Below are 72089 nucleotides of genomic sequence, written 5' to 3'. Positions count from 1 at the left end.
AAGTAGTACATGGGGCTCACAAGTACCCGACTGGTCTTGATGGTCGTGATAATCAGCAAGTTACCCATTAAGGTTGCCAAATAGAAAAGCAAGAAAGTGACAAACACTATTTTCTTCCTTACAGGATCTTGAGTCAACCCAAGAAGAATGAACTCAGTCACATTATTGTCCAGATGCATGGTTTCATGAAAGAGGTGAAGGAGTAAGTGAGAAATGAATTTTCTGCAAAAAAATAAAAGAATGAATATATAGTGTTATATGTAATGTTATGAAATACTTTAGGAAAAATAGCTATTCCTCATCAAGATGTTCTAACTGTGGCTTCTTAATAATTTTCTTGTACCTATTACCCTTAATTTCCACAACCTGTTCATTGGGTAATGTTAGCTTACAATGTGATACTTTTTAACAGCCTTTTGTTAATTTGGATGTCATTTGATAAATTTCACCAATTTTAGTGTATGCTTAAGAGGTATAGCTCTGTTTTATGTTTTCTTTTTTTTCATATTCAGTCAAACTTGTGGCCTCTATCTGCATGGAGTATCACTGCATTTAGGGTACTTTTGACTGTATTTGGAGGTTCGTTATATAAAGTCACACAAAACCTTAATCTTAATGTCCCAATTATATATACATATGTATCACATTTATAATTATTTATAGAATATATATTATTTATAAACACATAATAAGCTCTACCTCCTCACTGCATACTTGCTCCGATATTAAACTTTGAGAAAAAAAGAATAGGAAATATTTATAGAATTTATATTATCTGCTATAAATTTTATGCATTTAATTGTAATTAGTAGTTGACAAGTATCTAATGAAGTTGTTAGAACTGAATATATTTTTCATATTTGTTAATATATCAAATATGCCCATGTCTATTTTTTCCAACTTTTGAAATTTTTGAAAAATACCCCTGAGAGCACTCAGTGTTCTTGAATTTACATTTATAAATGAACAACAGTGGCTTAACACTCAATAATTCTTGTTTTCACAATTCAAATTTTTAGCTTCAGTAGTTTAGACCTGAGAGATTATTTTCAGGGGTGTATGTCACAAGGTTCATGACATAGGACCCACTCATGGTTTCAATCCCAGTAGAGTTTATATTATTTAGGTGTCTGAAAACCCCAATATTTCAGAAGTGAGCAAATAGAGAGGGAGATGAGGGCTTAAAAAAAGAAGTTAGGAGAAAGTAACTGATTTTACTCATTTTTTTTTTATTATGGCAAAATCAATTCTTATTCAACTTTGAAATGTCACTTTTTTGATATTTTTTCAAATGTGGAAAGAAATATTATCATAGTATTGAAGCATTTTATCTTTATCTTTCTTATGAAAATGATGCCAGAAAGTACACTAGATGCAAATAAAAATTAAAACTGAAATGTGACATATTTAAATGTAATCTGGAAGACTTACTTGCCCCACTGTATTCTTCTGAATCCTACCCAAACTCATGTAATACATTTTTCTTAAAAGTATATGCTAGCCAAACATAGACAATTATAGATTAAGTAGATATCAAATTTTTCTTATATTTTCCTGTCCCTTGACAAACATGCATCTCTTAACAAACTTGAAATACAGTTTATGTTTGTTAATATTAAGAGAAATTCTTTGGAAAATGAATTATTTGTTTTGGGATGGCTTAATGCAAAATCTCTGGAAATGTGTCATCTTGGACTAGCATCTTAAAAAAAAAAGCAACCTAGCTTTGCTACATTAATCAATACTAAAAGCTCATTCTTTTATTAATTTAAAAGAGTGATGTATGAAAAGATGCTGACACTTTAGAACATGGTAGACTGTTGAGGGAAGTAGTGAAAATCTACATTACTCTAATAGTTCAAGATTTTCACCATTCCATTGAGTGCATAGAATTTTTCGTTTATATGTTATAAATTCCATTCATTCATTCATGTCTAGGAATAGCCTATTTCCTTTTTTTTTTTTGCATTTGACTTATGTATTTAACAAATTAAGACTCATGAACATACATGATTTGAATAACTTATTGCTAAATGTCAGTCCTCCATCAACTATTTACTCAATTATCTCAGGATGACATTAAAGGTCTCCATCCTGTCTGCTATCCATACATATTTCAAACATGACTCTTCAAGTCATATATTTATTAGTATTTTTGAAAAAACTTTTTCTGTGCTCTCAAAACATATTTCAGGAATTTTTTTATTCCTGAAAAAAAGAACTTTAAATCCATTTTGTAAGCTATAATAGCCCACATTCTACACAAGGGAAAATAAATTTCTTAGTCAACAAATACTTATTGAAGTTGATATAACACATAATGAGAGTCAAGTGCAAAGAGAGCACATCAAGATTAATGACTGTAAGAGGCAGGATCTCCAGCATGTAATATAGAAACTAAGGATTAAAAATAGAGGTAGAGTGTCCAAACTCATCTTACTCACTTCTGCTCTGGGATGCCTGCTTCAATCTTCCATGAATCTTAGGACCAAACCTCCAAGAAACATCTTGTAGATGGTCATGAGTCATTAACCTGTGAGAAGAGAAATTCATTCTTCTGCTCTTGAAATATTTTCTTTGCAGATTTTTCTATAAAATGACACATCAGTCCTTCCTGGTGGTGCAAGGGGTTAAGCACTGCACTATGAAGTAATCCACAGCCTCTGCAGCATAAGTTTGATCCCTGGCCAGCCAGGGAGCAACCCACATGGCAAAGCAGACCTCTCCTGCTTCGCCTGCTGCTCCCTTCAGCAGTGTGTTTCAGTCAGTCTGCCTGTTCTGTTCCCCACTCTGTCTCTGGTGAGTCCTCTCCACTCCGGCATCTCTGGTCTGTACCCCAGCTCTTGTATGCATAAATAAATAAATCTTTAAAAAAAATGGTTCATCACTGTTCACGATATAAGAACATACGCGTTTATTTTAGTTTTCATCTTGAATAAAGAACACTGGAAGACAGTGTCTTCTTAAGATATTATTCTCACAGTGCCAGCACAATACCTGGTACAATGTAGGTGCTCAGCCAGTGCCTTTAAGTTGAGTCTTGCTTCTTACTCCTTAAACTAGGATATTTATGTCATTGTTGTAGTACTATTCAAATGAGAAACACATTAGCATCAAATCGAAAGGTCTCATCTATCTCTCATGGGTGCCAGACATACACATATGTTGCAGAATTATTAAGTCAGAAAACATCAATGACAAATTTGAGCTTGGTTATAAACAACTTATTAATTGGTTTTATTTTATCAGATGATTTGTTAGGCTACCACATGGGAGGGGAATAGGGGAGAGTAAAGTGTGGAGGGGGTACAATGGGCAATGGTGGAAGACTAGGGGTGTGGTGTGGTAACATGCACTGAAGGGTGTGAGCCTTATCTCTAAATCATATACAGTGTTACAAACCAATGTTACCGCAATTAAAATAAACTAAAAATTAACACAAGCTTCTTAGTGAATCAGCTATAAATCCTAGAGTAAATGGTATAGTACCTGCAATGTACTACAAGGTTATGCAAGACAGTGGGGACCCTAGTACCATAAAAATGAGCACTTGGATTTTTTGTTAATATGAATCATTGGCAGTAGGCATATGATAGAAGCTTCTATTTTTCATATTTTCTGATAATGATTAGCATTTTATACATAATATGTATATGGCCACATGTTTAATATTTTTTACAGAGGAGGGTTAACACTTTCCCTCTGATTCTCAAAGCAAGGACACAAACATGGTTGTAACACTTTGGAGACAAAACAGCATCACTAATATAACACATTTTCTAGTAACTATAATCTTACCCTCTTACTCTTCAAACAAAGTTAGCCAATTTTTAGAAAGATTTAATTTGTCAAAACTAGTAAAACAATTCTCCTTTGGTGTGGGAAAACAGAAGAGTTGAGAGGATAGCAGACAGAGAGATGGAGAATAGGTGAGGGTAAAATATAGTCTGTTAGGTGGATTCTACTCTGCTTAAAACTCTATTTTATTGAAGCCACAGTGGGAAGCATTACTTTATTCAAGGATTCCCTCTGTAAACTATCTACCCCTCATTAATTTAGTGACATCGATCTCTGTCTTTAAAATGAACTCTTCATTTACTTAATTTCTGCACAGAATATGTAATTGGCCTTCCTTGAACTTCTCACTCTGGACTCCCTGCTTATCTGATCCAGAGATACCCTATGAAAAGCTTGATCTGAGAATCAAAAGGTCACCATAAAAGTCAACAGCTACTACTATCCTTTTTGTGTCTTCTAGAATCTATAGTAAACCTTCACTGAGGACAGCTTCCTTCTCTTACCACACAATAACAATGACATTTCACACACCTGGACTCATCAAACATGTGGAATCCAAAAGATCATTTTCATGCTTATGTTTCATTCTGCTAATTTCCTATGAGTTGTAAATCTTGAAAAAGTTGAACTGTTCATTTTTTTCCCCTCTGTTCCTTTCTCAGACTTTGTGGGAACACTGTAGTCACAAGATACATGGACCTATGTTAGAAAGCGAGGTAGATTATTTTATAATGATATCTCTTTGTAAAATGATGGAAATAAGATGTTACTTACATGTTAGAAGACTCTGACTTAGGATCAAATCTGCCCATTGACTTTTGATAGCAGCCCTCTCACAGAACACTGAAAAAAAATGTTTCTCTCTGCATTCCAGGGGGAATATTTTAAAACCTGATGACATAGATATGAACATCCAGAGAATATTATTCCCTAATGTTAAATTTCCTTTGCTAGTCAGAATTATCCAGATGTATAAACTCCACTTATGATTTGTCTATTTAACTTAAAAAATAACAAGTTATCATTATTCAGACTCAGCAACGAGATGCAAAAAAGTATCTGGAATGTTTATAAATAACTCATCAAAGGTACCAGTGGGATAAAGGGCAAAATGTAAATAGATGGTGGCACACACAAGGAGGGAAACTTTATACTTTTAGCAATGTTATTTCTAAAAGAAGAAGTCCCTCACAGAGGAAAAAAAAAATTCACTCCTACTCAGTGCCCTAAAGATGATCAGCATCATTAGTCATTAAGTAGATGCAAATTAAAACCACAATGCAGTACCACCTCATATTGTTAAAATGATAATCATCAAAAAGACAAGAAATAGCAGACACTGGTGAGGCTAGGGCTAAAATAGAAAACCTGTGTTCTTGTCATGGGAATGTACATTAGTACAGCCATTATGGAAAAAAATATGTGGGGGTCTTCAAAAGATGAAAAATACAACTATCATGTCATCTCAGATTATAGTCAAAAGAAATAAAAACTCTGACTTCAAAAGATATGTGCATCCCCACATTCATAACAGCACTATTTGTAGCATCCAAATCATGGAAACAACTGAGGTGTTCATCAAAGTATGAATGGATAAGGAAATTTACAGTGGAATATTACTCAACCATGAAAAATGATGAAATCTTATTTGTGACATCATGGATGGACCCTGAAAGTATTATGTTAAGTAAATAAGTCATGGAATTAAAAAAAACACAAAATATAAAAAAGATCAGAAATGTAGTTACCAGAAGCAGAGGTTAGGGGAGCTGGAACTAGAGAAAGGTACAAATGTCTAGATAAATACAAAGAAATGTAATGCACAGCATGACTCCTATAGTTACTACTGATTTATGGTTATAGGAGAACTGTTAAGATTATAAATCCTAGGAATCCTCATTGCAAATAAATATCTTTTCCTTCCTTTACATTTTATCTGAAGTGAGAAGATGAATGTTAGCTGAATATTTTGTGGCAATCTTTTCACATTAGATGCTAACCAAAATGTCTATGCTTTATGTTTTAATCTTATAAAGTGATGTATATCCATTGTTTCTAAATAAAACTGGAAAAAATTGGTAGAAATTTACATCAGAACTGTAGATTGAGCAATGTAGATGGTAGTTTAAAGACTGGGGGAACTCACCCAAGAAAACTGAGAGAATAGAATAGGTTTTTGCCAACATTTAAAAGAATCCCAAAAAAATGGTCCCAGTAAACAAGTACAACCTTGTGACATACATTTTTAAGCACACAAAATGCACAATAGGTACTGATATCTATTGGCATGAAACCTAACAGCATCTTCTAGAACTTGTTCAGCTTGCACACTTGAAACTTTACACCAGTGGAAAAGCAACACTTTCCAGTGTTCTCTCCAGTGCCTGAAAAACACCATTCTACTCTGTGTCTCTGGGTGTGTTATCATTTACCTCATGTAGTATTTGTGTCTGGGTTATTTCACTTAGTTTAATGTCATTATACTAGTTCGCAATTTGTGACCAATGAACATATGTCACATTTGCTTTATCCTTCTGGTTATTGCAAAAATGCTTTAATGAACTTAACAGTGTAAATATCTCTTTGGATTCCTGCTTTCAATTATTCCATAAAGATTGGGTAAGTTGGATGGTTGGATCATAGATCTATTATAAAGCACTTTTCATTATCAGAGAAAAAACAAGGCAAAACAGAGTAAAGCAAAATGGCTGAAACATTAGATACTCAAGAAATTTATTTATTCATAATATTTTATTATTAAAAAGATACAGTGTTTACAAATAAATATACCAACATAACTTCAATACATATTACAGTATAGAAATTTCCATTAGTCCAGAAATTTACTTCATTCTACTCACCAGATTATTCCCATTCCCTAACTTCCTTGCCTCATATGGATAACTATATCTTATTTGTCGTATTTTCCAACACAGTTTAATATTGCCTGCTGAAGATCTTCTGTTAATTAAATCATAAAATGTATACTGTTTTTTGTAAGGCTCCTTTTACTCAAAATATTTTGCTATGTGTTTCAGTAGTATATTTCTTTTTTATTTGTTAGGGAAGAATTCATTGTATGTGTACCATATGTTATATTTTTTAAAAATTTATGCACATTTGTATTGTTTCATGTTCTTGGCTGTGTGAACAAATTTTCTGTAAATATTATATGTGCATCATGAATACATTTCTTTTTGATAAAGTACTAAGAATGGAATTGTTGGGATTTATGTTAAGCATAGGTACAATTTTATGTTAAATAGCTAGAACTTTGTCAAAAGTGGATGCAACAGGGCCTCCCTGGTGGCGCAAGGGATTAAGCACTGCACTATGAAGCACTCCGCAGCCTCTGCAGCACAAGTTTGGTCCCCGACTGGCTGGGGAGCAACACACATGGTGTGGCAGACCTCTCCTGTCTCGCGTGCTGCTCCCCTCAGCAGTGTATTTCAGTCAGTCTGCCTGGGTTCTCCACACTGTCTCTGATGAATCCCCTCACCCCACACATCTCTGACCTGTACCCCGGCTCTTGTATGCATAAATAGATAAATCTTTTTTAAAAAGTGGATGCAGCATTTGATATTCCCATAAACAATAAAAATCTGAAAAGTATATATACTTTTTACCTTCTATGTCCTGATCCAAGCTACTCTAATCTCCTTTCTATTCCAACTAATATCCTAGGAGTCATTCAGGTTGCTCAATAAAGCAATTGGAGGATTAACTGTAAGTCAGTTGAATTTACAGACAATTAAAATGCTTTGCATTTTCAGTCTAGATAAAATTTGTTAAGATTTTAAAGATTATTTACTGAGCTAACAGTGGTTTATAATGCTATAAAGCTTTCTTAAATGGAGGTCATCATATTTTTGGTGTCATCTTAATGATTCTCTAGTGTCCTTTATCTTGCAACATACCCTAAAGTGAGTACCCTTGATTTTTTTCCTTACTTATTAAGTATATACTATTTGTACTTGCTGTTTCATCTATTAAGAACTCTCTTCTGCAGATTTAGTCAAGAATTTTTCTTATTGTCCATGATTCTCATCCACAACAGTATTCACATTTTTCATCAGATAGATTGGACATTTTTTGTACATTTGTTGTACATTTTTATGGGTTTTGACTTATGCTTTATGACATGCAGCCATGTTAATAGTATCACAACTAATAATTTCCCATCTCTAAAAATGACCTGTGCTCCACTTATTCATCTTTTCTCTTCTACCCATTCCCTGAAACCCTGAAAAACACTGACCCTCTCCCTCCCCCCAACTATTTCCAGTTTTGCATTCTTCCAGAAAATAAATTGATAATTCAAATCTATCATGTAAATTTTGTCATTTTAAAACATAAGTGTACTTATTGAGGTTTTCATATTCGTTAATATATTAAACCTCACCAATATCAGCTGCTTACTCTCACTATATCTAGAACACATCAATATTTTGCTTTTAAGGTAGACCATCTATGCTACAATTCATTCATTAATTGTTTGTCCAATCAGAAGGAATAAAAATTAGATTTCATCAGAAGAATATTATTGTGAGTATAAATTAGTAGTAAAAGCTTTCCTAAGAACAGGGTCCTAGCTCAAAGGTGAGTTTTCCTACCGCTATGAGTTAGAAGTATCTAAGTAAATACATGGTCAGTATTTAGAGCAAAGGCTCTAAAAATTGGAAGGGAGATTATGAGTTTATATATTATTTACTACTAGCTTTGTTAATCTTTTATATTTATTTAAATCTGTTACCTTTTATTCAATGAGGAATAACAAATAGAAGACCATTTTAAAATGTGATGAGACAAAGTGGTGCATCAATGAAACCCTTTAGAGTGGGTAAAACTAGTTAGCTGTTCATATAAGCATATAACAGTATAATCTGGAAGCAGAAAATACCAGATGCCAACCTGATGAAGAGTAGGAAAAACACCAGATCAAAACAAAAAGTGATGTAAGGCAGGAAGAAGAGGCAGAGACACATCAATGAATGACATTTAAGATTAAAGACCTTACACACCAGTTTATACCTGCTGCTGTCAATTCCCATGTATACATTCAATTCAATTCAACACTAATGAAAGTATGTGTTTACATTGTCTGTTTTCCTAAATGAGTTAACTCTCACTCACCAAGGTAGAGTTGTAATAATTCCATAGAAAGGATATAATATTCTCTAAGAACTTCTAGGTTAGTCCAAACTATTAGTAAAAATGTGTTACTTCCATTCATCTTTAGTCATCTGATATCAACTTCTTGTTCCATAACTTCTTCATGGCATTTTTTACTTCTGCATTCCTGAGAGTGTAAATCAGAGGGTTGACCAAAGGTGTTCCAATTGTATAAAACACAGCTATCATCTTATCTATGGAAAAGGTGGTTGCAGGGCGTGTGTATATAAATATGCCAGGACCAAAGAACAAGATGACCACGATGATGTGGGAGATGCAAGTTGACAAGGCTTTTCTCCTCCCTTCAGCACTATGGTTTCTCAGAGAATGCAAAATGATGACATAGGAGATCATCACCATGACAAAACTCACTGTGCAGATGGCCCCACTGTTGGACACCAAAAGGAGGTTGATGGCATAGGTGTCTGCACAGGCAAGTTTCAACAAGGGTTGCAAGTCACAGAAATAGTGATCAATCTCATTGGGACCACAGAAAGGTAAACTCAAGGCCAGAAGGACCTGAGTTGAAGAATGCACACAGGACCCCACCCAGGCCACAGCCACCAGCACATTACAAACACGTCGGTTCATGATGGTCATGTAATGCAGGGGCTTACAGATGGCCATATAACGATCAAAAGCCATGAGGATTAGAACAAAGATCTCCAGGCAGCCAAAGAAATGTAAAGAAAATACTTGGACTATACACTCATTGAATGAGATAGTGTTATTCTTCAGAAGGGCATCCACAATCATTCTAGGAGCTACGGAAGTAGAGAAACAAGTATCAGAAAAGGATAAATAGAAAATGAAGAAGTACATGGGACTCTGAAGTGCCCGGCTCATCTTGATGGTAGCAATAATCAGAAAGTTACCTATCAATATCCCTAAATAGAAAAGGAAGAAAATGACAAACACTATTTTCTTCTTAAAAGGATCTTGTGTCAACCCAAGCAGAATGAACTCAGTTACATTATTCTTCAGATGCATGATTTCATGAATTAGCTGATGGATGATTTTGGAAGGGATTATCTACAAAAAATAGCAGAATTAATTTATAGTTTGTAGTGAGATATTACAGAATATTCAAAGCAAATTATTCAAGACTGTTTTAAACAAAATCAAATATTCCTCATTATGTACATTATAAAAGTCACTTTAATACTTGTGCTTTAACTCTTAATGATCAATTCATTGGGTTTTCTGAGTCTCAACTAGGCTTGTGAATAAGGTGGTTTCCTATAGCACTCTTTACATTCTTCAATAAGACCTCTTATGAGAGCTTAGACAAGTTTCTGATTAATTTTAACAACTGAAAGAATATTGAAATAAGAGAACATATTTTATTATTTTCTTTGGTGTTTTTTTTTCATTTTAGTAAGTTTTGAAGGCCATATCCATGTTTTTGTATGATGCATCACCCAATGTTTAGGGTACACATTACTATATTTGAAGGTAGATTCACAAAATAATGATAATAAACACACACAAATCTCAACTAGATTCAGTGTTTACACCTTCATTTATATAGTCCATATTTTAGACACATTCACATAAATGTAGATTACCTAGAAAAACATAGTGTTCTCCATTTCTTTGGGCACAGCTCTCAGATATTTAGCTTTCAAGGAAGGAACATAACCAGATATCATCTTTGAAGAGTCTATTGCAACCTTCAATAAATACTGTGGTATTAGTTTTTGACAATGATTGGTGAAGAGAAATAATGCTCTTTGATGGTTGATAATATCTCAAATATTCCCACTTCCATTTGTTTATATTCAATTTCTGAAATAAACCTAAGAACACTAAAAGCTCCTGAAGTTACATTTCTAAATTAATTGGGCAATATTTCTTAATAGTATATATATTCACAATTAAAAATTTTAGTGCAAACTTATTTGGTCAATAGTAGTTGGTGTTTGGGTGTCTCCAGATAGATGGTATAGGAGCAGGACACAGTTATAATCTTGCAAGAGCACATTCATGGTATGGAGCAAAAAAGTAGAAGTGGAAGAGAAATGTAATTTTAGAAAGAGGAATAGTAGATAGTAACTGCCTTTATCATTAATTATTTTCTGACAACAAAGTCAACAAAGATTGAACTTTGAAAAGTCACTTCTTTTAAGATGATATCTTTTTTTCCACATTGTAAAGTAAAATAATACCAAAGCCAAAAATGAAGAAAAGAAATAGTATCAATACCCTCATTTTCCAAGAATAAATATTTCTCTCTGTATATTTCTTGTTGAGTTTGGAAGACATAGTATATGCAAATAATTTATAACCTGAAATGTGATATATTTAAATGTAATGTGGAGAGTTACTTACCTTATTGCTTTCCTCCCATCTCTTCCAACATCCAATATATTGTTTTGTAAACTGTGAGTTGACTGAAGCCTAGACAAAAACAGTCTAAACAGAGAGAATTACTCTTGCATAATTTCTTTTTCTCCCTTAGTAAATTTTCTTTTTCTCAACAGACCTGAACTCTCTTATCTTCCTCCAAGTAAAAGAAAACTTTAGGCAAAATATATGATGAAGTTTTTACTTTGGTGTGCTAACTATAAAAAAAAAAATCTCTTGTAGGACTTGGTGATATTGTACACATTTCAGAAACTGTAGGAGAATGAGTCTGGGTATCCTAATCATTACAATGAGCTTGTTATTTTCATGATTCCTTTCAAAGAGTGCTGTGTCATAAAATAGTGACACTGAAAATAAGGCAGGCATTGCAAACAAGATGATGAAAACATCTCTGTCACTCTAATCATTCATGATTTTGTCCATTTTCTTGAGAGTTGGGATTTTAGTTTAGATATTGTCATTTCTATTGGTTTGCTAATTTCTTGGATGAGCATTTCTTTTCTACATTTGAACATATGTCTTTAAGATAAATTAATAGTAATAGCTATATTTAACTGGGTCAGTTTGTTAATAATCAATCCTCATAAAATATTTAATCAGTAATTTCATGATGACATTAAAAATCTCCACCTCATTCTGCATTTGTAGACCCATTTCATCTGTTCACATTCCAAACATTCAGAGTACGTTAGTCATGTATTTATTTATTTATTTTTTAAAGCTTTATTTTATTTTTATACAAGCGCCAGGGTACAGGCCAGATGTAAGGGAGGGTGAGAGGATTCACCAGAGACAGAGTGGGGAACAGAACAGGCAGATAGGCTGAAATACACTGCTGAGGGGAGCAGCAGGAGAGACAAAAGAAGTCTGCCATGCCATGTGGGTATCTCCGCAGTTGGGAGACTGGGTAGAAGCAGGGGGGTGCTCACACTGCAGTGGGAACGTGGACAAATTAGTAAATATATGAGGTGGAGCTGGGGGGAAGTCATGGAGTAGTCCAGAATGAAACATAATAGGTATAGATGATCCAAACTCCTTTTATCCTCAACTTTTCTCCACAACTCATGCCTCCCCCTCTGTGAACTTTAGAACTGAACTGTGGAGAAACATCCTGCAGATGGCCTTCACTGATTGTGAGAAGGATAATTAACACCCTTTCTCTCTAAAAGCTTACTTGTAGCTTTCTCATCCTATTGGACATATTGCTAATAACATAAGAATGAGTGTGCTTATTTTAACTTCCTTCCTGTAATTGGAATATCACAAGACAATGTGTTCCCAAGGCATTACTTGTCACAGTTTCAACTCAAGGCTTTATACAGTGCAGGTAGTCAGTAAGATATTTTACATTGAACATTCCCTACCACTTTTTAAATGTGATGTTTATCTTATTGTTCTCTATACTGATTCCAAAACACACTCACAACAAGAAATTACTAGGTTTCTATCTCTACCTATGCTGTATAGTAGAAAAACAAATAAGTTAATGAAGAAATCAATCAATTTCAATTTATAAAGACAAATTAAAAAACACTAAGATAAATTTCAGATAGCTTTTGGTCAGGGACATTAAATAGGGGAAAAGGGAAGATTTTTACACAAATAGTTTCAGAAACTCCCTCACTAGTTGTTTGGCATATCATCTTTCAGGTTTTAGTCACCTCATCATTTTTTCTCTAAAAAATAATTATTACACTTTCAAATAAAATAATCAGAAGTATGCCAGTTGCAAGTTATATTTTAATGATATTTTCAGAAGCCTGCATGGAGAATAGTTAATTTTATACTCTAATATAGAAAGTTTATTCAAATCTGTCTCTTGAAGATAGAAAAGCTGGTGTTCTCCAGGATCTATGTAAAGGCCACTAATTCTATTCACCTTTTCTATAATTTCTAACCTGGCAAAATCTTCGGTTGCCTTCCATTAAATTTATTTGTGATTTTTTTCTATATACTGCCATTTCTAGAAACTATAATAAACTTTAACACACAAATAAATAATCCCGGTGTTCATCAAGGATTTACTGAGCTCAAATGATCATTTTTTCTTAATACATATGTTCATTGTATTTATTATGTTATTTTATTTATTAGCAGTACATTTCAAAAAAAACTTTGGGTTGTTTTTATTCTGTTCCTTTCTCAGAGTGTGTGGGGATAATTTACTTAAAAGACATAGAAATATATTAGACAATTATGTCAGATTATTTTGTAAAGATGCCACACTGAGTGACAAGACAGAGGCAGTTAGTCACTTACCTGTTAGAAGCTGCTCTGATTGGAATCAAGTCTGCCCATACTTTTCTGATAGTAATCTCACAGAAATTGGAAAAAAAAAAAAACTGTTCATGCCCATTCCAGGGGGAATATCTTCAGAAATAATGATGCAAGTTATTCATAATGTATTATTATTATTATTCCCCAATGTTTTCCTCAGTTTGCTAGTCACAAATACTTCCTATGAAATAAATTTAACTTCTGGATTTTCACTTAGCTTGTAAGAATAGCACTTCAATCTTCCTCACACTCATTTTGCACATGTAGACAAGGATTTGGAGTTGTTGGGTGTTTCAGGCTGATCACTGTTACGAAGAAGAAAATAGAGAAATGAACAGTGGAAATGCTGGTAAAGAACAGGAAGCATAAAAATAGTGTCAGTTTTTAAAAAGGAAGTGGGATACCTGAAAACAATTACTTTCCCTACTTTGCTTAAAAAAATGCCATTGCAGCCACATGGATGCACCCAGAGAATATTATGCTAAAAGAGATAAGTAGAGGAAGACAAGAACTGTATCACTTCTTTACATGTGGAAGAGAAACAAAACAAATGAGCAAACAAAATAAAACAAACATTTAGAATGTCAGAAAAAAACAATGGTTCCCAAAATGGAAGGGGTGGGAGGTATATATCAGTAAAAAGGGTCAATAGTATGACGAAGGATGGAAGTTAGAGATTTGATGGTCAATGTAACATAGTGTATGCCACTATTGATATAAAATGCTGAGAATTTACATAATGTTAAAAACTTATGAGTCAACATCAGTTAAATAAAAACTTAAAATGAGAATAACAATGAAAAACAAACAGGGCAGGATTGTGGGGGGTGACACATTTACCATGAGGAATGAAGAAAATGACTACAAAGAATTCAGTATGTGGGAATTTTTTTTTTTTTAAATAAAGAGGATCTGAAACCATTCTCACACAAACAATAGCTGAGTGGGATTGTCACCTCTTGATTGGCCTGACAACAAGGGCTAATGGGACTTTTTCAAGGTGAAAGTAAAGGATATTAAACAACAATGTGAACATACATGAAGAATAAACTTTATTTAGTTGTATTTAAAGAAATGCATATGCTACTACTTTAATGGTAGTATATAAACCTTTCTTAATTTTACTATTAATGTTAAAAAACAAAAGTTTTAAGAATACAACTAAAAAGGTTCATTAATGGAGACAATATAAAGAGATTTAAATTGTGGCGTTAACAACTTAAAGGGTGTGAGCGGAGGTAAAAAAAGTACATTTGTGACTGACAATATGGTATCAGTAATACAGACTATAATGAAACAAGAAACTTCAGGGAACCCACATAAAGCAACCATAGACAATAAAAAGAAGAAAAATAAGAAGAAATAAAAATATTACTGCAAACAAACCAAAAAAAGGGGGGGTGCAAGAGAGTTATGGAGTAATAAATGATATAAAAGCAGATAGAAAAGAGAAAGGTGGTGATAGTCATTTTTCAGCAATAATAATTGAAATCTACATGAATGAAAATTCCCAAATAAGATGATACAGAGGAGATTAGTTGAAGGGAGCCCTCTTTCACTGCTGGCCAGCCTTTATGGAAGGAGGTGTCTCAAGACATTAAAAACGGATCTGCCATTCAATGGAGTAATTCCACTCTTGCACCATTGAACACTAATATATTATAGGTGTTTACATGGTATATGCTTTCCCTAACTTTTATTTTCATCGTGATGCGTAATTATGTTTGAAATGATTTTTTAAAATAGCATGAAGTTTTGTCATATTCTTAAATTGCTCTGCCAATATATATCTTTACTGTGACTTCTTATTATTAATTTATATGATCACTTACATTTAATGAACTATTGACATTATTTAATATAATTTTTGATATTGATATGTCAGTGATGGGCATTCCACTAAATGTGATTTTGCTTGTTTTGCTGACTGTAATGAGTCTAGCTAGTCTAGCATTCAAAAATTATTGAATCGAAATTTCAAGAATTAGTGGTGAAAGATGGAAAAGACATTCCCTGAAAGATCATGTTTGCATGGTCCGAATACTGTCCCTGCCCCAGGTTCATTTCTCTATGTCTTGAACCCACATTGGCTGTACCAGCTCTTTCTTAGGGAAAACTTTTTTTTTTTCTTTTGTCTCTATTGGAAATTATGACTTGATCTTCCTTGTCTTTGCCAGTATTCATGCTTTTCACAAAGGCAAAAAGTTCCCTTGGCAGCACAGTGCATAGTAAGGGTGGGGAAGTCACCTTATCTGAACACTTGCCTTCATGGCTAGCTGTTTCCTCTCTACGGAGGCCACCTTGGCCACCTCTAGTTCCCACAATTCATTCAGGGTCAAATGTCAAGGCACATCTTGGCCCTTCCGAATAATACTGCAGACAGTAACTAGGTCTAAAGTGGATAAGTATGACAAGAATTACTGTTACTATCTTGTGAAACTTAGGCTCTGTTGAATATAATTGATTGACCCCACTGGTCACAAATGTTGGAAAAAATATTTTTTAACAAAATGAAAACAGAAGATAAAATAAAATTCAACAATAAAGGGATGTCTTTGTGTTCTATAAAGTGCAATGTTATTTAACTACTAAAAAATGCTTACGAAGAGTTTATAATTTGGTGGAGGTTGGTACATTATGATAAAGTAAACACAGAAGGGAATGCAATATTGTTCTTCTAACAAGATTTTACTATGTAAAAGAGTAGAAACTACAGAAAAAACATTTAAAATCACCTTTTCCGTCAGAAAAATGGCAAAGCAGAGTAAAGCAAAATGGCTGAATCGTTACATGTTCAAGAAATTTATTTTTCATTACATTTTATTAAATTTTTCAAATATAGGACCTCCCTGGTGATGCCCGGCCGCTGGCAAGGGTCCCACATGGCGCGCAGACCTCTCCTGCCGCCCGCTGCTCCCCTCAGCAGTGTACCTCGGTCCTTTTGTCTGTTCTGCTCCCAGCTCTGGCTCTGGTGAATTCTCTCACCCTCCCGCGCTCTGACTGTACCCAGTGCTTTTATAAATTAATAAATAAATCTTAAAAAATTTTTTTCAAATATAAAACAAAGTTTACAAATAAATATACCAATGTAACTAAAGTATCTATTACTATATAGAAATTTCTAGTAGCCCAGAAATGGACTTCATTCTACTTCCCAGATTATTCTCACTCCCTGAACCCTCTCACCCCATGTAGACAAATATAGTTTTGTCTTAGCTTCCACCACAGTTTAATTTTGTCTGCTGAACACCTTCATATTAATGAAATTATAAAGTATATGCTGCTTTTTGTAAAGCTCTTTTTACACAACAAAATCTTTTTTTTCAGTTCACCAATGTGGTAGTGTATTTCAGGAGTACAGTTATTTTCTGTGCTAGAGAATAAATTATTGTATGTGTGCCAAAATTTATCTTTTTAAAAAATTCATGCACACTTGCATTGTTTCATGCTGTTGGCTGTTATGAACCAATATCCTGTAAACATTATATTACAGGTATTTCATGAATATATTCCTCCTGAATAAAGAGCCAAGAATGGGATTGTTTGGACATATACCAAGTATATATTTAATTTTATGTTTAAAATCTAGAACTTTATCCAAAGGGGAGGTAGCATTTGATATTATCCTCAACAATGAAAGCTGAAACTACAGCAGACATTTTACTAGTGTCCTGATCCAAGCTACTATAATTGACTTTCTATTCCAACTAATATCCCAGGATCCATTCATGTTGCTCACAAAAGCAATCAGAGTAGTCAGCCCTTTTAATCATAAGTCAGATCAATTAACATATAATTCAAATGCCTTGCATTTTCAGTCTAGATAAAATTTGTTAAACCTTTTAAAAATTATTTACTGAGGCAACAATTATCTACAATGTTGTATAAACTTTATAATTGGAGCTCCTCATTGTATTTTTGGTGTCATCTTCAATTTTTCTCCATTTTTCTTTTGCTTTACATTAGTGTCCTTCATTTTCTTCCTATACATCAGGTATATACTATTTGTACTTGATAAACATCTATCAGATATACTCAAGAATTTTTCATATGGACCAAGATTTTTATCTTCAATAGCATTCATATTTTTGGTCAGATAGATTGTGCTGGGTTGTATAGTCTCATGGGTTTTGACTTATGCTTTATGAGTCCATAACAATTGTATCATAGTTTCCCTTCCCCAAAAAATAACTTGTGCTCCATTTATTCATCTTTCCTCTTGCACCCCTGAGCCCTTGAAAAATAAGGTAATTTGTTTTCCACTATTTGCATTTTTCCACAAAGAAAATTGGTATTACATATCTATCATGTAAATTTTGCCATTTTAAAACCAACATATCTTCCTTGAGCTTATTATATCTATTTATATTTTGAATCTCATTAATAGCAGCTGCTTATTCTCACTGTTTCTAGACCACATAAATATACTTCTCTTCAGTTAGAATTCTCAACCACAATTGGTTCATATGACTTAAGAAAAACCTTAATAATCTTCCAGTTACAAGGAATAAAAAGCAGATTTTACCAGAAGAATATTATTGTGAGTATAAATACAATAGTCAAAGCTTTCATAACATTGAAGACCTACCTCAGAGAATGAATTTTCTGGCTGCTGTGTCATTGTTCTAGAAGGAGCTAAATAAACACATAGTATGTATCTAGAATAAAGACTAAAATTCAGAAGAGAGTTTATTAGATTATATATTGCTTCTTGATACATGACTCTTCTATAGTAATTTATTGTGTTACATTCTCTTTGGCCAGGAAGTATATAAACAGGTCCATTTTAAAAGGTTGAATCAATAAAACCTTTTACAGTAGGTAAAACTAGCGAGGCTATTCGTATAAGCATATGGCAGAGACTATTTGGGAAGCAGACAATACCAGATGTCAACCTGATGAAGAGCGGGGAAAACAGTAGATCAAAACCAAAAGTGATTCTAGGCAGGCAGGAGAGGCAGAGACACATCAGTGAATGACATTTAAGACAAAAGGCCTTATGCATCAGTTTATACCTGGTACTGTCAATTCCCATATACACATTTAATTCAACACTAGCCAGTGTATGGATTTACATTGTCTATTTTCCTCAAGGAGATAATTCTCATATTACAAGTTAGATTTGTAATAACTTCATAGAAAGGAGATAATATTCTCTAGGAGCTCCTAGGTAATCTAAACTATTAATAAAAGTGTGTAACTTCCATTCACCTTTAGTCATCTGAGATCAAATTCTTGCTCCATAACTTCTTCATGGCATTCTTCACTTCTGCATTCCTCAGAGTATAAATCATAGGGTTGAGCAAAGGTGTTCCAATTGTATAAAACACAGCTATCATCTTATCCATGGAGTAGGTGGTTGCAGGGCGTGTGTATATAAATATGCAAGGGCCAAAGAACAAGATGACCACAATGATGTGGGAGATACAGGTGGACAGGGCTTTTTTCCTCCCTTCAGCGCTGTGGTTTCTCAGAGAATGCAAGATAATGACATAGGAGAACATCAATAAGACAAAACTCACTGTGCAGATGGCCCCACTGTTGGACACCAAAAGTAGGTTGATGACATAGGTGTCTGCACAGGCAAGTTTCAACAAAGGTTGCAAGTCACAGAAATAGTGATCAATCACATTGGGACCACAGAAAGGTAAACTCAAGGTCAGAAGGATCTGAGTTGAAGAATGTACACAGGACCCCACCCAGGCCACAGCCACCAATATGCCACAGACTCTATGGCTCATGATTGTGGTGTAGTGCAGGGGCTTACAGATGGCCACATAGCGATCGACAGCCATGAGGATTAGAATGAAGATCTCCAGGCAGCCAAAGAAATGTAATGTAACAATTTGTATTATGCACTGATTGAATGAGATGGTGTTATTCTTCACAAGGGTGTCCACAATCATTCTAGGGGCTATGCAAGTGGAGAAACAGGTATCAGAAAAGGATAAGTAGAAAAGGAAATAGTACAAGGGACTCTCAAGTGACCGGCTCATCTTGATGGTAGCAATAATCAACAAATTACCTAATAATATCCCCAAATAGAAGAGTAAGAAAATGATGAACACTATTTTCTTCTTAAAAGGATCTTGAGTCAACCCAAGCAAAATGAACTCAGTTACATTATTCTTCAGATACATGATTGCATGAATTAGCTGAAGGGATGACTTTGAAATGGATTATCTGCAAAAAAATAAACAATTTTTTTTATTGTGTTTGGGGGAATATAGAAGTGCTTGAAGTGAATTATTTAAGAATGTTTTAGGCAAAATCAAATATTCTTCACCAGGTACATTCTGTGATTTTTTGAATGTCTCTCTAAACCTTGATGCCTTTATTTTTAATGATCATTTCAGTGGATGTTGTACATCTCAACTAAGCTTGTGAATCAGGTAGATTCTGATAGTGCTTTTCAATACAAACCCTGTGATCTTTGAAAAGATTCTGATGAAATTTGCCAACTGAAAGAATATAGAAATAAAATATACAATTCTGTTATTCCCTTAAGTTTTCTTTTCATTTTAATAATTGTAGAACCCAGTTCTATCTATTCATGTTCCAAACAATTCAGAGTATGCCAGTCATATGTTTATTTGAAATATATTCTCTATACCTTAAGTGCAGTTTAGGGGTTCTCTTTCAATGTTAAACCAAGGGATTTTTAATGTATTTTATAATCTGTAATAACCTACGATCTAGAAGGGAGGAAATATACTCAAATCAACAATATTTATTGGAGACTGCTCACAGTGCAGTGGGATTGTGGACAGATCAGTAAATATACAAGGTGGAGCAGGAGGGAAGTCCTGGAGTAGTCCAGAAAAAAGCATAACAGGCATATGATTGTCATCTTGTCCTCTCCTTTCCTCTTGGAAACCCTACATTCCTAGTGCCTCCTCCTCTGTGAACTTAGGACTGAACTGTGGAAAATCATCCTGTAGATGATCTTCTCTGATTGTGAGAAGGAACTCTCTAAAAGCTTACTTACAATATTCTAATACTACTGGACATGAGTGCTTATAGCATAAAAATGAACATGCTAATTTTAAGTTCCTTCACAGAACTGGAATATTCAAATCAATGTGTTCTCAAGATGTTATTTGTCACAGTTCCAGCTCAATGCTTTATATATTGCAGGTGGTCAGTAAGATATTTTACACTGAAAATTCTCTACTACTCCTTATGACATGACATTATCTATTTTCGTTGTACTATTCTGATTACAAAAGACATTCACAACATGAATTTACTAGAGTTTCTAGCTATTCTGCATGGTAGAAAGACAAATAAGGAAATTAATAAAGAAATCAATCAATCTCAATTTATAAAGTCAGAAATTGAAGATAAAAGTAAGATAAATTTAAGTTTTGAATAACTATAAAGCCTGGAGTGGACAGTGTTGCTCCCTGAAGACCACCATATGGCATGACAGAGGCTGAATGTCTTACACACATAATCCTGAATCTGAATACTGAATCCTGAATCATAATCCATAATCCTGAACCTAGATACTCAGGGTACAAAAAAAGACTTTACATTTTTCATATTCTCATAATATTGATTCATATTTCTGGTACAATTGGTATATAACCATATGCCTATTTTTTTTCTAAAGGAAAGTTAACATCTTTTATCAGGTTCTTTAAAGGAATCAGACACAAAAATAGATACCAATATCTGGAGACAAAACTGTACCAGTAACAAAGACCATTCATTGTGCTCCCTCTAACTCATTAAACAGGTAAGTCAAGGGCAGAATAGCCATGTCAAAATGAGAAAATTGTTGGTGTGGGGACAGTGACAATTGTTCAGAAGAAAAAGCAGTCTAGAAAAAAGTGTCAAATAGATGACAGTGGGAGGCAGAGTGTTTGTTATCTCCTGCACTTCTAATGTTATAGCAGAGACCAGAGTGAGCTGCACTGATGCCTTAAATACTGTCATTAAACCCCCATTAAGTTATTGTAGACTTTGATCTTTGGGAGAATACACATTCTATTTCTACACAGAATTTACCATTCTCTGTGGGAATGCCAATTGTTTTTTTTCAAGATTTTTTATACTTAAAATCTATACAAAAGGATTAATAATATCTACCCTCTTGAAGAACTCACTCTAGGTAACTGAATTATGATTCCTCCTTATTGGTTCAACAGATACCCTAGAAATGCAGCTGTACTTAAGAACCAAAAATTCACCATAAAATGTAATACACATTAACTATGGTCTCTTCATCTGATTGCCCCAATGACATGAGATTATTATCTATTTATTCATCTTTCCAAATATTACTAAAAAGAGCAGAGACCTTGTAAAGGAACAAGGGTGGATAATAATCACATGTGAATGAATGTTGGGCAGGGACATTAAGTTGGAAGAAAGAGAAGACTATTAATACAAAATATTTTGAGGAAATCCTTTACTAGATATACAGTATGCTATCTTCCAGATTTTAGTCACCTCATCATATTTTCTCTGAACTTTATCTAAACAGTATTTTTCCTCTTTTAAATTAACATATCAGCAAATTATAATTTTGTGATATTTCAGAAACATGCTTTACCCTCATCTAAAATTCTACTCAAATTTATCTCTGGAAGATAGAAAAGGTGGCTTTCTTCAAAAGCTGTGTAGAAACTATATTATTAACATTTTCTATAATTTCTTACCTGGACTATCTTTTACTAACTTCCATCAAATTCATTTATTAATCTTTTCCTAAACTCTCTCATATCTAGAAACTATAATAAGCTTTAACACATGGAATACATTCTCCTGCTGCCTTTATGCTGTGATGAATTGGCACATACCTGGTGTTCATCAAGGATTTATTGAGCTCAAATGATCATTTTTTCTTAATACTTATGATAATTCTACTTATTTCCTATATTGAGTATTTTTTTTAAATAATGATTTTTTTTATTATGTTCCTTTCTCAGAGTGTGTGGGAATAGTTTATTTAACATGCATTAAAAATATGTCAGATTATTTTGTAAAGATAATCACTCTGAGAGAAAAGATAGTGGTAATTTGTCTCTTACCTGTTAAAGGACTCTCTGATTAGAGTCAAGTTTGCCCATACTTTTCTGACAGTAGACTTCTCACAGAAAATGGGAAAAAATGTTTATGCTTGCATTCCAGGGGGAATATCTTCAGAAATAATGATGCAAGTTACTCATATCCTAGAGATTATTATTCCCTAAAGTTTTCCTTAGTTTGCTAGTCAGAAATACCTCATAGGCAATAAACTTGATTTTTCACTTATTACTTAGCCTGTGATAATAGCATGTCAATCTTCTTCACACTCATTAATTACATATAGACAAGGATTTGGAGTTGCTAGGTGTTTCAGGCTGACCACTGTTACAGGGGAAAAAAGGAAGAATTAAAGAAATGAACAGTAAAGATGCTGGTAAAGAACAGAAGCATAAAAATAGTGTCACTTTTTAAAAAGGAAGTGGGTTACCTGGAAAAAAATCCCCCCCCCCCACAGCTAGAGCCATAATTTGTCTCTTCTCACATTTCTCAGTAGAAACGTTCCAAAACAGAAGGACGTGGGCAGATATATTCAATGTGATGAATGAAAAAAAAATGACAACAATGAATTCAATACCCAGAAAAAGTGTTTTTTCAAATACAGAGGATATGAAGACATTTGCACACAAATAAAAGCTGGGTGGGTCCATCACCACCAGATCTACATGACAACAAATGCCAAAGGTACTTTTTCAGGTTGGAAATGAAGAATATTAAGCAATAACATGAACATATATGGAAGTATCATACTTATTTTATATAGTTGCATATACACAAAGTGTAGACTTTAATGGTGGCATGGAAATATCTCAACTTTTGTGTTAATGTTGAAAGAAACATTTAAAGAATAGAACTACAAAAGTTGTTTAATGGAGACAGGATACATAATTATAAATAATGGCTTCAACAACTGAAAGTGTGTGACAGGAGAAATGAAAGTATTAATGTGATTGACATTAAGCTGTTATCCATAAAACAGTCCATCATAACACAAAAAATTTATGGAAATCACATTGCAACCACACATAATAACAAGCATGGGTTATTTAAAAAATGAAAAAAATATAAAGAAAAGAAGAATATCACTGCAAAAAAACACAAAGGAAAAACAGAAGAGCTTTGGGATTAACAATTATATGCAAGGCAGATAGAAAAAAAAGCAAAATAGTGATAATAGATTATTCTTTATCAACAATAATTTAAATATATGTGAATATGAATGTGAATATGAATGTGAATATGAATCCCCAAACAAGATATAGAGGAACATAGTATACTTTTTATTTTGAAATCAAGACTTCTCTATGTACTGACTAGGAGACTGACCTTGTTTTTTTAAATCGTAATGATTTGTATTGCAATAAAGCTGGTTAACAATACTGTATATGCCCCCAGAGTTATAGTTACATCTACCACAGTGCACTCAAAACACAAAATCCTTCACCATAGTGCATTGACATCCTCTTCCTTCCCATGACCTACTCCACCCTGTAGTAGCTTCAATTCATTATGTCTAGGATTTGTATTAGTTTTGTCTGTTCCTTTGTTTTGTTTCTTTATATTTCACATATAAGTGAAATCACCCAGTATTTGCCATTCTTCTGATTTATTTCACTTAATGCCCTTCAGTTCTATGTTGTTGCAAATGGCAAGATTTCATCTTTTTTTTACGCATAAGAAGTAGTCATTGTGTATGTGTGTATACAATATATGTATATATACATATATATATATATATATATATATATATAAAATCATGGAAACAACCTATGTGCTCAAGGGCAGATGAGCAGATAAAGTAGATTTGGATATACCAAATCTATATATATTTTATTTTATATATACACACACACACACACACACACACACACACACACACACACCCCAAATCTACTTTATCTGCTCATCTGTCCTTGGGCACATAGGTTGTTTCCATGATTTTATTGAAAATAGTGCCACCGTGAATATAGGATTGCACATATATCTTCAGTTTTGGGGGTAGACACTTAAAATTGGAATTGCTAGATCATATGGCAAACCTACTGTTTTTTTTTTTTTAAAGATTTATTTTATTTATACAAGAACTGGGGTATAGGCCAGATGTTTGCGAGGGTGAGAGGATTTACCAGAGACAGAGCGGGGAACAGAACAGGCAGACTGATGAAATACACTGCTGAGGGGAGCATCAGGCAAGACTGGAGAGGTCTGCTCGCCATGTGGGTCAGCTCTGAGGCCAGCGGAGATCGAACCGGCATTGCAGAGGCTGCGGACAGCTTCACAGGGCTGCGCTGAACTGCCTGCACCACCAGGGAGGACCTGGAAAACCTATTGTTAACATTGGGTTGTTGGCAAAGTCACGATGTATTTTTTTCTATGTTTTTCAAGCAAAAATGCATCATGACAACCCAATATTCTGAGAAACTTCCATTCTGTTTTCTTTTTTCTTTCTTTCTTTCTTTCTTTTTTTTATTTAGACAAGCACTGGGTACAGTTAGAAGCGCAGGAGGGTGCGAGAATTCACCAGAGCCAGAGCGGGGAACAAAACAGGCAGACAGACGAAATACACTGCTGAGGGGAGCAGCGGGTGCAGCAGGAGATGTCTGCGCGCTATGTGGGACCCTTGCTGGTGGCCTGGGATCGATCCGGCGCTACAGAGGCTGCAGGCAGCTTCGCAGCCCAGCGCTCAGCTGCTGCACCACTAGGGGAGGCCCCCATTCTGTTTTATTTAGGGGTTGGAACAGTCTATGTTCCTAACCAATGGTGTACAAGAATTCCCTTTTCTCATATCCATTCTAACACTTGTAGTTTCTGATCATTTTTGGTATGGGTCATTTTCACTGGTGTGAGTCAGTTTGGTTTGTGGTTTTGATTTGCCTTTCCCTGATGATACATGATGGTGAGCTTTTCCCCATGGTTATTAACCATCTATTTGTCTTCTTTGAAGAAGTGTCTATTGAGCTCTTCTGCCTAATTTTTGATTGAGTTATTTATTTTCTTGTTGAGATTTATGAGGTCTGTAGAACTTGTATACCATTCTCTTGTACAATTTATGACATGAAGATATTTGCTTCCATTTAGCAGTAGGGTGTGTTTTCTTTAAAATGATAGTTATTTTCATTATGCAGAAGCTTTTTAGTTTGATGTAGTCTCATTTGTCGATTCTATTCCATTTAGTTGTGTGTCTCTCTTTATTCAGATACTATACAGATTTGATTACTATAGCTTTGTAATATGATTTGAGATCTGGGAGTGTGATACCTCCCTTCTCTTCTTGTCAGGATTTCTTTGACTATTGGGGGCTTTTGTGCTTCCATAAAATCTAAGCAATGTTTATTTCTTTGAAGAATACAATCAAAAATTTCAAGGATTTAATTTTTTTTTTATATTGCTTTGGGTAAGAGGGCAATTTTATTAATGCTAATTTCATGCAGTTTTATCCCAGAGGTCATATGAATAATTATTATATTCTACAACATACTTTGAGTTTATGGTCATTGCATCAACTTGTTAATGGTGCCTCTGTTTTAGCCCTTTAGAAACATGATGGAAATAAGTCACAATGTAGGTGACGCATGACTTGGAGACAGAGAACTTCAAATCCATAACAAACAACCTGAGGAATTTGTTTATTTCTATGATCTTTGGGTTTCTTATCTGTAAGTTTTCAATAGGAACACCTAACTTTGCAGTTTTTTTGTGAGACACAAGTGTAATAATGACAAGACCAAGAGACACAGCAGCTACTACTTATTCTCAAAATAAAATAATAATCATAATTCAGTTTCCATTCTAGGTGAATTCCTTATGAGGGTGGGTGATTAATTCAAAATTATTCATTGCTAGATAAATTATTCTTGAAATTTTAAAGCTTTTATTTAATTTCCACAGTTTTAATTTGACTAACTATGTTTTGGAACCACACAAACCTTCATGTTTATTCTTTTCCTATATAATTTCTTATAATTCTATTTTCTATCCTTGATTTTTATGTTAAATTTTATCTTATTTCTTCTCTTATATATCTTCTGCCTTCAATTTTTCATCAATATCATATCAACATAAATACATTAATGATGTTTGTGTTTATGTGTGGTAGTATTACAGAGAAGTAGATTAGTTTATGTTTAATCATTTTTCCATGTTGTATTAATTATATGACCTTCGTTATACATGGAATGACAAGTTTGTAACAGCAGAGTAGAGCCTGATGATCATAAAGACACAGAAAACAAAAAAGAAGTGAGAATATTAAAATCTCATGGTATTTACTGAATTTATTTTAAGGTAATCTTTGACAAGAGGTGGACATAGTGATTGGTAAGGTTTTCAATAATGAGGAACACAACATTAAAATAAAATAGAATCTTGCAATTGCTAAAAATGTGGTATACTTTAATATAAACAAAAAGTAATATTAAAATGTAATGCTATAACCCCTTGCATGCATATCCCAGGTACAGCTGTTAATCTTCTCTGTCCATTCTGAGCACCAAAATTGATTGAAATTTCTAACTTGTGAATTTATACTACCCTTTTTTTTAAAAAAAGTACAGATACGGAAAATAAGTGACAACTTGCTATAGTTGTGGGTCCTCTGTAATTCTATGAACAAGTATGTGAGTAGTATCTCAGAGTCTATGATACTTTTCAAACTTTCACTGACAAAATTTCAAATGAAATAATTTCATGTAAATTTTTAAAACCTGGTTCTATTTTTCTATACTTTGATCACAGAAAATATAGTGTATCTCTAATGTATTTTAATAATTTATTTGTTCTTGACAACATACATTTTTTTTACTTTCTTACCTTCTAATATTATAGAATTCTGTTACTGTCACCCCATCACCAAATATAGAAGAAAAACCACATCTGCAAATCCTCCTAATACTACATCTAAAAATCCTATATGTAATGTCTCAGTTGTACTAATAGCCAAAGGAAATAATAAAAATATTTTAGAACAAATTATTATACTTTAAATATTTTGATCTTCTCAAAAATCAAAAATCAAAAATATATAATGGAATGAACTTCTCGATACACACATTAGTTCCTTTGCTTAAGAACTCAAGAGAAAACAAGGTACTTATTTGCAATGTGCTGTAGCTGGAATTACACTTGAGAGAGAGGTGTAATCCTTTATTTAGGATGCTCAGATGAAAATTTGTGATTGTATAAATGTCCTTATTGTTGTGAAGTATATTTCACCATCAACAATGTCAGATTTAAGTTCTCAGCAAAAGAAAAAAAAACAGACAGAAAATGTTAGAAAATGACTGACCTAAGGGATGAACCCCAGAAATCTTTAAGAAAAGCAAGTGCTTGACACTAGATTGCATGGGGGAGTCAGAAATTATACTCATATTTGCTATTAGCAGAGATTTATGATGCAGTAAGTAATCAACCAAGGCTCTTAATTAATCTTTGTCATTCTGATGTAATTTTGATATGCCATAATTTTCTCATGGCATTTTTCACTTCTGCGTTTCTCAGAGTGTAGATGAGTGGGTTGAGAAAGGGTGTTCCAATTGTATAAAACACTGCCACCATCTTGTCCATAGGGAAAGTGGTTGGGGGACGTGTATATATGAATATACAAGGACCAAAGAATAATATTACTACAATGATGTGGGATGTGCAGGTGGAGAGAGCTTTTTTCCTGCTTTCTGCACTGTGGTTCCTCAGTGAATGCAAGATAAAAACATACGATATCATCAGAACCGCAAAGCTGCATGTACAAATAACCCCACTGTTAGAGACGAACAGCAGATTGAACACATAAGTGTCCATGCATGCAAGTTTCAGCAAGGGCTGCAGATCACAGCAATAATGATCAATCAAATTGGGTCCACAGAAAGGCATTCTCAAGGCCAGAATGATCTGAGCGATAGAATGTACGCAAGACCCCACCCAGGCAAAAACAACCAAATTGAAGCAGACCTGCTGGCTCATGATGGTTGGGTACCGCAAGGGCTTACAAATGGCCACATAGCGATCAACCGCCATGAGGACGAGGACAAAGATCTCCATGGCGCCAAATAAATGTAGTGCAAAGACTTGAGTCAGGCACTCATTGTAAGATATGGTTTTTTTGGTTGAAAAAGCATCCGCAATGAGTCTTGGGGCTGTGGATGTTGAAAAGCAGGAATCAGCAAGGGACAAATAGAATAAGAAGAAGTACATGGGGCTCCTGAGTGTCCGGCTGCACCTGATAGTCACAGTAATGAGCGAATTCCCGACCACAGTTCCCAGATAGAAAATGAAGATGACAGCAATTACCATTTTCTGTTTCTTAGGATCTTGAGTCAATCCTAACAGTATGAACTCAGTTACGCTGTTATTTGGCTGCATTCTTTCAGTTGACAATGAGAAAACACAGGTTAGATATTAATCTGCAAAAAAAGAAGAGTGTGAAAAGAGTTTTATATTTGGAGGTCAAAATGCTTGCTTTTGGTAGCATTAAATATCTTTGAGCAGAGATATTCTGAACCTTCAAGGAATAATTGTTGAAATCATTGAATTACTGAATATTAATTGAAAATGTTGAATTAATATCTTACTTAATAAAAACTAAATGTATAGACATGTATGAGACAAAACAAACATTTCATTTGACATTATATTGATTATTTTAATTGAAACATTGCATTAAAACATTATGTATGTTTCAGGTGATCCAGTCACTCATGAGACTTTAGAGGTTTGTGATACTTGTTATGACACTTTGACTAAGTTTCATTTTACTTTACTGATGAAACTTTTTCAGTTTTTTACAAATCTAAATTCAGCTTCTATCATTAAACTTTGTGCTTTTTAAGCTAAATCCTGTTGTCCAAAGTGAAATTCTCCCACTTTATCCTTTTTTTTTGAGTCAACATTATTTATTAAGAGAAAATATACTGAGACTAACATGAAGGATAAAATAGTGAGAAAATTTGCCATTAGAAACTCTTCTTTTAACTTTTTTTATTTAAATTACCAGGAATTTAGAAAACAACCTCTATAAACTCCAACTCCTAGCCAAACAATTTAATGAATTCCTGGGATCTATCCTGAATGTGCTATTCCCTAACTGAAGTAAGAGAAGATAAAAATAGAAAGGGATTAATATTTAATCATACATACCAAACAGTAGACAAATTGGTTTTGTGCCTCAACACAAATATTCTCCAAATCATAGCACAGTTAAAAGCATAATAGTTGCAAACTGGTAAATAGATTGACAAACTCTGTGACAGTCAAAAGCATATTTTCTCAAAAGTGAATATATATTTTAGAGCTCAATCTTTTAAAACATAGCTCAGGAAGTTTAAAAAAATAAAATAAAGAATCTGAAAAACACAGCTCAAATGCATAATGGATAAAAAAACTGACTTCAAAAGAAATCTTTCTTATTAAAAATAATTGTGTCAAAGATGCTCATTTAATAGAAATTCAAAATTAGATGAAAATTAGATATATTTTCACCTATAAAATTAACAGATTGATTTTTTTTTGAGGAAGGCATTTTAACAAACAGTGCTGAAATTATGTGGACAATAATCCTACACATTTTGGTATGTGTTCAGTGAGCACAATCTCTTAAGGAGTAATTTTTGACATTGATGATATTACAAATGCACATAGACATTGGTCCCGTGATTCCATTTGGTGCAGATAATCTCACTCACAAAGATCAATCATTGCAGCCCTTTCTATGGTAGCAAAAGATAGAAAATAACTTCAGTGCCCTTCAGAAGGGAGCTGAGTGAATCAAGGGTGAAAATTCATGAATTAGCCAAAACTAAGCAGTGATACATGCAAAGGCTTCTCAGTGATGTTGTAAATTGGGAGATCAGAACTGAATGGTAATATCTCATTAACAGCAGACTAACACACACACGCACACACACACACACATTCTTCTACAAATTACCTGTATTTAGGGGAGTGCACAATAGCGTATTATTTGTGGGGCAGGTGGGAATCTGCATTTTGGTGTCAGAATGAGAGAATGACTCAACTTCCAAAATATTTCCTTGGTATTATACTTGAATGTGACATATTACATATATCATATGTCACAATGATGCTGCATTAAAATAAAATTTTAAAATTATCTAAGGAGATGGGCTGTTACTGATACATAACTGACTGAGTATAACTATTTTCTGCTGTAGACTGGAAGGACAGTAAGATTCTTGGGGCAGCATTAAGGTCTAGGAGTTTGAGTGGGATGATGAGGCAGGTATTGGGGCAGTTCAGAAATTCAGTGCTCTTCACGATGTCATACCCCCTGAACTGCCATTACTTGTGTGTCCTCTGTAGAGTTACAATTTTTCCAACTATGCACTTTGCCAACAATTCAACAAACAGAAGTAAAAACAGAATTATGAGATCTAAAAATTAAGTATATATGTAGGTATATGTGTGTGTATTGTATGAACTATAGATAATATGTATTGTATATAAAATATATGGCATTCCTACAGCTATTATTCTAATATTCTAATATATAAACTAAATTTTATTGTATACAACATATAATAAACATTAAATACACATTTTATGTATAACAAATGAATGATATACGTATCAGAATGAAGAAATATAAAGAAGGTAATTTTTGTCTGTTCACTGCTGAATTAAAGCATCTAGTACATGTTTAATAAAAAGTATTGGGTGAATGAAATAATTTAATAAATTCTCATAGACACAATTCAATAGCATTTGGCACTATTCTGCATTCAATTAACATTGATGGAAGCCTGCATCCAACTATGTCAAAATCATCAAAGATCATCACCTCCACAGAATATTTCCTATAATCCTCAAACAGATGTTATTTCTATTTGCTCATCTCTCACACCCTAGTCTATCAATAGACCTTACCTAGTAGTGGCCATTTCTACCAGAAACAGCTGTACATTCCTTTTATTCCATCTTCCCAGTTTAAAATGTAGCACCTCTAGAAAAATCCTTAAACTTTCTGTCCTTGCACAAATATCTTCTTTTTGGAATTAGAAGAGAACTCTGGCATTGATCATATCAATATTCTCTAAGTATGAAATGCAGTTAAACACCTTTTGTAGCAACTTATAAAGAGGATAGGATATCAGTTTACCATTTTTCTTCCAATGATCATTTGAACACCCTTTATTCAAATGAGAATTCAATAAAGAGTTTTGAATGCTCTGTCTAAAGTATCTGTAGCCAGGATCTCTTTGACGTCACATCAAGGCTTAGGCGCTCATCTGCATGCCGACAGTCAGGCTAAGATGGTCCCAGATTCCTCACACACTTTCTGAAATCCACTCCCACATAGGATGTTGACTGGATATACTTCTCAGATAGGACTGTGACTGGGAAATGCTTTTCTTGTGCCTTCCCTGGAGGAGTATTTAAAGATGGATGATGCAAACTAAGGAGTCTGGGGAAGGTCATTTCCTAAAGTGTTCCGTCCCCTCTAATTAAGAAACATGAGACAGATGTGATCAAAGTTAATCTTCAATTTGTCTTATTAAACAATGATTAAGAAAAATTGCTAATTCCTCTATTTAAAATGTGCAATATTTTACTCCATCAGTAGCATAACTTTTCATTTTAATGACAGTTTCTTTTACTATGTAAAGATTTTAGGTTGATATAGACCCGTTTGCTTAATTTTGCTCTTTTCCCCTTGACATTGGTGTCAAGTCCCAAAAGCTATCCCTGAAGCCAATGTCATAAATTGTTTTGACTATTTATTCTTTTATGTATTTTAAGGTTTCATGTCTAACAATCCAGCCTTCAATCTAACTTACATTCACTTTTGTGTGTGTGATGTGAGATAGAGGTCTACTTTCATCATGTCCATGTGGCCGTTAAGGTTTTCCAGAACTATTTGTTGAGAAGACTTTCATTTCTTCATTGTATATTCTTGGCTACTATTGTATAAGTTAACTGTCCAGTAAGTGTGAGCATATTTCTGGGCTTCAATTCAAATAATGCCTGATAAAGGGCGTGATCTGAGTGAGCAGCACACACAGCGTCCATCTCACTCTCCATCTCATAGGCTCCAGTAGGAGACTCACTATCCTCCGTCCTTTAATACCCTAATTATAATGGCCTTGCAAGACTCTCCTGCTTTCAGTATTTTCCAGTCAAGTCAGTTTCCATACTGTAGCTATAGTCATCATTCTGAAACCAAGTCACATTGCCTCAATCACTAGCAAAAAAAAAAAAAAAAAAAAAAGGTTTTAATTTTTATCCCCCAAATACTCAGCATTGAGTTTTTTAAAAGATTTATTTATTTATGCATAAGAACTGGGGTACAGGTCAGAGGTGTGGGGGGTGAGAGGATTCACCAGAAACAGAGTGGGGAACAGAACAGGCAGATTGACTGAAATACACTGCTGAGGGGAGCAGCAGGTGAGACAGGAGAGGACTGCTGTGCCGTGTGGGTAGCTCCCTGGCCAGGGATCGAACTTGCGCTGCAGTGGCTGTGGACAGCTTCATAGATTGTGTCTTAACCCCTTGTACCACCAAGGAGGCCCTTCAGCATTGAGTTTTAACAGGACTAGGAAAGCCTTCCTGATCATCCCTATTTATGTCTCCCCAGTTTCATATCTTGTTTTAGGCTTTTACCAGGCCAATGTTAAGCAAGCTTTCTAACACTCTGTGGTGGTTTAATAAATTGTCATTGAACTAGTAGAATAGTCATCGTCATAACCATATTGAATTGATAAGGGTTCCTGCATCCTCTTTTTCAACTCTTGGTTTTTGAAATGTTTTACCTTCCTGAGAATGCAGCTGGCCCAACTGATACTTATTCCTTCTGCTGATTTCTTTTAATGCTTTGGGTTGCATTTATTTTATTTTTTTAATTTAAATTTTATTTTTATATTCCCCATACAATTACAACCCCCTTATTTTTACCCCAAGCCCTCCTTTCCTCCCCCAACCCCCCCATAGAGTGTCTCTTGCTCATAGTTACTTGTTGATTTTGATATTTTCTTTCTTATAGTTATTCATTTTCCTGGTCCCTTATTTAAGTTTTCTAGATTCCTGCCATGAGTGAGACCATCCGGTATTTTTCCTTTTTCTTTCTGGCTTATTTTGCTGAGCATGATCCCCTCCAGTGCCATCCATGTTGCTGCAAATTGCATGTGTTTATCTTTTTTGGATGCTGAGTAATATTCCATGGTGTATATGTACCACATCTTCTTGATCCAGTCATCTATTTTTGGGCATTTGGGTTGTTTCCAAATCTTAGCTATTGTAAATAGTGCTGCTATAAACATAGGTGTGCAGGTGTTCTTTGGAATTGATGCTTCTGTGTCCTCTGGGTAAATACCTAGGAGTGGAATTGCTGGATCACATGGAAGCTCTATGTTTAGTAGCTCAAGAAATCTCCACACAGCTCTCTATAGTGGTTGGACCAGTTTGCTCTCCCACCAACAATGCAGGAGAGTTCCTTTTTCTCCACATGTGTTGCATTTTTGATGTGTTTACCTCGGAAGTCTTTTTTCACTTTTCAGGTCTTTGCTCCATGTCCCTCAGATATACTTTTATAGGATCCAGAGTTTCCATAATCTTATCATTTTAAACAGTGGGTTTTCATAATCTGCCCCCCACCTCCCGGGATTTCTCAATAGATCCTATATCCTGGTTCTTTTATCACTGAGGCAAAACAATGATCAACATGACTGATACATTTCTTGGGTGCCAAAATTTTGGATGCTACATCGAGAAGTACAGAAGACATGAATGAGGTGTATTTATTGTGAAATTGTTTGTGTGTAGATGGACTGACATATTTTAATAAGTTATTTTATTGAAGAGATTTTAGCAAAAGGTAAACTAACAGAGAAATGAAACATAAATGGTACACATTAACAAGATGATTAAAAACTTGCTGAGGGGCCTCCCTGGTGGCTCAGGGGTTAAAGTCAAGGGTATGAAGCTATCACCATCCACTGCTGCATGTGTTTGATCCCTGGCCAGGGAGTTTACCCACATGGCATAACAGACCTCTCTTGTCTGATCCTTTGCTCCCCTCAGCAGTGTATTTCAGTAGATCCATCTCTTCTCCTCCCCATTCTGTCTCTGGTGAATCGTCTCACCCCTCACACCTCTGGCCTATACCCCAGTTCTTGTATGCATAAATAAAAATAAATTGTTAAAAACAAATCTTGCTGAGAGCATAGACTATCACAATTACTCTATGATCATTAACTGAGAATTTGTTCTTCAAATATATTTTAAATCTTATTTTAAGCAGGAATTCAAACAAAATATGTTTTTTTCCATGAAATGTACAATTTCCAGTCTTCAAATTTTGAATTGAGTAATGATAGGAAAAATCCATTATTTTTATGCCATTGTTGCGCTACACATTATTGAGCTTATTCATCTTCCTTTACATTCTATTCATGCATTCAAATATTATCACCAACTAACCCTTGTTCTGACTTGTAAATATAACTGTCAAATAATAGGAATGGATGATATACATGACAGAAGGAGGCAAAACTACCATGCGGTTTGTTAGATATTCCACTATACACTCTCAAATTAAGATATCTTAGTGATTCTGTTGAACCATGATTCAATAAGTAATCAACAAGTCCTCATTTCATTATTGGCTTTCTGATAAAATTTTGATATGCCATAATTTTATCATGGCACTTTTCATTTCTGCATTCCGGAGTGTGTAGATGAGTGGGTTGAGAAAGGGTGTTCCAATGGTATAGAATACTGTCACCATCTTGTCCATGGGGAATGTGGTTGGAGGGCGTGTATATATGAATATACAAGGAACAAAAGTTAGGATTACTACAGTGATGTGGGAAGTGCAAGTGGAGAGAGCTTTTTTCCTGCCCTCAGTGCTGTGGTTCCTCAGTGAATGCAAGATAACAAAGTAAGAGATCATCAGAATCACAAAACTGCATGTGCAAATAGTCCCACTATTAGACACCAGCAGCAGGTTAATCACAAAAGTGTCCATGCATGCAAGTTTCAGCAAGGGCTGCAGATCACAGCAATAATGATCAATTAAATTGGGTCCACAAAATGGCAATCTCAAGGACAGAAAGATCTGAGCTATAGAATGTATAAACGACCCTATCCAGGCAAAAATAATCAGGATGATGCAGACCTGTCTCCTCATGATGGTTGGGTAGCGCAAGGGTTTACAGATGGCCACATAGCGATCAACTGCCATGAGGATGAGAACAAAGATCTCCATGGCACCAAACAAATGTATTGCAAAGACTTGAGTCATGCACTCATTATAAGATATGATCTTTTTGGATGAGAGAGCATCCACAACGAGCCTTGGGGCTGTGGATGTTGAAAAGCAGGAATCAGCAAGGGACAAATAGAATAAGAAGAAGTACATGGGGCTCCCGAGTGTCCGGCTGCACTTGATGGTCACAACAATCAACAAATTCCCGACCACAGTTCCAAGATAGAAAATGAAGATGACAGCAATTACCATTTTCTGCCTCACAGGGTCTTGTGTCAATCCTAACAGTATGAACTCAGTGACATTATTATTTGGCTGCATTGTTTCTTGTGATGCAGAGAAATAGTCTATCTGTAAAGGAAAAGTTTATGAAATAAAGTCCACATTTGGAAGTCATGGATATATAGTTGATTATGTAAATGCCACTACCAATGGGCACATAAAGTGTGTTTTCTTAAAAAATGAAATCAGGGCCTCCCTGGTGGTGCAGTGTTTGAGCGCTGAGTTGCAAAGCTGCCCGCAGCCTCTGCAGTGCTCGTTCGATCCCCGGCTGCTCCCCGGCCACTGGAGGAGGGTCCCACATGGAGCACAAATCTCTCCTGCCACCCTCTGCTCCCCTCAGCAGTGTACTTCATCACTCTGCCTGTTCTTTTCCTTGCTCTGGCTCTGGTGAATTCTCTCACCCTCCCACACTTCTGACTGTACCCAGTGCTTGTATAAATAACTAAATAAAATGTTCAACATCACTTGTAATCAGGGAAATGCAAATCAAATCTACCATGAGATACCATCTTACACCAGTGAGAATGGCACGTATTAAAAAAACTAGCAACAACAAATACTGGTGAGGATGTGGAGAAAAAGGAACTCTCCTGCACTTCTGGTGGGAGTGCAAACTGGTCCAACCACTATGGAGAGCTGTTTGGAGATTTCTGGACCTACTAAACATAGAGCTTCCATATGATCCAGCAATTCCACTCCTAGGTATTTACCCAAAGGACACAGAAACATCAATTCCAAAGAGCACCTGCACACCTATGTTTATAGCAGCACTGTTTACAATAGCTAAGATTTGGAAACAACCCAAATGCCCCAAAATAGATAACTGGATCAAGAAGATGTGGTACATATACACCATGGAATATTACTCAGCATCCAAAAAAGATAAACACATGCAATTTGCAGCAACATGGATGGTGCTGGAAGGGATCATGCTTAGCAAAATAAGCCAGAAAGAAAAAGAAAAATACCGGATGGTCTCACTCATAGCAGGAATCTAGAAAACTTAAATAAGGGACCAGGAAAATGAATAACTATAAGAAAGTGAAAATCAAAATCAACAAAAAACTATGAACCAGAGACACTCTATGGGGGATAGGGGGCGGGGAGGGGAGGGATTGGGGTCAAAATAAGGGGATTGCAATTGTATGGGGAATATAAAAATAAATTTATTTAAAAAATTAAAAAAAATGAAATCATAATATTTGCACAGTCTACATATCTGATGTCTTATGAAAACACCAAATTAAAGATTTTGAGCAATTGACTGACTGTTGGGGGCATGCTGCAGGAGGCCTTGTTGCCCCAGCCAGATAATACACTGGCAAGCAGCAAAGTAAAAGGGCCTCACACTATGGGGCCGAAGATTCCTTGTGCCTCACACTGTGGGGCTGAAGATTTAACATCCTTTCACTTTTTGTTCTTGGTCATAAAAGGAAAAAAATTTCCCAAAAAAAGTATATTAGGCACTATATTATATGCATCAGTATACTGCAAATAAACGGCATGGAAAATTATCTGTTAGAAACTAATTATTAAACAATTTGGCCCACTTGACGACGGAAGACAATTTATTGAACATGCCTGACAAGCACTACAATACAGTAATTATAGTAGGTCCTTCTTTTGCTTTCCCTTGAAGTTTCTTGAGAAAGTTTTTAAATAAAGCTATTTGAGTTAAGGAGTTTCTAGATAGAAAAAGTTCTGATAGCCGAGTAGCAGCTGGTCCCCAGCTGAAGGCCATGCGAATAAGAGGAGTCTTTTCTTGCTTGGGCTTTTGTTGATAGGGACATACTGGCGGCTATCTACTGTCTTAGGTTATTGTTTTGCTAAAACAATGAGTTTTAGTATAAGACTTAGTTTTTTATTAACCTTGAAGGTTGCCTTCTTACTGAAAGCATGTAGTGGACAAAAGCCCATAGAAAAAGAGATACACTGATTGTTTCTGCTTTGTTTCTATGCACATAATAATGTAATCTCACTGCTTACAAAAAATGTATAAATAAAGAACCTGCTGAACCTCCCGGCAAAAGATACTAACACCTCACCAAGTGTCGGTGTCTCCTCATTCCCTTCCCCTCAGCCCTTAAGTTTCAGTCCTTTCGTTTTCGCCAAGGCTGTCTCATCCTTTCAGGAACCCCTGACACGACATTTTGCCGAGGCTGGTCCCCGGCAGGGGCATAATAAACATTAATTTAGGAGATTTATTATGAATTATATCTTGAAGTGAAAGTCTTATTTAATTTTTAGCAAGAACCTTTGGTTCTTGGCAAATGTAGAAAACACCTATGCATGATTTACCTAAATATGATTTCACGTTTATTGAGTAATGTAGTCAAGTTATAAAATATAACAGATTCAAGGAATAATTGTCAAAACATTTCTTGTATGGTTTTACTAAATCTTAGTGTGGCCACACACTCAAACTCAGTTGTATTAATCATGATACTTATTTTCATTTGTTGCCTTCACTACCTTTATTTCCTTCCATTTTACGTCTTAAGAATTTCCAGTGGTTATACTTCTAAATTTAGTTTCTGTTATTAAAATGTATGTTATTAAAATGTTGTTAAAATGTTATTAAAATGTATTTTTTAAAGTTATACTGCATAGTTAAAAGTAAAAATCTTCCAGTTATTCATAATTTTTCATAGTTTTCAATATATCTTCTTAAGACACAAACAGATGTTGAGACTAAAATGATGGATAAATCATATAAGCACATTTATCTTAAAATAGAATACCTTTTCAGTTTCACCCAGATGTTTAACACAAGGGATTTAGGATATGACCTCAGGAAGCTCCAAGTCAGAGACAATAAATTTACAGTAGTGTTCTTGGAATCAATATTCTTGAATGACTCATTCCACCTGCTTTCAGTAAAAAAATTAAAATATAAAGGGAATTAATATTTACTCATCTATATCAATCAGTGGAAAAATTCTATTAAGTACCTCATCACGTATCCTCCAAATAATAGCATAGTTAAAAGTGTAAGATAAATGGTAAAATTACAAAATACATTTACAACATATACACTATACAAAAGGATAATTTACTCAAAGATAAATGACTTCAGCCATTTAAAAAAAATGCAACAGAATATATAATGGGAAAAAGTATTACAAATGAGGGCTTTCTTATTAAAAATAAGCATATGAAAATATGCTAAATCTCATTCACAGTGAAACACACTCCATTGTAAATTTCAGTTAGGTATCTTTTCCACCTATCAGGTAAGTAAAGCAGTATTTCAATAAGTGTGTGCTTTAAAAAATAGTGCTAAAAATGATGTAGGAAGCAATTTTGGTAGGACTTTACATGGGTATATTCTCTTATAGAGTTTTTTTCAACATGGATAAGATAAATGTAGGTAGAAATATGTCCAGTAATTCCACTTGTTATGGATAACATCACTCATGGACATAAAACAATCATTGTGGTCATTTCCATGGTAGTAAAAGCTAGGTAGCCAATTCAATGTCATAATAATGGAGTTGAATGAATCAGGGATATTTCTTTTTGTGATTATTTTTAAGAAAGAATCAGATGTATGTGCAATGTTCTAAAATTTATTTTACAGTGAAAGTTCAGAATTAAATGTTTTGGATAGCAATATATAATTGATATCAAAATAATACATATCAAACACATGTAAACTCATGTAAATTAATCCCATATAGGACAGTATCAAAATATCTTAATATTTATGGTCTGTAGGTGGAGAAATTACATTCTTGGTGTGAGTGTTAGGTAATGTAATGTAATGTAATGTAATGTAATGTAATGACCTACATTAAAAATAATTCCCTGTTAGTATTTGAAATATATCATAATCATTCTGCATTGAAATAAAATTTGATGACTACATCTTTCCATTTTAATACATATTTACATTTATTATATATTTTTAAAATATATCTTTGTGTTACTAGCGGGATATTGCTTATTATTGAAACTGCCATATTACTGAACCATAAAAACTTACTTTTCATTAATCTTAATGGGCAACATTATGGCTTAGGAGTTTGAGTAAGATGAATCCTCAGTAAATTCAGTGCTCTTTACCAGATCTTGTAACACCACAGAACCATTGACTGTATGTTCACCATTAAATACAGACTTAAATGTTTTCCCACTGTGTTCTTTATCCAAACTCTTAGCTTACAGAAATGGCTGTTCTTTCAAATAATCAAATATTTTTAAAAGTTTTTTTCTCCCTCCCTCCTTCCCGCCCTCCCTCCCTCCTCCCTTCCTTCCTTACATTTATAATCCATCTTTTGATTGTCTATCTGTCTATCTATCTATGTATCTGTTAGACTAATAGATATAGGAGTGACATATATTTGCACAAAACAATGCAATGAAAGAAATTTTTATTTGTCTACTACTGAATTGACTCATCTAGAACAAAGAAGGTATTGAATAATAAATATTGGTTGAGAGAATTAAAGAATCAGAGAATTCCCTATAAATATAATCCCATAGTGTTTTGGCTTTATTCTATATTCAGTTAACATTGAGAAGAGAAGCCTGCATCCTACAAGACCTGCAGGAAAATCATCATCTCAGTGAAGAGACAGAAACACTCAAATTGATAGTATTTCAATGTTATCTTTTATATCTCTACCTACCAATAGCCCTTACCTAGTGATGGTCATTTTTATCAGGAGCTTCTGCACATGTCTTTTATTTCCATCTTCTCAGTTCAGATTATAAAAGACTTTCAGAAAAAGTGTGTAAACTGTCCATTCTTTCACAAGCTCCTTTTTACATATTATCTGAGCACTGGGGCATTGATCAAATTCATTTTCTCCAGGTATGAGATTCAACTATTTAAATAGCCTATATGAATCTTACCAGTTTTTGTAAGAATGTTTGCAGAGTTGCAGATGTTCAGTTGATCTCTTTTCTTCACAAGTTTATTTAGTTACCCTTTAGTCAAATGAGAATTTTAAAAGTGCTTCCAATATTCTGTCTAAATATCTAGACCACAGTTCCTTTGATCTCAAATCAAAGCTTAGGGTTTCATCTGCATGGCTGCAGTCAGGCTAACACGGTTCCAGTGAGATTCCTCGCTCTCTGAAATCCACTCTCACACAGGATTTTGACTGGGAAATGCTTCTTTTTTGCCTTTCCTGAGGAGTATTTAACCATGTATGATGTAAAATAAGAAGTCTGGGGAAGGTCATTCCCCAAAGTGTCTCAACCTTTCCAATTAAGAAACATGAGACAGCACCACACTATGAAGCAATCTGCAGACTCTGCAGCATGAGTTTGATCCCTGGCCAGCCAGGGAGCAACCCACATGGCACAGCAGACCTCTCCTTACTCGCCCACTGCTCTCCTCAGCAGTGAATTTCCATTGATCTGCCTGTTCTTTTCCTCACTCTGTCTCTGGTGAATCCTCTCACCCCTACATCTCTGGCCTGTACCCCAGCTCTTGTATGCATAAATAAATAAATCTTTAAAAAAAGAAACATGAGACAGATGTGATAAAAATCTCAGTCTTCAATTTGTCTTATTACATCATGAAAAAGAGATTTGCCAGCTCCTCCAATTAAAGATATTCCTACTGATAATAAATGACATCTTTTGAGCAAAATTTAAAAAATGATTATATAGTATCAAGGTCTTGGTTTCAAATACCATTCTCCAACAATATGAATCAGGGAATACAGAAAAAATAGCTGATTTTAAGTCTGGATCAGGGAATTTTCAACATACACTGGAAAATTTTGCAGTGCTAGAAAGTCAGGAATTGCTCACACACACATACACACACACACACTTCACAGTAATGAAGGTATGCCAAAGGAACTCAAGAGCAGAATGAATGAACCCCAATATCCAAAGCTCAAAAAAGAAGTCATAACAAGATAAATGACAGATAATTGAAATATAATCCAATGTAATAAAACTATATATCCATAAATTATAGTGATAAAAGTTATTTAAAATTACTTCATATACAGGGAAGATTAGATAAAACAAGCTTATGGCTTCCAGTGATTCATGTGGATACTTCTCCCTCAAATCTCTGTAACTTGAGTATGTGCTGAAAATGTTTCTGGAGGCCACTGTATGGCATGGAGAAAAGAGTAAATTTCCATAGGACAATTGTGAAAAATACCTTAGCTAGCTTAAAAAGTAATAAATCAAGTAGTATTAAATCAAATTACACTATGTACAAAGTGTTATGATGTGATGAATTAGGCACCACCCCTCTGTGGTCTTACTTATGTGGTTCACAACAATAAGAGTAATCTAATCTTGAGTAAAATATTAGGAAATATAATTAAGGGCTTTTTCACAAATTGCTGACTAATACTCGTCCCTCAAAAATCTTAAGATCATCAAAAACAAGGTAAACAGGGCCTTTCTGGTGTGCAAAGTTGTTAAGTCTCAGCACTATGAAGCTATAGGCAGTCACTACATCAGGAAATCAATCCCTGGCCAGGGAGCTGGCCCAAATGCTGCAGCAGAACTCTCCTGTCTAGCCCTCTGCTCTCTTCAGTAGTGTATCTCAGTAGATCTGCCTGTTCTGCTCCCCACTCTGTCTCTGGTAGATCCTCTCACTCTCCACTCCCCCACATCTCTGGCCTGCACCCCAACTCTTGTATGCATAAATAAATACAATAAATCTTTAAAAAATAAGAAAACAAGGTAAACCTTTTAAACTGTCACTTTTAAACTGTCTTGGATGTTTAAGAACACTTGAAAACTCAATGGAGAAAACAATGCCTTAGTAGAGATTAAGGAATCTGGTTCAAGTATGAATTTTAGCTAAACAGTGAAATAGCATAGAACAATTAGTTCTTGCACTTATATAGTACTAACATAGGATGACAATAGGGAAACTGAGTGTAAGATATATAAAAGTGGAAATGCTGCATGCATGCACCATCAGGCAGATTAATTTTTAAAATTTGAGACCCTTCCACACTGTTTTTCGTAGAGGATGCACAAATAAACATCCGCACCAAAAGTGTCCTAGAGTTCCTTTTTCTCCACACCTTGGCCATCGTTTACCCTTTCTGACCTTTTCCATGTGAGCTTTTCTCATGGATATTGGTTAGTGTCACATTGTGGTTTTGATTTGCGTTTCTCTTATTATAAGTGATGATGACTATTTTTTCATATGCCTGTTGGTCATCTGTGTGCTTTTTTGGTGATATATTTATCTAGATTATCTAAACTTTCTGCTCATTTTGTGATTAGGTTATTATTTTTTATGTTGAGCTATATGAGTTATTGTAGATATTGGATTTTAACTCCTTGTCAGATATTTGAGGTGCAAATATTTTATTCTACTCAGTAGACTGTCTTTTCATTTTAATGATATGTGTTTTTGCTGTTCAAAAGATTTTTAGAGTGATATAATCCCATTTGTTTATGTTTGCTTATTTCCCCTTGTCATTGGAGAGAAGGCTTCAAAGATTTCCCTGAAACCTATGTCATGAAGTGTTTTGCCTATGTCTATTTTTATATTTTATGGCTTCAAGTCTAACATCCAAAGTTCAATCCATTCTGCATAGTTTTTTTTTTAATGTGTGGTGTGAAATAGTGGTTTACTTTCATTTGCTCATGTGGCTGTTCAGTTTTCCCAGCACCTTTTGTTGAATTGATTTTCATTTTTCCATCATATGTTATTGATTTTATTTCATTAATTAACTGTCTATATAAAAGTGATGATATTCTGGGCTCTCAGTTCTATTCCATTGATCTATGTTTTTTTTTTTTTTATTATCCTTATACTATATGTGCTGATTACTATAGCCCTGTAATATAGTTTGAAACTGGTGGGTATGAAATATCTATTCTTCTTTTTGTCAGGATTGCTTTCACTATTTGGGTTCCATATATATTTAAATAATGGTTACTTTAATTCTTGAGGAATGTCATTGACACTTTGATAGGGATTGCACTGAATCTGTCATTACTTGTGGTAACATGTTTTTTTTAGTAATGTTAGTTATTCCATATGTCATTTGAAGTCATAGGGTAATTTCTCTCTTTGGACTAAGATCTCTAAACAAACATAACATAAATTCATGAGAATAGGTAACAAAAATGTTTTAATGAGTCATTGAGGGTATTGAGTGGTGCTATTTCCATTTCTACCCTCTTATTCACCACAAGGGAATCCTAACAGTGGGAGAAGCAACAAAATCAAATGGATATTGATTAGAGCATCTATCATTTTCTAGACATCTGAAGACTTTTTCCATAGGCTTGCGAGTTATTGCCACTTAGCTGGTATCAAATCTCATTAGTCAAAAAGACCATTCCAATACGTGGGCAGACTCACTGCTTCTGGAAGCAGTAAGCACTTCTTTTGATATACCATGAGTCCCTTGATGAGAAAAAAAATGCTGAGTGCGAATAGTATGATGGTGGGGAAGGCATTCTATAAATGCATGGCTGGCAGTTTGGGCTGAAACATTGTATTCAAGGAAGGCAAATTTTATCCAGAGTAAGTGTCTGTGAAATGAAGAACATGATATTGACCCTTCCATGTTGGAGAAGTCTAATGTAATAAAGCTGCAACTAGGCTGAAATTCCCAAGGAATGGTGCTAACTGGGGTCCATAAAGTTGCTTTCTGATGCTGACATATAGTACGTAGAGTGTACACTGTAGTGATAGTTATAAAAACCTTGATTATATGAGGCCCTGCTTTTTGAGTTTTTTCTTATACCGATTTCTCATTAATTGCAGGTGGATCTTGAGATTATGGGCATACAATGCCACAATAGACACTCTGTAATTTTTTCCCAGGTGCAATTCTCAACAGAAGTTTGAAGTTGTGAGCTATTACCAGCCCAGATAAATGGCGGTTGAGCATGGGCACATAGGCCTAAAAAGGCATTATTGGAGCAGAACACATTTTGTCCACCACATTCTCCTTCTCACAGGCACCAGAAGGCATCTAATAGACCTCCATCTTTTAATGTTATAAAAGTAATACCTTTTCAATACTCTCTTGCTTTCAGTCTTTTCCCCATGAAATCATTCCTTAAACTGTAGCTACAGTTATCATTATAAAACTGAAATCTAGCTGCATCATTCACAAGCTAGTGTAAAAGATTTTTTACTGTTTTATCCATTGTACTTAGCTTTGAGTTTTATAGGCCTGGAGAATCTTCCTGATTATCCCTGTTAATGTCTCTCCAGATTGATAGATTACTCTTTAGACTTTTACCAGCTCAATATTTAAGCAAGTTTACTAACCTACTGTTTCAATAAATCATGATTGAAGTAATAGTTGAGTAGTCACAGTCATATTGAATTGATCAGTTTCCCTGCTTCCTCTTTTTCTTTCTTTCTTTTTTTTTTTTAAAGATTTATTTATTTTTTTATACAAAAACCGGGGTACAGGCCAGATGCACGGGAGGGTGAGAGGATTCACTGGAGACAGAGCAGGGAACAGAACAGGCAGACTGATGAAATAGACTGCTGAGGGGAGTAGTGGGTGAGACAGGAGAGGTCTGCTTATCTATGGGCAATTCTCTTGGGCCAGCCGTGGATCAAACCCGCTGCAGAGGCTGCGGACAGCTTCACAGTGCTGCGCTCAACCGCCTGTGCCTCCAGGGAGGACGGTTCCTTCCTCTTTTTCAATTCTTGGTTTTTGTAATATTTTACTTTTCCTCAGAATGTCTCAGTTCTTACTAACGCCTATTCACTCTGTAGATTTCATTTCATTCGTGGGTGCTATTTTTGATGTCTTCTCCTTCGGAAGCCTTTTTTCATCCCCTTTAAGTATTTGTTTAGGTATTTGCTTCATGTCCCTCCAACATGCCTTTATAGGACCCAGAGTTTCCATGTATTGTCATTTATAACAGTGTGTTGTTATTTTCTGCTCCCCTCAAAGGAGCAGAAAGTGTCCGAATGAGCATTCTTTGATTTAATGCATAGCCATTCCCCATAAAACCTGAAAAATGGTTTTCTATATCATGTCAAATCATAACTCTTTTTTAAAATACAAAGATTTGAAGCTAATTTTTGCGTCTTGACTTAATGAATTATGTTTAGCATTGAATTAAGGTGCTTTTTCTATTGCACTTCTCTTATCAAAAAAACTTCTCTTTTAACACAACTGTTTTAATGATCTCCCCATTTTTCAGTTCTTCAATTTGTAAAATAGGGATGATTGCAGTTCTTATTTTTTTTTTTTTAACATCTTTTTTTTTTTAATTAATTAATTAATTAATTTATACAAGCACTGGGTACAGTCAGAAGTCGGGAGGGCAAGAGAATTCACCAGAGCCAGAGGGGGGAGCAGAGCAGGCAGAAGGACCGAGGCACACTGCTGAGGGGAGCAGCCGGTGGCAGGAGAGGTCTGCGCGCCATATGGGACCCTCCCCGGTGGCCGGGGATCGAACCGGCGCTGCAGAGGCTGCCAGCAGCTTCACAACCCAGAGCTCAACCGCTGCGCTACCGGGGAGGCCCACAGTTCTTATTTTTTGTAGTATTAAATTATTACTCTTTAAAAATACTATTCTTTACTATTTCTTATATATTTTATTAGAAGGAAGACTTACGCATCATATATATTGAGTGAATGAGGCAAAATCCACATTCACTTTGTTGTATTTTCCAAGTATATAATGAATAGTCCTAGGCAAGATTTCTTGTACTTGTTCTATTAATGCAGAATCTATATTCATAGAAAGTGAGTAAGGAAAGTAAGAACATTATTTTGGAATGAAGTGGGCAGTCAGGAAATATATTACCCTAGTTAATATCTAGAGATTCAGTTTAACCCTGACTCAATAAGTAACCATGAGGCCCTTGACTCATCTGTGTGTTTCTGAAAAGATTTTGATATGCCATAACTTTCTCATGGCATTTTTCACTTCTGCATTCCTCAGTGTGTAGATGAGTGGGTTGAGAAAGGGTGTTCCAATGGTATAAAATACTGCCACCATTTTGTCCATGGGGAATGTGGTTGGGGGGCGTGTATATATGAATATACAAGGGCCAAAGAATAAAATTACTACAATAATGTGGGATGTGCAGGTGGAGAGGGCTTTCTTCCTGCCTTCTGCACTGTGGTTCTTCAATGAATTCAAGATAACGAAGTATGAGATCATCAGAATCACAAAGCTGCTTGAGCAAATAGCCCCACTATTAGACACCAACAGCAGGTTAATCACATAAGTGTCCATGCATGCAAGTTTCAGCAAGGGCTGCAGATCACAGCAATAATGATCAATTAAATTGGGTCCACAGAATGGCAATCTCAAGGCTAGAATGATCTGAGCTATAGAATGTATAAAAGACCCTATCCAGGCAAAAATAATCAGGATGATGCAGACCTGTCTCCTCATGATGGTTGGGTAACGCAAGGGTTTACAGATGGCCACATAGCGATCAACTGCCATGAGGATGAGAACAAAGATCTCCATACAGCCAAATAAATGTAGTGCAAAGACTTGAGTCATGCACTCATTGTAAGATATGGTCTTTTTAGAAGAGAGAGCATCCACAATGAGCCTTGGGGCTGTGGATGTTGAAAAGCAGGAATCAGCAAGGGACAAATAGAATAAGAAGAAGTACATGGGGCTCCCGAGTGTCCGGCTGCACTTGATGGTCACGATAATCAGCAAATTGCCCACGACTGTTCCAGCATAGAAAATAAAGAAGATAATAAACACCATTTTCTGTCTCACAGGGTCTTGTGTCAATCCTAACAGGATGAACTCAGTAACACTGTTATTTGGCTGCATTGTTTCAGTTGATAACGCAAAAGATCAGGTTAGAAATAGTTAATCTGTAAAGCAATAGTTTGACAAAAATTCTACCATGGGAGGTCAAAATGCTTGATTTTGGAAGTGTTACTTATGAATGGGTGTATCTCTGCATTTTTAAATGAAATGCAAATTACAATAATCAGTGAAACTGTAAACCTGATTACTTATGAAAGCAATCGAATATATAAGGAATGAGATAAAACAATTGAATCATTATGCATAGTAGCATTAATATGGGGCACTTGGTATTGGTAGATAGCATCCTGAGCTATGAATTTCTGTTTCCATCTTCATAAATACCTTTTCAGATAGCTTGTAGAAAAAATAGAGGGAACATATCCACAATTTGCCTAAATATGCTTCAGTATTTCTGAATGCGGTACTCCAGTTGTAACGTTTTTTTGTAAAGTGTATTCTGAACCTTCAAGGGATGATTGTAGAACATTGGTAGGGTCTTCTTAATAAAACCTAGAGGCACACACACCTATGAGAGAGGGGGAAACTGGTTAATTTTACATTATGATATTGTTTTTATGAATTGGCTAATATTATTTGTAACATTATATAAGAATCAGGTGTTTTTGGAAATTGACATGTGTATATGCTACATTAAAGTTACCACTAAAACACAATTTTAACAAGTGAACAGTCAATTGGTTCAATCACTCATGAGATTTGTTTATTATATTGAATAAATAGACTTGATTTACTTTTACTTTATTTATGAAACATATCCAGTTGTTTACAGTTCTAATTTTGGCTTATGTCACTAAATTTTGAGCTTTTTAAGTTGTATTGTCTAAAGTTAAATTTTTCCCATTACTCATTCTTCTAGATCACCTCACTTTCTTCAGAGAAGACATACTTAGAATAAAACAAAGGATAAAGAGAGTAAAAACATTTGCCATAAAATATATTTTTTCCAGTTTTTTATGGGAATTAGAATATGATGTTGATAAGCACCAACTCAGCCAAAATATTTTAGTGAAGTCCTAGAATCTAATTCTTGAGTATCCCATTGCCTGACTTCAGTAAGACAGGATAATAATAGAAATGGATTAATATTTATTCATATATACCAAATAAGAGACAAATTGATTTTTCCTTTTCACAATTGTTTGCTTTATAACAAATAGTGTTGATTTAATGTATGAGACAATCAATCCCACACATTTTGGAATGAGTTCACATGAGCCTAATCTCTTCACTTGATCTTAGCCAAAAAGCCAAGAAGCAATAGAGCCTAATCTCTTAAGGAGTGATTTTTGACATTGATGATATTACAAATGCACATAGACATTGGTCCAACAGTTCCATTTGGTGCAGATAATCTCACTCACAAAGACAATCATTGTGCCCCTTCCCATGGTAACAAGAGATAGGAAACAACTTCAGTGCCCTTCAGAAGGGACCTGAATGAATCAAGGGTGATAATTCATGCAATCAGTCCAAAATTAAGCAGTGACAAATGCAAAGGCTTCTCAGAGATATTGTGAATTGGGAGATCAGAACTGAATGGTAATATCTCACTAACAGGAGATACACAATACACAATATACACACACACACATACAATCTTCAACAAATTAAGTGTATTTAGGGGAGTATACAATAACATAATATTGGTGCAGCAGGTAGGCATCTGCATTTTGGTGTCAGATATGAGAGAATGACCCACCTTACAAAATATATCCTTGGGATTATACTTGAACATGTGCCACAATCATGTTGCATTAAAATAAACTTTTCAGATTATTACCTTAAGAGATGGGAATTTACTATATATAACTTGCTGAGTGTAACTATCTTCTGATACAGTCTGGAGGGACAGCAAGATTCTTAGGGTAGCATTAAGGTCTAGGAGTTTGAGTAGGATAAAGAGCCAGATATTGGGGTAGTTCAGGAACTCAGTGCTCTTCATGATGCCATACCCCCTGCACTGTCATTACCTGAAAGTCCTCTGCAGGGGTATGTTTCCAAATATGCTAAAATTTTTGCTAAAATTTTGCTAAAATTTTTCACAAAAAAGGTGATTTCTAACAATTAAGTATTTATGTTTATATACATGTGTACACTGTACATATTATATGCAATATATAGTATACAACATATATGGCATTTCTATAACTATTACCTACTATGTAAACTTACTTGTTTGTGTATATACATTTATATATATATATATATAATGTACATACAAAATGCACATTGATTTTTGTGTAGTTGATATAGGAATGACATCTATCACAATGGAGAAATATAAGAAAGGTAATTTTTATCTGTTTGCTGCTTTTTTAACATCTAGAAAAAGTACATGTTTAATAAAATATTGTTTGAGTGAATCACAGATTAAAGAATTTCCTATGAACAAAATTCTATAGTATTTGGCACTGTTCTATATTTAGTTAACACTGAGAAGGGAAGCCTGCACCCTACTAAATCAAATTCATCACATCAACAGAGCATTCCATGTAGCACTCAAAACAGATGTTATTTCTATTTGCTCATGTCTCGCGCCTTCGTCTACAAACAGACCTTACCTAGTAGTGGCCAGTAGCAACAGCTGGATATGCCTTTTACTTCATCTTCCCAAGTTTAAATTGTAGAACTTATAGAAAATTCCATGAGGTTCTGTCCTTGCACAAATACCTTTTTAGTTTGAATTAGAAGAGTATTCTGGCTTTGATCAGATTAATTTTCTTTTATTATGAAATCAAGTTGATCACCTTTCGTGTCAAGTTATAAATAGATCAGGATATTCAGTTGACCATTTGTCTTCCAAAGGTCATTTGGACACCCTTGACTCAAATTAGAATTGAAAAAAAAAGTTGAAAACTCTGTCTAAATATCTGGAACCAGGAACTCTTTGCTGTCACATCAAGGCTTGGGTTTCCTCTGCATGCCAGAAGTGAGGCTAAGATGGTCCCAGATTCCTCACACACATTTTGAAATCCACTCACACAAGATTTTGTCTGGGAAATGCTTCTCTTGTGCCTTCCCTGGAGGAGTATTTAAATATGGATGATGCAAAATAAGGAGTCTGGGGAAGGTCATTCCCTGAAGTGTCCCATTTCTTCCAATTAGGAAACATGAGACAGATGAGATAAAAAATCTTAATCTTCAATTTGTCTTATTACATTATGAAAAAGAAAGATTGCCAGTTCCTCTAATTAAAGATATACATACTTATCAAAATTGACATCTTTGGGTAAAATTAAAAAAATAATGGTCATCTAGTATCTAGATTTTTGTTACAAATACCATCTCCAAAAAAAATAAATAAATCAGAGTTTCTAGAAAAATATAGCTGATTCTAAGTTAGGCAGATCAATTTTTAGTATTTGAGACCCCTCCACACTGTTTTGGTAGGGGATGCATGAATAAACATTCCCACCAAAATTGTCCTTGGGTTCCTTTTTCTCCACACCTTGGCCATCATTTGTCCTTCTTGGCCTTTTTCATGTGGGATTTTTTGAAGGATTTGAGTTGGTGTCTCATTGTGATTTTGATTTACATTCCCTGATTATAAGAGATGATGAATATTTTTTCACGTGCCTATTGGAAATCTTTATGTTCTCTTTGATGACCTATTGATCTAGATCTTTGGGTCATTTTGTAATTGGGTTATTAATTTTATGTTGATTTGTATGATGTCCTTGTAGATCTTGGATTTTAACTTCTTATCAGATATATGACATGTAAATATTTTATTCCATTCAGATGGGCACCTTTTCACTTTAATGATAATTTCTTTTACTGTGCAAAATATTTTGCTTGATATAGTCTCATCTGTTTATTCTTGCTCTTTTCCCCTTGCCATTGGAGTCGATGCCCCAAAGATTTTATGAATCCAATGTCATGAAGTGTTTCACCTATGCTTTTTTTGTTAATTCCCATTCTAAAATTTGAGTCCTTAATGTATTTTTTATAAAATTTTTGTGTGTTTTATGAAATTGTGGTCTACTTTCATCTCTTGCTTGTAGCTCTTTAGTTTTCTGAGCACCTTTTTTTGAAGAGATTTTTATTTCTCCATCATGTATTCTTGCTTTTAATTCATAAATTAACTGTCCATATAAGTGTTGGTATATTCTGGGCTCTCAATTCTATTGCATTGATTTGACTTTTTTGTTCTTATACCATATGTTTTGATTATCATAGTTTTATATTACAGTTTGAAACCAGGGGTATGAAATATCCATTCTTTTTTTTTTTTTTTTGGTCAGGGTTGCTTTGGCTCTTTGGGATCCACATAAATTTAAATAATGGTTACTCTATTTCTTAAAGAATGCCATTGAAACTTTGATAGGGATTGCACAGAATGTGTCATTACTTGTGGTAGCATGGTTGTTTTAGTAATGTTAATTATTCCATATGTCATTTGAAATCATAGATAAGGCAATTTCTTTCTTTGAACAAAGATCTCTATACAAGCATAACATAAATTCACGAGAATAGGAAGCAAATGCAGGTTTTAATGGTGATTGAGGATATGCTTGGTTGTGCTACTTCCATTTCTACCCCCTAATTCACCACCAGAAAATCCTAAGATTGGAAGAAGCAACAAAATCAAATGGATATTGATTTACAGGCTCTATCATGTTGAAGACATTTTGCCACAGGCCTGCAAGATACTGTCACTTAGCTGGTACAAAATCTCATTCCCCAAAAAGAGCATTCTAATATGTGGGAAGACTCAGTGCTTTTAAAAGGTAGGTGTGTCATAAGGTAAGGGAATTCCTCAGGCATGGCTCATTGTTGCACTTCATTTGCTATACCATGAGTCCCATGATGAGAAACAGTGCTGTGTGCAATAGTATGATGGTGGGAAACCATTCTACAAATACATGGATGGTAATTTTGGCTGAAATATTGTGTTAGGGTAGGCAAATCCTATCCAGAGTAAGTGTCTGTGAAATGAATAACATATTGACCCTTCCATGTTTGGGAAGTCTAATGTAATAAAGCTGCAACCAGGCTAAAATTCCCAAGGACGGTGGCATTTTGGGAATGCTGAAATATTGTGTAGTTTTTAGGGTTATAATCATAAAAACCTGGTGATATAAGCCCTTGTTATTTGAATTTCCCCCTTATGCCCATTTCTCATTGATTGTAGATGGATCTTGATTTGGTGGGCATATAACCCAAAAACACTTTGTAATTTTTTCTCAGGTCTAATTTTCAACAGAAGGTTTAGGCCATGTGCTGTTACCAGCTCACAGACATGGCAATTGGGCATGGGTCCATGACCCGATAAATGTCATTATTTGAGCAGCACATATTCTGTATCTCACAGAGACCAGCAGGCATCTCACAGTTTGCCCTTTTTAATTCCCCAATCATAATAGCCTTGCCCTGTTCTCCTTCTTTCAGTCTTTTCCCATGAAGTCATTTCCCAAGCATTAGGAACAGCTGTCATTCTAAAACTAAACAGAAATGCTTCATTCACTAGCACAAAAGACTTTTTACCGTTTTCTCTATTGCACTTTATTTGAATTTTATAGACTACGAGAAACTTCCTGATCATCCTTGTTAATATCTCTCCAGTTTCATATCTTGTTATTTAGGCTTTTATGACCACAATGTTCAGCAAGCTTTCCAAAATTCAGTGGTTCGATAAATCATTATTGAATTAATAGGGCCTCCCCTGGTGATGCAGGTGGTTGAGCACCGCACTGTAAAGCTGTCTGCAGCCTCTGCAGCCATGGTTAGTTCCCTGCCTGCTGGCAAGGGTCCCACATAGCGCAGCAGACCTCTCCTGTCGTGCACGCTGCTCCCCTAAGCAGTGTATTTTGTGGTCTGCCTGTTCTGTTCCCCGCTCTGGCTTGGTGAATCCTCTCACCCTCCTGCGAATCTTGCCTGTACCCTGACTCTTGTAGAAATAAATAAATAAATCTTTTTAAAAAATCATTATTGAGTTAATAGATGAGTATTCACAGTCATATTGATCAAATTTCTGCTTCCACTTTTTCACCTCTTGGTTTTTGTAATATATTACCTTTCCTCAGAATGTCCGTGTTCTGACTTACACTCATTCACTCTGTTGGCATCTTTTCATCCTTTTATGGCATTTTTGATGCCTTTTACTTAGGAAGCCTCTTTTCACCCTTCAAATCTCTATGCATGTCCCTCAAACATGTCTTTATATGACCCGGAAGTTAAATAATCTTATCATTTTTAATAGTGGGTTTTCATTTTTCTGGCCCCTACTGGGATTTCTCAAAGATCCTAACAACTCGGAAGGGAGGACCTGGTTTCTTTATTTATCACTGAGGCACAACAATTATCAACATGTCTGATACATTTCTTGGATGCCAACATTTTTGATGATATGTAGTGAAGTACAGAAGACATGAATGAGATATATTTATTGTGAAATTGTCTGTGTTCATATAGGGTGACATATTTTATTTTTTAAAAAGATTTATTTATTTATTTATGAACAGAATAACTGTGGTGTAGGCCAGAGGAGCAGGGGTGAATGGATTCAATGGAGACAGAATGGGGAGAACAGGCAGATTTACTGCAATACACTGCTAAGTGGAATGCGGGTGAGGTAGTAGAAGTCTGCCAAGCCTGCCTGGCCAGGGTTGAACTCATGCCATAGTAGTGATAGCACTGAGATTTACCCCTACACCACCAGGGAGGCCCCAAGTGACATATTTTAATAATTGATTTTATTAATAAAATTTTAGTGAAATGTAAACTTACAGAGAAATGAGACATATATGGTTCAAATTCACAAGTTGATAAAAACTTGCTGAGAGCAAAGACTATCATAGTTACTCTATGATCATTAAGTGAGAATCTGTACTTCAAAATTTTTTCCTTCTTAGTTTAAGCAAGAATTCAAACAACATATTTTTTTTCCTATGAGATGTACTAATACTATTCTTTAAAGTTTGAATCAGTTAAGGATAGAAAAATTCCCTTATTTCTATACCATTTATATGCTGCACACTTTATTGAATTTATTCATCTTCCTTTACACTTCAATACATGCATTCACTTTTTATCATCCACTAGATATTTTTCTGCCTTGTAAAAACTAGTGTCAGCTTATTGGCAAATATTCTATGAATTTTGGCTTTTAAATTTACAAATTGAAAGTTCTGCCTGACAATGTAATATATGTTTTTATTTGAGTCATCACACTTATTAATGAGTTAGCAACCTAATTAATCACATAATTAACTCATAATTAATCACACTTATTAATGAGTTAGCAACCTAACTCAAGGTAGAGATATGTGTAATATGAAATGGTTCTAAAGCCTACAAGGTGATTTGGAAATGTGGTGCAGTCATTGTTATCTATCATTCAAGTGTTCAGTGACCCACTGTTTAAAGCCAGTATACAATGAGATGCCATAATTTTACAGGCACAGTATTGCTATTATGTATAGTATGTAGAAATGAGCAGCTAATATATAAAATTATCAGAATTGAGTTATCACTAATGAAAAAATATATGCAGTCTGCCCAGCAACATCACTGGCTCAATAAATGGCAACTACTAGAGTCAACTTTCCTTTCTATTATCACTGTCTCTATGCACATAGCCAGAGCAGTTAAGCTGGTTATGATCTCTGATACATCTGTTATAATGATCTCTGCATTTTTCAGTTCCTGTATTTTAAAAATAAGGATGGTGGCATTGCTTATTTCTTTGGATTATTAAATAATTACTCTTTAATAGCAATATATATTACTATTTCTTACATGTTTTATTAGAAGGAAGATTGAGAATAATTCTCATGAGGGAATGAGGCAAAACCACATTCAATTTGTTAGATTTTTCCAACTATATAGTGAGTGGTCCTGGGCAAAATTTTGTGCACTTGTTCCATTAATGCAAAATCTAGATTCATACCAGCTAATTTTATCTTAACACCAATAGTTATATTTTGCTATTTTGGACTATTAGTTAAATCAATGTCTCAGAACAAAATAAGAAAAATAGAAGCATTAGATTAGAATGCTAGGAGCAATCAGGAAATATATTATCCTAATTGATATCTAGAAAGTCAGTTTAACCATGACTCAGTAAGTAATAACCAAGGCCCTTAACTCATTTGTGTCTTTCTGAAGAGATTTTGATATGCCATAACTTTCTCATGGCATTTTTCACTTCTGCATTCCTCAGTGTGTAGATGAGTGGGTTGAGAAAGGGTGTTCCAATAGTATAAAATACTGTCACCATCTTGTCCATGGGGAATGTGGTTGGAGGGCGTGTATATATGAATATACAAGGGCCAAAGAATATGATCACTACAATGATGTGGGATGTGCAAGTGGAGAGAGCTTTTTTCCTGCCTTCAGCACTGTGGTTTTTCAGTGAATGCAAGATAACAATGTATGAGATCATCAGAATCGTAAAACTGCTTAAGCAAATAACTCCACTGTTAGACACCAGCAGCAAGTTAATCACAAAAGTGTCCATGCATGCAAGTTTCAGCAAGGGCTGCATATCACAACAATAATGATCAATCAAATTGGGTCCACAGAATGACAATCTCAATGCCAGAATGATCTGAGCAAAAGAATGTATAAATGACCCTATCCAGGCAAAAATAATCAGGATGATGCAGACCTGTCTCCTCATGATGGTTGGGTAACGTAAGGGCTTACAGATGGCCACATAGCGATCAACTGCCATGAGGATGAGAACGAAGACTTCCATGCAGCCAAAGAAATGTAGTGCAAAGATTTGGGTCATGCACTCATTGTAAGATATGGTCTTTTTAGAAGAGAGAGCATCCACAATGAGCCTTGGGGCTGTGGATGTTGAAAAGCAGGAATCAGCAAGGGACAAATAGAATAAGAAGAAGTACATGGGGCTTCTGAGTGTCCGGCTGCACTTGATGGTCACAATAATGAGCAAATTGCCCACGACTGTTCCCGCGTAGAAAATGAAGAAGACAACAAACACCATTTTCTGCCTCACAGGGTCTTGTGTCAATCCTAACAGGATGAACTCAGTGACACTGTTATTTGACTGCATTGTTTCAGTTGATAACCTGAAAGAGCTGGTTGGTAACAGTTAATCTGTAAAGAAATAATTTGAAAAGAATTCTAGTATTAGAGGTAAAAAGCTTGATTTTGAAAGCATTACTTATGAATATGTCTTTTTAAAAAATAAACCAGAACTTGCAATATTTAATGGATCTGTATCCCTGATAACTTTAGAAAACAATTAAATATATAAGTATTGAGAAAAATAAATGAATTTTAGGCATAAGAATATTGGCTAAGGGCACTTGGTATGGGTAGATAACATCCTGAGCTGTGAATTTCTTTTTTGGGTTTCATAAATTTGGATAGCTTGCAGCAAAAATAGAGAAAACTTATTCATAGTTTACCTAAATATGTTTCCACATTTTTGAATCTGAACTCTGATTATAACTTGTCTTCTAGCAAATATTCTGAACTTCAAGGGATAATTGTAGAACATTGGTAGTGTCTTCTTAATAAACCTAAATGCACACACAGCTATGAGAGAGAGGAAGGAAAAGCATACTTCATTTTACTTTATAATTCTGTCTTTTTAAATTGAACCAATATTAATTTACCATATTATATATGAAAGAGGGACTATGAGTTGAGAATTGACACATATAGGAACTATATCACGGTTATCCCTAAAACAAAATTTTAGCAATGAGCCTCCAGTCAGTTGGTTCATTCATTCTGGAGACTTAATTTATCTTTTACTTTGACTTGGTTTCCTTTTTGTTTATCTATGAAACATTTGCAGTTGTTTAGAATTCTAAATTCAACTTCCATCACTAATTTTTGTGTTTTTAAAATTATATTGTGTTGTCCAAATTAATTCTTTCCCTTACTCATTTTTCTAGATCAACATACCAGAGAAGAGATACTGACACTAAAATGATGGAGAAACAGAGTGAGAACACTTGCTAAGAATATAATATTCTTCCACATTTATATAGGATTTAGAAAATGACCTGAAGAAACTCCAACTGACAGCCAAAACACTTCAATGAATTCCTTAGATCTAATTCTTGAATGTCCCACCCCCTGATTTAAGTAAGGGAAGATTAATATGGAGAGGAATTAATGTCTATTCATATGTATATATATATATAAGACAAATTGATTTTGTTACTCATGACAAATATTCTCCAGATTATAGATCTTTAAGTAAAACCATAATGACAAATTGGTATTATAAATAGTTGTATGCTAGTCAAAGCCATATTTCCTTAAAAGTGAATGGATTTTAGACACCAATCTTTAAAAATGCAGCTCAAATGCATAATAGGCTAAAACAAAAGAACCTGATTTCAAAAGAAACCCCTCTTCTCATTAAAAATAATTAAACAAATGAAAAGATGCTCAATTTCATTTACATTCAAAAAGATGGCAATTTTTTTTTTTACCTATCAAGTTAATGAATTGGTCTTTTTGAGAAATGTATTTTAATAAATAATAATGAAATGATGTGGAGGGTTTGAGGTCAAAATAAGGGGTGTGCAATTGTATGGGGAATATAACCAAGATGAAAATGCATATATTGTGCAAAAATGAAAAATGATGTAAGAATTATATAAAAAATAAGAATAAATAAATAAATAAATTAAAAAATGATGTGGAACAATCCCACACATTTTGGAATGAATTCACATGAGCCTAATCTCTTAAAGAGTGATTTTCAACATTGATGATATTACACTGGACATAAACATTAGTCCAGTGATTCCATTTGGTGCAGATAATCTCATTCACAAAGCCAATTTTTGTAGCCCTTTCCATGGTAGCAAAAGATAGGAAAGAACTTCAGTGCCCTTCAGAAGGAAGCTGAATGAATTAGGGGTGGTAATTCATGCAATCAACCCAAACTAAGCAGTGTTACATGCAAAGACTTCTCAGAGATGTTGTAAATTGAAGCTCAGAACTGTATGGTAATATCCCATTAAAAGCAGGCTAATACACAACACACACATTCTCATACAAAATAATTGTGTTTAGGGGAGTGCACAATAGCATAATATTTGTGCAGCAGGTGGGCACCTGCATTTTGGTATCAGATATGAGAGAATGGCCTAACTTATAAAATATTTCCTTGGTTTTATACTTGAACATATGTCACAGTCATGCTGCATTAAAATAAACATTTCAAATTATCACCTTAAGAGATGAATCTGTTACTATATATAATTGACTGATCATGACAATCTTCTGATGTAGCCTGGAGAGACATCAAGATTCTTAGGGCAGTGTTAAGGTCTAGGAGTTTGAGTAGGATGATGAGGCAGGTATTGGGTCAGTTCAGGAACTCAGTGCTCTTCATGATGTCATACCCACTGCGCTGCCATTACCTGTACATCCACAGCAGACATATGTTTTCCAAATATGCACTTTGCCTAATACTCAACAAACAGAAGTGAAAACAAAGTCATAATTTTAACAATTAAGTAATGCATATATATGTACATATATGTGTGCATATGATTAAATGTATTATATATAAGATGTATTATATATAATGTATGATATTACTATATCTATTATTCTAATATGTAAACTTAATTGTATTGTATATAATATATAGTGATCATACAAAATGCACATTTTTATATGGCTGATATAGGAATACGTTAGAATGAAGAAATATAAAAAAGATAATTTTTATCTACTCACTGCAGGATTTAAGCATGTAGAAAGAATATGTGATTAATAAAAAATATTGAATGAATGAAAGAATTAAAGTTTCCTATAGACACAATTCTACAGTATTTGGAACTGTTCTATATTTAGTTAAAATTGAGAAGGGAAGCCTGCATCCTACTATAGCAAACTCATCACCTCCACGGAGCATTCCCTGTAACACTCAAAACACTCAAATATTATTTGTATTTGCTCATCTCTCATACCATTGTCTACCAACAGACCTTACCTAGTAGTGGCTATTTCTACCAGGAACAGCTGGGTATGCCTTTTATTTCATCTTCCAGTTTAAATTGTAGCACTCTAGAAAATTTCTTAAACTTTTTGTCCTTCCAAAAAAATGCCTTTTTTGATATTAGATGAGCACTGTGACATTGATTGGGTTCATTTTCTCTAAGTATGAAATGCAGTTAAGCACTTTTCATAGCAACTCATAAAAAGGCTAGGATGTCAAGCTGATCATTTCTTCCAAATATCATTTAGACACCCTTTACTCAAATGAGAATTTAATAGAGTTTTGAATACTCTGTCTAAATTATCTGTAGCCAGGATCTCTTTGATGTCACATTAAGGCTTAGGCACTCATCTGCATGCCAGCAGTTAGGCTAAGATGGTCCCACTTTCCTCACACACTTTCTGAAATCCACTCCCACACAGGATTTTGACTGGATATACTTCTCAGATAGGACTGTGACTGGGAAATGCTTTTCTTGTGCCTTCCCTGGAGCAGTATTTAAAGATGCATGATGCAAAATAAGGAGTCTGGGGAAGGTCATTCCCTAAAGTGCCCTGTCCCTCCCAATTAAGGAACATGAGACAGATGTGATCAAAGTTAATCTTCAATTTGTCTTATTACATAATGAATAAGAAGGATTGCTAATTCCTCCAATTAAAATGTGCAATATTTTTCTCTACTCAGTAGGGTACCTTTCATTTTAATGATAGTTTCTTTTACTGTGTAAAGATTTTAGATTGATACAGACTCATTTGCTTATTTTTGCTCTTTTCCCCTTGCCATTGGTGTCAATCCCCAAATGCTATCCCGGGAACCAATGTCATGAAGTGTTTTGACTATTCTTTTGGTATTCGTGTGTGTGGTGTGAGATAGAGGTGTACTTTCATCTTTCCTTGTGGCTGTTAAGTTTTTCCAGAATTATTTTTTGAGAAGACTTTCATTTCTTTCTTGCATATTTTGGTTTGTATTGCATAAATTAACTATCCTTATAAGTGTGAGCATATTTCTGAGCTTCAATTCAAGTAATGCCTGATAAAGGGCGTGGTCTGAGTGAGCAGCATGCACATTCTCCATCTCAAGGCACCAGCAGAAGACTCACTGTTCTCCATCCTTTAATATCCTAATCATAATGGCCTTGCATGCCTCTCCTGCTTTCAGACTTTTCCAGTCGAGTCAGTTCTTATACTGTTGCTACAGTCATCATTCTAAAACCCAGTCACATTGCTTCACTCACTAGCAAAAAAAAAAAAAAAAAGTTTTTTATTTTCATCCCCAAACATTCAGCATTGAGTTCTTTTAAAATATTTATTTTATTTGTGCATACAAGATCTGGGGTACAGGCCAGAGGTGCAGGGTGGGTGGGTGAGAGGATTCACCAGAGACAGAGTGGGAAACAGACTAGGCAGATTGACCGAAGTACACTGCTGAGGAGAACAGCGGGCGAGTCAGAAGAGGTCTGCTGTGCCATATGGGTTGCTCCTTGGCTGGCCGGGGATTTGAACTTGTGCTGTAGAGGCAGCGACAGCTTCATAGGTGGCATCTTAATCCCTTGCACCACCAGGGAGGCCCTCAAAATTGAGTAATTGAGTTTTAATAGGACTAGGAAAGCCTTTCTGATCATCCCTGTTAATGTCTCTCCAGTTTCATATCTTGTTATTTAGGCTTTTACTAATTCATTGTTAAGCAAGCTTTCTAACACTCGGTGGTGGTTCAACAAATCACTATTGATTTAGTAGAATAGTTGTCATAACCATATTGAATTGATCAGATTTCCTGCATCCTCTTTTTCAACTCTTGGTTTTTGAAATGTTTTACCATCCTGAGAATGCAGCTGGTCCAACTGATGCTTATTCCCTCTGCTGATTTCTTTTAATCCTTTTGGTGGCATTTTTGATGTCTTTACCTTGGAAGTCTTTTTTCACCCTGCAAGTCTTTGCTCTTGTCCCTCAAATATACTTTTATAGGATCCAGATGTTATCATTTTAAACAGAGGGTTTTCATAATCTGCCCCCTCCTGGGATTTCTCAGTAGATCCTACCTGCTGGTTTCTTTATCACGGAGGCAACAATTATCAACACGTCTGATACATTTCTTGGATGCCAAAATTTTGGATGCTACATCAAGAAGTACAGAAGGAATGAATGAGGTGTATTTATTGTGAAACTTTGTATGTAGATGGAGTGATATATTTTAATAAGTGTTTTTTTATAATAAATTTTATTTTTATATTCCCCATACAATTTCAACCCCCCCAATAAGTGTTTTTATTAAAGAAATTTTAGCAAACAGTAAGCTAACAGAGATGGTAAGCTAACAAGATGATAAAAACTTGCTGAGAGCATAGACTATCACAGTTACTCTATGTCATTAACTGAGAATTTACTTCAAATATTTTTTAATTCTTGATTTAAGGATAAATTCAAACAAAATATATTTTATCTATGAATTGTAGTTACTATTCTTCAAATTTTGAATTGTTAAAGGATAGAAATAAATTCCCTTATTTTTATACCATTTATGTGCTCTACTCTTTATTGAATTTATTCATCTTCCTTTACACTTCAGTTCATACTTTCACTATTTATCATCAACTAGATATTATTCTGCCTTGTAAAAACAACTGGTCAACTATCAGGCAATAATTTTATGCCTTTTGGAGGTTTAATTACAAGCTAAATCTTTTGCCTGACAATGTAATATATGTTTTTTTTTTTTTTAATTTGAGTCATCATACTTACCAATGGGTTAGAAGCCTAAGCTGGAGACATGTGCAATGTGAAAAGTTTCTAAAGCCTAAAGGAGATTTGGAAATGTGGTGCAATTATTTTTATTTATCATGCAGGTGCTCAATGACCTGTTGTTTAAAGCCAGTATGCAATGAGATGCCATGATTTTACAGGCACAGTATTGTTATTATTTATGATATGTAGAATTGAGCAGATAATATATAGAATTATCAGAATTGAGTTATTTCTAACGAACAAATATATACACAGTCTGCCCTATAATATCATTGGCTCAATAAATGACAACTACTAGAGTTGACTTTTCTTTCTATTATAACTCTCTCTATGCACATAGTGGTTAAGCACAAAGCCTTAGCAGTTAAATTGGTAATGATCTCTGAATATAACTGTTATAATGATCTCTCCATTTTGTCAGTTCCTCCACTTTCAAAATAGAGATATTGCAGTACTTATTTCTTTGGATTATAGATGATTACTCTTTAATAACAATGTATTTTACTATTTCTTATATATCTTATTAGAAGGAAGACATGAAGCATACACACAAGGGAAAGGGGCAAAACAAACATTCAATTTGTTAGATATTCCAACTATACAATAGTGGGCCTGGCCAAGGTTTTGCCATTTCTTGCACTTGTTTCTGTTCCATTCATGCTGAGTCTAAATTTGTAGCATCTACTTTTTGTCTTTATCCCACTATTTTTTGCAAAAATCCTTCAAAATGTCCTTTCAACTATTAAATTTGTTGAATCATTTGCCACAGAAGAATGTAAGGAAGATAGGTACATTAGATAACATTGCATTGGGCAGTCAGGAAATACACTCTCATATTTGATATCTTAGTGATTCTGTGGAACCACGACTCAGTAAGTAATCATCAAGGTCCTCATTTCATGTTTGATTTTCTGATATCATTTTGATATGCCATAACTTTCCCATGGCATTTTTCATTTCTGCATTCCTCAGAGTGTAGATGAGTGGGTTGAGAAAGGGTGTTCCAATAGTATAAAATACTGTCACCATCTTGTCCATGGGGAATGTGGTTGGGGGGCGTGTATATATGAATATACAAGGACCAAAGGATAAGATTACTACAGTGATGTGGGAAGTACAGGTGGAGAGAGCTTTTTTCCTGCCTTCGGCGCTGTGGTTTTTCAGTGAATACAAGATAACAATGTATGAGATCATCAGAATCACAAAACTGCATGTGCAAATAGCCCCACTATTAGACACCAATAGCAGGTTAATCACATAAGTGTCCATGCATGCAAGTTTCAGCAAGGGCTGCAGATCACAACAATAATGATCAATCAAATTGGGTCCACAGAATGACAATCTCAATGCCAGAATGATCTGAGCTATAGAATGTATAAAAGACCCTATCCAGGAAAAACTAACCAGGATGATGCAGACTTGTCTCCTCATGATGGTTGGGTAACGCAAGGGCTTACAGATGGCCACATAGCGATCAGCTGCCATGAGGATGAGAACAAAGATCTCCATGGCACCAAATAAATGTATTGCAAAGACTTGAGTCAGACACTCATTGTATTGTATGCTCTTTTTTGTTGAAAAAGCATCCACAATGAGCCTTGGGGCTGTGGATGTTGAAAAGCAGGAATCAGCAAGGGATAAATAGAGTAAGAAGAAGTACATGGGGCTCCCGAGTGTCCGACTGAACTTGATGGTCGCAATAATCAACAAATTCCTAACCACAGTTCCCAGATAGAAAATGAAGATGACAGCAATTACCATTTTCTGTCTCTTAGGATCTTGAGTCAATCCTAACAGTATGAACTCAGTGACATTATTTGGCTGCATTGTTTCTTGCGATGCAGAGAAATAGTCATTCTGTAAAGGAAAAGCTTAAAGAAATAAAAACTACATTTGGTGGTCAAGTATATATAGCTGATTATGTAAATGATACTAACAATGGGCAAATTATGTTTTCTTAAAAAAATGAAATCAAAATATTTGCACTGTCCACATATCTGATCTTATGAAAACAGCAAATTAAATGAACAATTGAATGACTGTCAGGCATAATAAACTTTAATTTAGGAAATTTATTATGAATTGTTTCCTAAATAGAAGTCATTTGTAGTTTTAGCAAGAACCTTTTGTGGCAAATGCAAGGAAAACCTATGCATGATTTACCTAAATGTGATTCCACATTTTTTGACTAATGTAGTCCAGGTGTAAAATATTTTATAGTAAATATACCAGTATTCAAGGAATAAGTGTGGAAAGATTTGTGGTATGTTTTTAATAAATCTAAATGTACCCACAAAACTCAAATTCACAGAGAGAGATTAAGAGAGAGAGAGAGAGAGAGAGAGAGAGAGAGAGAGAGAGAGAGAGAAAGAGAGAATAAACAATGGACAGTCAGTTGGCCCAACTGTGCCTATCATGATATTTATTTTCATCTGTTGCCTTCACTATCTTTATTTCCTTTCATCTTATCTCTTAAGCATTTCCAGTAGTTATACTTCTAAATTTAGTTTCAATCATTAAAATACATGTTTTTAAAAATTATACTGAATAGCTAAAATCTACCAGTTATTCATTATTTTTCATAGTTTTCAATATATTTTCTTAAGACAGAAATAGATATTGAGACTAAAGTGATGGATAAATATTATGAGACCATTTATCTTAGAATAGTTTTTCAATTTCACACATATGCTTAATACCAGGGGTTTAGGACATGAACTCAGGAAATTCCATGTCATAGACAATAATTTTCAATAGTGTTCTTGGAATCTATAGAGTTGAATGAACCATTCCCTGTGCTTTCAGTAAAAAAAGATAAAAGATATAAAGGGAACTAATATTTGCTCATCTATATCAATCAAGGGGAAAATTATTTTAAGTATCTTATCACATATTCTCCAAATAACAGCATAGTTAAAAGTGTAAGGTAATTGGTAAAATTATAAAATGTATTTACAACATATAGACTATACAAGAGCATAATTTACTTAAAGATAAATGACTTCAGAGATTGTTTTTTTTTAAATGTAACAAGAATATATAATGTGAAAAATTATTTCAAATGAGAGCTTTCTTATTAAAAAGAATCAAGCATATGAAAATATGCTAAATCTCATTCACAGTGAAATACATTCAAATGTAAATTTCAATTAGATATCTTTTTCACCTATCAGGTAAGTAAAGCAGTACTTCAATAAGTGTGTGCTTTAAAAAATAGTGCTAAAAATCAAAATCACAGTGAGATACCACCTTACACCAGTAAGAATGGCACATATCAAAAAAACAAAAAAACAAAAAACAAGCAACAACAAAAGCTGGCGAGGATGCAGTGAAAAAGGAACTCTCCTACATTGCTGGTGGGAGTGCAAACTGGTTTAACCACTGTGGAAAGCTGTCTGGAGGTTCCTCAGTCTACTAAAAATAAAGATACCATATGATCTGGCAATTCCACTACTAGGGATCTACCCAAAGGACACAAAAACAGTGATTCAAAGGAGCACCTGTACACCTATGTTTATTGCAGCACTATTTACAATAGGTAGAAACTGGAAACAACCCAAATGCCCAAAAATAGATGACTGGACCAATAAGATGTGGTATATATACACAATAGACTATTATTCAGCAATCAAAAAAGATAAACTCATGCCATTCACCCATTCACAGCAACGTGGATGGAGCTAGAAGGAATTATGCTCAGTGAAATAAGCCAGAAGGAAAAAGAAAAAATATCAGATGGTTTCACTTAAAACAGGAATATAGGGGAGCCAAATAAGACATCAGTGTAAAAAAATAATATCAGTACAAAACACAACAAAGCAAAAATGGACAATTATAAACCAGAGACATCCTGCAGGGGAGGAGTTGGGAGAGGGATCAGAGGGAGGGACGGAGGAGCTCAGGGGACTGTGGTGATGGTGCACGGGTGCCTTGGGGAAGGAAATTTTATGGGGACTCAATCTGAGGGGGTGGGGGGAAGAAAATATTGTCTAAAAATTCAAAATGATAAGTGTTAAAATAAAAAATAAATTAATTTAAAAAAGAGTGTTAGCAATTGAAAGATACAAATAATTTTGTGACTACTGTGGTTTAAACAAGCATTGAAGCCATATGGCCACTTTATATTGAGGTTGGTATTCTTTTCTAAGAAAATTAAGGGAATTTAGTAAAGTTATTGTTTGCTTCATTACCTATAAAATGTTCCAAAGTACAGTTAATAGTCGCTTAGGCTAAACTTATAATCTATGTTGAACAAATGGAAATATTGGTAGACAGTTTAAAAATTGGTATCTGTGAATATGAGACAGCTCATTTCACCAAATTTGTTATGCCTCATTTACAAATATTAGGTAAGCATTTGCTGACATAAAAAATAATTACTAGGAACAAAAACATTTTTCATAGTTACAAAATAATTTGGAATTAGAATGCTTAGATGTATGCTACAAATTTAAACTTATTAAATATATATATATGTCATATGCAAAAGAGTTTAAACAAATATACTAGTATGCAAAATTATTCTTTAGAGATACTAAATAATTAAAAAATAAAGATGTAGTTATTTATATAATAGATATAAAAAGGAATAGTGTCTCCATTTAATTGGAAAATAAATATTAAGAAAAAAATAGGGCCTCCCCGCGGCACACCGGTTGAGCTCTGGGTTGCGAAGCTGCCCGCAGCCTCTGCAGCGCCGGTTCGATCCCCAACTGCTCCCTGGCCACTGGAGGAGGGTCCCACATGGCGCGCAGACCTCTCCTGCGCTCGCTGCTCCCCTCAGCAGTGTACTTCGGTCCTTCTGCCTGCGCTGCTCCCTGCTCTGGCTCTGATGAATTCTCTCACCCTCCCGTGCTTCTGACTGAACCCGTGCTTGTAAATAAATAAATAAATAAATAAATATAAATAAATAAATAAATAAATCTTGGGGAAAAAAAGCTTTAAAAAAAGAAAAAAATAGTGCAAAAAAGAATGTAGGAAGCAATTTTGGTAGGACTTTACATGGGTACACTCTCTTACAGAGGGTTTTTCAACATGGGATAAATGTAGGTAGACATATGTCTAGTGATTCCATTTGTTATGGATAATTTCACTCATAGATACAAAACAATCATTGTAGTATTTCCAGGGTAGTAAAATCTAAGAAACAATTTAAATGTCATAAGAATGCAACTGAATTAATCAGGGATAGTTTTTTATGCAATTATATTAAGAGAGAGGCAGATGTATGTGCAATGTTCTAAAATTTATTTTATGTTGAAAGTTCAGAATTACATGTTTTGGATAATGATATATATATTTGATATCAAAATAATACACATCACACACATGTAAACTCTTATATAAATTAATTTCGTATAGGACAGTATCAAAGTATCTTAATATTTTAATATTTATGGTTTGCAGGTGGAGAAATTACATTCTTGGTATGAGTGTTAGGTAAATGACCTACCTTAAAATAATTCTTTGGGAGTATTTGAAAATATATCATAATCATGCTGCATTAAAATAAAATTTGATAAGTAGATCTTTCAATTTTTAATAGTTATCTTTATTACTTCTTTTTAATATATCTTTACATTAATAGCAGGAGATTGCCTATTATTGACACTGCCATATTACTGAACCGTAACAACTTAATTTTCATTTAGTCTTAATGGGCAGTGAAATTTTTAGGGCAACATTGTGGTTTAGGAGTTTGAGCAAGATGAATAGTCCATAAATTCAGTGCTCTTTACCAGATTACATAACACCACGGAACTATTAACTGGATGTTCACCATTAAATACAGACTTAAATGTTTTCTCACTATGTTCTTTATCAAAACTCTTAGCTTACAGAAATGGCTGTTCTTGCAAACAATCAAATATTTTTAGTCCCTTCCTTCCTTCCTTCCTTCCTTCCTTCCTTCCTTCCTTCCTTCCTTCCTTCCTTCCTTCCTTCCTTCCTTCCTTCCTTCCATCCATTATCTATCTATCTATCTATCTATCTATCTATCTATCTATCTATCTATCTATCTATCTATCATCTATTAGAATAATGGACATAGGAGTGACATACATTTGAACGAAACAACAAAATGGAAGAAATTTTTATTTGATCAATACTGAATTGAAGCATCTAGAATAAAGGAGGTACTGAATAATAGAATAAATATTGGTTGAGGGAATGAAAAAATCAAAGAATTTCCTATAAATACATTCCCCTGGGGTTTTGGCATTATTCTATATTCATTTAACATTGAGAAGAGAAGCCTCCATCCTACTGGACCTGCAGGAAAATCATCACCTTTGTGGAGCATTTCTGGAACACTCAAATCAATGTTATTTCAATTTATTATCTTTCATGCCCCTACCTACCAATAGCCCTTACCTTGTAATGGTCATTTTTATCAGGAGCTTCTGTACTTGTCTTTTACTTCCATCTTCTCAGTTTAGATTATAAAGGACTTTCAGAAAAATTGTATAAACTTTCTCTTTCACAACTCTTTTTTATGTATTATCTGAGCACTGGGTTATTGATGAAGTTCATTTTCTCCAGATATGAAATGTAACTATTTAAATACCCTATATAAATCTTACCAGTTTTTCTAAGAATGCATGCAGAGTTAGAGATGTTCAATTGACCTCTTTTCTTCACAAGTTTATTTAGTCACCCTTTAGTCAAAGGAGAATTTTAGAAGTGCTTCCAAAATTCTCTCTAAATAGCTAAACCACAGTTCATTTGAACTCAAATTGAAGTTTAGGTTCTCATCTGCATGGCTGCAGTCAGGCTAACATGGTTCCAGATTCCTCACTCTCTGAATTCCACTCTCACACAGGATTTTGACTGGGAAATGCTTCTCTTTTGCCTTCCCTGGAGGAGTATTTAACCATGAATGATGCAAAATAAAGAGTCTGGGGAAGGTCATTCCCTAAAGTGTCCCTTTTCTTCCAATTAAGAAACATGAGACAGATGTGATAAAGAAATTAACTCCAATTTATCCTATTACACTATTTAACAAATGGTGGCCCAGTCTTCCAGTCAAGGATATTCATAGAGTTCATAAATGACATCCTATGACTAAAAGAAAAAAAAATGATGGTCATCTAGTGTCCAGGTCTTGATTTCAAATATCATTGTCCAATAAAATGATCAGATCTTTTTGATGAAATGACTAATTTTAGGTCTGGGACAGGAAATATACAGAATGAACTGGATAATTTTGTAGTGCTAGAAAGTAAGGAAGTTCCAGAAAACACAAACATTCCATAACAATGAGGATGTGGCAAAAGAACACAAGAAACTACTAAAGGGGTTCCTGAAGTCTATAGATGGAAACAAAACTAGGTAACAAAATAAATAATATAGAATTGAAATATATCACCTGATTAAATGTCAATGAGTTATGATGATATTAATGACTAAAGAAATTACTAAACAAATAGGGGGAAATAGACAAAGAATTTGCTATTATTTACTAAAATCTCTGCTTTCAAACTCTCTTTTTTAATATTTTATTTTATATAATTTTCATTTATATACATCAGTTTTCATTTTTGCACAATGTATGCATTTTCATTTTGGTTATATTCCCCAATACAATTGCATCCCCCCTTATTTTGACCCTAATCCTTCCTCTCCCCACCCCTCCCCCACCGTAGTGTGTCTCTGGTCTATAGTTGCTTGTTGATTTTGATTTTTACTTTGTATTAATTAGTCTTTTTCCTGGTCCCTTATTCAGGTTTTTTAAATTCCTGCTATAAATGAGACCATCTGGTATTTTTCTTTTTCTTTCTGGCTTATTTCATTGAGCATGATCCCTTCCAGCTCCATTCATGTTGCTGCAAACTGCATGTGTTTATCTTTTTTGATTGCTGAGTAATATTCCATTGCATATATGCACTACATCTTCTTGATACGGTCATTTTTTGGGGGGCATTTGGGTTGTTTCCATAGCTTAGCTATTGTAACTACAATGAGATACCATCTTACACCACTGAGAATGGCACATATTAAAAAAACTAGCAACAACAAATGTTGGCGAGGATGTGGAGAAAAAGGAATTATCCTGCACTGCTGGTGGGAGTGCAAAATGGTCCAATCACTATGGAAAGCTGTGTGGAGATTCCTCAACCTACTAAAGATAGAGCTTCCACGTGATCCAACAATTCCACTCCTAGATATTTACCTAATGGACACAGAAACATTAATTCAAATAGGCACCTGAACCCCTATGTTTATAGCAGCATGTCTTGAGAATTTCAAGAAAACCTGAATGCTCAGTGCAATGTGATGAGATAGGTAAAATTCTGGATAAGAAAAATGACATTAGTACACACTAATGAATCTGATTAAAATATGAGTCTAGTTAATAATAATGTGATGACACTAATTAATCACAACAAATATACCTACTAATATAAGTTAATAATAGAGGAATCTCATGTTCAACAACATAAGGTATGTTGTTGAAATTCTTTGTATTATTTTCTCAACTTCCCTGTAAGTATAACATTGTCCTAGAATTCATTAAAAATTAATGTCTTATTTTTATTTAACATGTTCTCATAGTTATCCATGTTTCAGTCTGTGTTAGAAACACCTTCTTTTTAAATAAATTCATGCCACTCACAGCAACATGGGTGGAGCTAGAAGGGATTATGCTCATTGAAATAAGCCAGAAGGAAAAAAGAAAAATATAGGATGATTTTACTTATAGGAGGAACAGAGGGAAACAAATTAAGGGATCAGGAAAAATAATAATAAATAAACCAAAATTAATAGGCAACTATCAATCAGAGACATTCTTCATGAAAGGAGGAGGGAGAGGGATCAAAACAGTGAGGGAAGAACATAAGGGACTATGGTGATGGTGAACAGGTGAATGGGTGGTGGAAATTTTACTGGGTCTACACCAGAGAGGAGAAAGCATACACTGTACAAAAATGAACAATGAGGGCCTCCCTGGTGGAGCAGTGGTTGACAACTGAGTTGCGAAGCTACCTGCAGCCTCTGCAGTGCCAGTTCGATCCCCAGCCACTGTGCGAGGGTCCCACATGTCGCACAGACCTCTCCTGCCGCCTGCTGCTCCCCTCAGCAGTGTACTTCGACAGTCTGCCTGTTCTGCTCTCTGCTCTGGCTCTGGTGAATTCTCTCACCCTCCCACGCTTCTGACTATACCCAGTGATTATATAAATAAATAAATAAATAAATAAATCTTTAAAAAAATGAACAATGATGTAAAATATATTAATTAATTAATTAAAACCACCTTCCTCTTCAAGGCTGAAAAATATTTCATTGTATGTATGGTACATTTTGTTTATCAATTTATGTGATAATGATATTTTGGTTACTTCATTTTTGGATATAATGAGCAAAGCTGCCATTATATGACAGTATCTCATTGAGTTCCCTTTCAGATATTTTTTGGGTATTTACCCAGACATGGATTTGCTGTATCACCTCATACATTTATTTTTAACTTTTTAAAGAATGTTATACTGTTTTCCATTGTGACTATACCATTTTACATTCTTAGGAGTGGTGCATA

At 34.6% G+C, this 72089-nt stretch overlaps 8 protein-coding genes across 8 annotated transcripts in view; all 8 read right to left on the bottom strand.

Annotated features, from left to right (window-relative positions):
• LOC119254475 (olfactory receptor 4C16-like) overlaps positions 1-179 on the bottom strand; it is a 927-nt gene extending 748 nt beyond the window's left edge. The window contains exon 1 of the mRNA XM_037521576.1: positions 1-179. This exon is cut by the window's left edge and continues 748 nt beyond it. Coding sequence (XP_037377473.1) covers positions 1-179 — 179 coding nt within the window.
• An 8854-nt stretch (positions 180-9033) lies between these two features.
• LOC119254474 (olfactory receptor 4C16-like) lies at positions 9034-9960 on the bottom strand. The gene has a single exon (XM_037521575.1). It carries the CDS (start codon positions 9958-9960, stop codon positions 9034-9036), a length of 927 nt encoding a protein of 308 aa, XP_037377472.1.
• An 8867-nt stretch (positions 9961-18827) lies between these two features.
• LOC119254473 (olfactory receptor 4C16-like) lies at positions 18828-19754 on the bottom strand. Its single transcript, XM_037521574.1, has one exon. The coding sequence runs from the start codon at positions 19752-19754 to the stop codon at positions 18828-18830; it is 927 nt and encodes a 308-aa protein (XP_037377471.1).
• Positions 19755-28077: 8323 nt separating this feature from the next.
• Positions 28078-29001, bottom strand: LOC119254472 (olfactory receptor 4C11-like). Its single transcript, XM_037521573.1, has one exon. The coding sequence runs from the start codon at positions 28999-29001 to the stop codon at positions 28078-28080; it is 924 nt and encodes a 307-aa protein (XP_037377470.1).
• A 6247-nt stretch (positions 29002-35248) lies between these two features.
• LOC119254471 (olfactory receptor 4C11-like) lies at positions 35249-36178 on the bottom strand. Its single transcript, XM_037521572.1, has one exon. The coding sequence runs from the start codon at positions 36176-36178 to the stop codon at positions 35249-35251; it is 930 nt and encodes a 309-aa protein (XP_037377469.1).
• A 10724-nt stretch (positions 36179-46902) lies between these two features.
• On the bottom strand, positions 46903-47914 carry LOC119254470 (olfactory receptor 4C11). Its single transcript, XM_037521571.2, has one exon. It carries the CDS (start codon positions 47864-47866, stop codon positions 46934-46936), a length of 933 nt encoding a protein of 310 aa, XP_037377468.1. The 5' UTR covers positions 47867-47914; the 3' UTR covers positions 46903-46933.
• An 8044-nt stretch (positions 47915-55958) lies between these two features.
• On the bottom strand, positions 55959-56891 carry LOC119254469 (olfactory receptor 4C11-like). Its single transcript, XM_037521570.1, has one exon. It carries the CDS (start codon positions 56889-56891, stop codon positions 55959-55961), a length of 933 nt encoding a protein of 310 aa, XP_037377467.1.
• Positions 56892-63451: 6560 nt separating this feature from the next.
• LOC119254289 (olfactory receptor 4C11-like) lies at positions 63452-64381 on the bottom strand. The gene has a single exon (XM_037521406.1). The coding sequence runs from the start codon at positions 64379-64381 to the stop codon at positions 63452-63454; it is 930 nt and encodes a 309-aa protein (XP_037377303.1).
• Between the last annotated feature and the right edge of the window lie 7708 nt (positions 64382-72089).

This window comes from Talpa occidentalis, unplaced genomic scaffold (genome assembly GCF_014898055.3).
Source record: "Talpa occidentalis isolate TD23 unplaced genomic scaffold, MPIMG_talOcc4v2.1 talOcc4.3, whole genome shotgun sequence".
NCBI classification, from domain to species: domain Eukaryota; kingdom Metazoa; phylum Chordata; class Mammalia; order Eulipotyphla; family Talpidae; genus Talpa; species Talpa occidentalis.
The sequence above is the reverse complement of the archived record's forward strand: the minus strand, read 5'-3'. Positions and strand labels throughout refer to the sequence as shown.

Coding starts and splice junctions, on each gene's coding strand:
- LOC119254289 (XM_037521406.1), bottom strand. CDS start 64,381: ATGCAGCCAAATAATGTCACTGAGTTCATACTGTTAGGATTGACTCAA.
- LOC119254469 (XM_037521570.1), bottom strand. CDS start 56,891: ATGCAGTCAAATAACAGTGTCACTGAGTTCATCCTGTTAGGATTGACA.
- LOC119254471 (XM_037521572.1), bottom strand. CDS start 36,178: ATGCAGCCAAATAATAATGTCACTGAGTTCATACTGTTAGGATTGACA.
- LOC119254472 (XM_037521573.1), bottom strand. CDS start 29,001: ATGCAGCCAAATAACAGCGTAACTGAGTTCATACTGTTAGGATTGACT.
- LOC119254470 (XM_037521571.2), bottom strand. CDS start 47,866: ATGCAGCCAAATAACAGTGTTACTGAGTTCATCCTGTTAGGATTGACA.
- LOC119254473 (XM_037521574.1), bottom strand. CDS start 19,754: ATGTATCTGAAGAATAATGTAACTGAGTTCATTTTGCTTGGGTTGACT.
- LOC119254474 (XM_037521575.1), bottom strand. CDS start 9,960: ATGCATCTGAAGAATAATGTAACTGAGTTCATTCTGCTTGGGTTGACA.